This window comes from Cyphomyrmex costatus, unplaced genomic scaffold (assembly GCF_001594065.2).
Source record: "Cyphomyrmex costatus isolate MS0001 unplaced genomic scaffold, Ccosl1.0 scaffold6, whole genome shotgun sequence".
NCBI lineage: Eukaryota > Metazoa > Arthropoda > Insecta > Hymenoptera > Formicidae > Cyphomyrmex > Cyphomyrmex costatus.
The window spans coordinates 743,579-808,754 of NW_017280155.1; the positions used below are offsets into that span (position 1 = coordinate 743,579).

Here is a 65,176-nt window from a genome sequence, read left to right on the forward strand (position 1 = left end):
TAAAGGGCAATAAATATTATAAAATATATCTCTACTGGCACAAACAAATGTAATTATTAGCATTAATGATAGCGTTAACATACAGATCGCCAGCACGATAGCTTGTATCACCAATACAGGATTTAATAAAATGAACGAAGGAGAGTTTCGAATGAGAGCATAACGATGGATCTTAATGAATTTCTAGGAAGCTAATAATTTCTCTTTCTATAGATCGTATCGCGCCCTGAGGCTTTTTATTATACATTTCAAGTTCGTAAATGCGTGCAGCCAGGGATTAATTAACCACCTCCAGAGAGCAAGGAATAAACAAAAATCGCTCGCTTTCGTAATAAGGCGCGGTAACCGCAACCTGCTTAATTTATTGTTTTCTCGCTCGATACGCTGAAACCGCGGCATTCATCATTTTATTGTCCGTGTACGCAACATATATGCGCCACCGCTGCAATCTCTCGATCGATCTTTATTTAAACGTTAGCAAGTTGATGTCGGAACAAGGTCTATTCGGCATATCCATTAATCACAATAAAATATAAGTGACAAGTTCAATGAATATATCGGGTTTGCAGCTTAATATCAAATTGCAAAACCGATTCTAATAAATCACGAAGGATTAAAAGTTTAGGAGGAAAGTTTTACGCTTTGATTGCACTCGAAAATAATTATAGATCACCTACCCCGCTATTGACATTCCGGTTAATCGGATTTTTCGGTGATACGTGGTATTAATTTATGTATGTATGGTAAAATTAGAACTGATAATCAGTCCGCATTCTTACAATCGACGTAGCGATTGTTTACGTTTTGAAGGACCTTTACTGTGCGTGGCTGGTAGCCCCATGATTGTGGTGCTACGAGTAATTACGCTCGCTTTACGGCGACTTGTGAAATAGTCGCGGCGGGGACTAAATCGCTCGAGTCCGATAATTAACGCCGTTCGATAATTAAGCGAGTTCGTCGGGAGCGGATAGCCGTGGAGGCGGCCAAGGGAGATGAAACGGAACAGTCGCGTGCTACGAGAGCCGGTAAAGGGATAATCGGCTTATTTGCAGCGCCAAAGAGACTCGCATGTGTTTGTCATTCGAGCCACGCATTCTGTCGCAGTGCCTCCCAAATCAATTTTGCCATAAGAATTCCATGACGGACCGCGATGCAATTCGTGAGTTTTTTCTCACCTTCGTCTTCATCGAATATCATGACCTCATTTTTAATTGTTGCAAAAAATCAATATATAAAAATCTTAAAGTAATCTTTAAATTATTTTTTAAATAGTGGAAGCATTTCTATTTGCAGTAAAAATTATTTTATAATATCTTTTTAACATATAGATAATTAATAATATAAAAGAAATATTACATATTACATAGTATATCTTAGGCAAGAAATTTTTATCTCATAATTTTAACAATTATTTTTCATATTCACTTTTTTGGTGAGACAATTTGGGAAACACTGTTGCTATGTTTTGGTGACAGTAACAAAAAATTATAATCCAATCTATCGAAATCACTAGCAATTTGATAAAATTTGCAGTCAAACATAACAAAGAAAATAAATAAAAAATAGAAATCTCTCATACGAATAATTATTATTCAATTCAATCTGGGCCATTTTTTCAGAATTATTTTTAACGTAATATATTAGAAGTTATTTTAATAACAAATATTCTTTAATATATAATTGACACGTAATTATTTAACTTCTGAGACAATTAATTATACAAAAAAATTTTCTAAAATGCTACTCTTAATTTGAATTTTTCGCTTTTAAGATATGATAAAATTATTGTTTTCACAATAATTATGTGAAAACAAAAATAAATGCAGATATCAAACAGATTACAATAATAAACAATACAAAATGCTTTTACTGTTATGTTTCTCTATTATTATTGTAAATGTAAATTTCTAAATATTAAAAATCGCCAGGAAATTTTAATCCTTCATTCCTTTTCTTTGTTACTTTATGCACATAATAATTTTTACCAAAATCTAACCTACACTATTTTAAATTTTAGGTGTGGAGTGCTCCACGATTTTACATTATAGTTACCAGGTCTGACCTCAATATTAAAGGAAATTTATTACTTTCATCACCGTACGATGCCCAGAGTAGGGGAGTTGTATACATCTGTAAAATATAAAAATATCCAACTGAACTAACGATATAATAAGATATCAATTATTCTACATAGATATTTTATCATACAAAATATATAAAACTCATAAAAAATGTGGTTCTATTCGAAAAACAATAATTTAATAAAATGAGCATAATTTATTCGTATCAATATCATAAAATCTATATAATTTTAAATCCATATAGATTTTATGATATTGAGATATGAATAAATTATTTACTTTATAATAATTTATCACAAATAAGAGCCTGTGTGTGGTCATTTTATGAAATTATCGTTTATCATACAAAATACAAAGAATGGTATCAGCTATTACAAGTATTAATGAGAAAAATATATAATAATTCTTAAATACAAAACGCAAACTCCTGTATAAATAAAAAATTAATTTTCTAACTTCAAGTAACAGTAAATAAATAATCTATTCATATGTATGTGTTATTCACCTCGTGATTACTCCGGCGTTGCACGGCACCTCCCAGGCCTTCTCCTCCTTCCAGAGCCTGATGTCTCGGTCCCGTCTGGTCTCCATCCCAGGCACTCGCAGCACAAATATACTCACTCGCGAAGGTATGGTTAACTGCGATCGCGCGTATGTACTAATCAACCACAATGCAACAATCGCCCGGCACTTCGCACGATACTTTGCGCGGCACTCCCGACATAATAAATCGCGCGCAACGCGCGCGTTTCATTGTACCGCGGCGAGAGGAAACGACGCCGAAACTACGTCGCACGAAGCGATCTGCTGATCTGCTCGATGTTCGCAACGCGACGCGACGCGACACGCGGATGTGAGGTTACACGGCGAAATATGTATTATCTCGATCGCGCGCGGGCGACGAAAGACGCGCAGCCAACTTCACTCGCCCGCCCGCCCGCCGCGTCTATACCTGTTGCTCCCAACGCATTTTTCTGATTCTTGTAACGAACATCACACGCTCACATTTATGACAACGTAGACAGAATTAAGTCAGCAATCAGATCAAAGGCAAGACAATCGTGGAACGCTGTATCGAAAATACGATCGTTTCGCCGCGTGATATTGAAACGAGTTCCGACACGCAATTAACGAATCACTATATCGAGGAAAATCAAAATCAAATGTATTATTCTTGTAATTCTTACCTATAATGATTATTACATATCGCTTTTGTCCAAATCTCCCTGCAAAGCCGAACTATTCGAACGACGAAACGTCGCGTCGCGTCAATCGAGCAGGAGTGGCCGTAGCTCCACACGAAGTTGGCTGGCATAGCTCGGCGACCGTGCCAACTTCAAACAGTTCGACCACATTTCGCGCAACAATATGTCCGCGTCCGGCGTCTCGCGTCGTCGTCGAAGGATAATGAAACATTTCTCGTAAACGTTCATCACACAAAGGATAACAAGGTGACGCGCGCGTAAACAAGTCTGTTGCGAAGGACGTTAGCGGCCCGTATACGCAATGTTGCCAGTCGTCGCTCGCAATACAAGGTACGAATCCGCGCCAAATTATCCGTCTCGCGTTCCAAACCGATTATCGCCGCGCGACACGATACGATTTTTCGTCTCTCTCGCGTCATACGACATGTTACTCCGAACGTTACTCCGAACGCGAAATAACGCTTGTCGAGTTCGAGCGTCGCGTCGTTAAAGAGATAATTAAGATGAAGATATTCGAGGACTCTTTTGGTATAACAATCATTAATACAAATAGAAAGGGCGATGTAAGAGTCAAGTCAAATTTCATTTAAAAATACTTTTTTTTATATTTTATCCTGACACGCTAAATTAACATTATTACCGTTCGATTCTCTTGGTGAGTTTTCTTTTAGAAATTTTGACATAATTTATTATAAAGAAAGTTTTTTACCATCATTTCAGAGATATTGTTGTTATATTGACTTTTCAATCATGTATAACTAAAATGTCATTTTTCTGTGAAGACTCGCATGATTAAAATAGAGAATGTTCGACCGATCTTCTGACGAATGATTTTTTTTTTTTTTTTAGTCTTTTTTAAGCAATTTTTGATATTCTATTTTTTTATATATTTTTAATATTTATATTCTATTATTTTTTGAAATTTAAAATTAAATATAATATATACATTGTATTATTTTTAAATGAAATTTGACTTGACTCTTACATCTTCCTTTCTATTTGTATAATATTAATTAAAGAGATAATTATCGTCGGGGGGGATAATCATTTAATGTAATCGTGGGACGGAGTCCCTGAAATCATTATAAAATTTATATAAAATTTCGATAGGTATATAATCCGACAATTATAAGAAATAATCGTGTAATATTAGATAAAATCGTTCATTTTACCAAATGACTGTATATATAGTGAGGAAAAATTATTTCTCATCAAATAAAATTATATAAAATTAAATGAAATCATGTAATCTGTGGGACAAAATATTTCAGATAGCGGTTAACCCCTGATCGATTATCGTACTCTCTGTTCGTTGCCGCGTGTGTTTTGTGCCAGCCTACCGTCGGGACGAAGCCTATCTTCAACAAGAGGACTGACATATGTAAGTACAAGTTTCATATATAATTAATAGAAAAGATAGAAAAATTAATGTTCATAAAAAGATCTACAGCCATACGCTAGATTTGGTATGTAAGATATATAAATTATAAATTTGATATTTCGGCCCTAAATGAAACTATTTTCAGTAAATTAATAAAAGAACAAATTATTTTCGCAATTATGGAAATACAAATTATAATGTCTTCCGGTTATAAAGTTATAAACGATAAATCATTGTCAAGATCTAATAAACAATTACAAATTTATATTTATATTTATATTAATAAAAAAAATAGATGTAAGAAATTAACCATGAGTGATAATCTCTAACGATATATCTACAGAGTGTTTTATAAAGAAGGGTCAATATTTTAAGGTTATAGCAGCGATCGTTTTAAGCAAAAATATTCATACGAACATGTGTTCTATTTCAAACGGTTTCCGAATTTGGTATGCAATATTGTCACTTCTTTTGACGTCGCTGTTTACTTTCTGTTTTTGCTGTGATCTGTTAAGCGTTTAAATGTTACGAGTGTACAAAAGAAAAATAGATACACGAGACGATTAAAGAACGAGAGTTGAAAAATGCATTGATATTGACGGTAGAATTTTTGAAAATTTATTATGAATTTAAAAAATGTATCAGTTGGACAATAAATTATTAAAAAAAGTATGTAGTGCTTATTTTGAACGCATATTCATACAAACACTTTTACTTATTATAAAATGATCGATGCTATCACCTCCTAGTTATTAGACTGAATTTACCAGTAAAACGGAGTCACAAAAATAGCTGTAAACAAGTCCTTTTTAAATTTTACTGGCGCACTTTGAAGGAGAAACAATATTACGAGAATATAACCGTAAACAACTACTTTTTTAATTAACTTTTAATTAACATGTCTGCAATTAAAATTTTAATATCAAAAATTTGATTAAAGCTATTTTAAGTAGAATAGAAACAATTACGTTTTTATTTATGTTAACACATTTAAGTTAAATTAATTTTTGCAAGATATAGAAAAATCAGAATAATAAGAAAATTTCTTTACGATATTTATGCAGGATGGATTTAGCATTTAAATTAGCGAGTGTAAGAATACGAGTCTGAAATAAAAAGAGAAAAATAGTATTATGTGCATAAAAAGCTGTGTATAAAAAAATATTTATTTTTATAACATTTACATTCTTTTTCAACGATAAAACTGTTATAACGCAACATAGACTTTTTATATTTCAATAAGTTCTGATAAAACTTGTATTAATAGAAACAATATGTCTATTATTTACCGCATTCTCACGGGATGAATTAATTTACTCGTTAAATCAAATTGAGAGTCGCCTAAGATAAATAAATTAACGATAATAAAAACACGCCGCCTTCATTAAGTATTTCTAACTGACTCAACCGGTTTCCCTTAACTCGTCATACCAAGCTGCGCATGTTGACGTTGTGTTTTGTGACGGTATCTAAATAATAATAGGAAAATATCTACGAGATATGTAATTAACGTCTTCGATTATTTTAATGAGATAAAGAAATAATAATTTCGCTTTTCAATTAAAGAATTTTATGCATGCGGTATTTTATTTACATTAATTATCTTTTAAAAGCACATATATTCCATTGACTTATAATTTTTTTATTACTTTATTTTATAAATGGACGTACTTCGCTCATAAATCGCAATAATTCGTCCTTTGGTCTGTCACAATAATATCAGCATTATCGTGTGACGTTATCTCAAGCTGGACGAAAGTCGTTCAGTGAATCGGAACGATCGTCGACCGCAGAGGAAGGAAGCTATAAATCTGCCGTTATTACAATTGTGCGTTATTTGGAGCGCGAAGAAACGATTGATTTTCTTATAATTGTCGCTGTAATTTTTAAGTAGCGAGACGTTTCTTGTCTCTAACGATAATCGTCACCTAGACGTTGCGCGAATACTTCGATTTGCATTTTCGAGTTGTGTTTTTATAAACATCGTAAGAGCCGTTACGAGTGAATTTCCATCCCGTTGCGTAGCTTTTTTCGTAACTTCGTGAACGGTAAATTAATGGAATTTAAGTGGCAAAAATACTTAACCGGTGCGTTCGTTCCGTTAACCGTAGTTATGATCCGCGGGAGTAAAAACGGCAACGTAATTGTGTGACGTGAAATGTATACACGGAGTACAACGTAAGGGTGAAAGGCTAACAATCGTTAATTCGGTTCGAAAAGAATGAGTGGAACGATCGGTGGTGAGAAATCTATAATTACAGGGCGCTCTAAATTGCAGGTTCCGTTTGGCGTGATGCGCTTCTTTATTAGAGAGGAATAAGCGCGATGACGGTGCGGGTTTCATTCGAAATTTAGAAGATCCGAAAAAATAATTACTTTGTACCTGAATAAGTGCTCTTCTCCAAATCTGAGAAGTTCAAATCGTTTACATTTTCAAAAATTACGTTTGCAAAATCACTGTAATTAATTCGGAATTATTACGATCGTGAACTTTCCGAAGCAAAGCTATTCGTGAATTGTTAAACAAACTTCAGTGACGAAAAATTGTGATTTTTCAGGGTGACGAGTCTCGCTCGATGCGCGCCCCGATTTTCCTCCCGCGACCGACAAGCGGGGGTCCGTATAATTATAGCACTTTTTAAATGGCAGTCCAGCCCCGCACGCGTCTCTCCATTATGATGCATGGGAGTCGAATTTCGACCCCATCGGCCAGCCGCAGCAACCCCAACGTATTGTCGGCTTAATAATACGCCGCCGTGTACAAAGTGCGGGACTCCTTGCGCGTATACGTCACTGACACCATATAATCACATCTCGCCGGCGGCGAGCGAGCGGTACCTCCCGGCCATGATTCATGCGCATTACGAATATCAAATACTCGGAAAGCGAGCAAACACCGCGGACGCTCTCGCTATGAACCCAGGGAGAGACATTAGGGGGTGCCGTTTCGCGACTCGCACACACAACCCGACACAATAATCATACGTCGCAGCCGTTACTGCCTTTCTGTTCTATTTGCAGAAATTATATCATTGACATAACGACAGCCCCGCACTTCTTTTTACCGATATGATGTAATTTCATTTGACTTCTCGGCAAAGTAATAATTTCCCTCGTGCGACAGCACTGTTATTATACATAAACTTTAGCGGATACAGCGCGTTTCGCGCGGTATTATTACAATGTAAACAATATTTCGTATCACGGAGAAAGTCGTGCTTTTTGCTCAATGCTGTACTAACGCAGAATATCTATTTATTGTAAAAATTTTGAAATTAAATCCAAAATTAATAATATTAAATAATCTAGAAATTATTTCAGGATTACCACAAGTCAGGGAAGTCAGGGAAATGACAGGGAATTTAAAAATGCGTCAGAAAAGTCGGAGATTTAGCACATCTATTAGGGAAATTAGAATAGCTGCAGCTGAACATTGTTTGCCTGTACGCTTTGCCGTGATCTTGTTCGACAACCTTTTATAGGCCGGTATTTATAGTCAGTTCTTATTTGAAGACTGTCTTAAGTAATGTCTTAGATGCAGGGAATGGAAGTAACTCGTTACTTGTAACGAAGTTACAGTTACAAGTTACTTTTTTGGTAACTTTACTGGTAACTGCGTTACTTTCTTTTTTTGGTAACTGTAACTGTAACGAGTTACATTTTTTGGGTAACGGTAACGAAATTTACAGTTACTTTTGTCGTTACTTTGCACACGATTAAACACGGTTCGATTGGATACATGCTATCTATAGCGCTTATCAATAAGACTTGAAAGCCCTTAGACATTCGGCCGTTTGATTCAGTAATTATTTTACACTTCTATCTTCTATGTAATACATAGGACATACAAATATTTCAGTTTGCTGCATATTTTACAGGTTTTAGAATTACAAAATTGTGTTTAAAAAAAATTAAAAAATAAATTAAATAATAGTAAAATGAGAAGGGCTACGAACCCAAAAGCGAAACAGTTTAAAAGACGATGACAATAAGTGTGGAAACGTCGTTTGTTTTTATCTTGTTTTATCCATGTTGTTGTTCTAATATATATTTATACATTTAATTACATTGTCATCGTCGTTCTTATCGGAAATAAACTGTTTCATTTTTGGCTCGTAACCCTTCTCATTTTACTTTTATTTAATTTATTATTTGAGCCATTCTACATTGTTTTTTTTTTTTTAATAAAACTATATATATATTTGTCAGTATTACATATAAAAAAAAATGCAAAAGTACATTTTTAAATTGATTTTAAAAAAGTAACGGAAAAGTAACGAAAAGTTATTTTTCAAGTAACGGTAACTGTAACGAGTTACTTTTAAAAAGCGATAACTGTAACTGTAACTAGTTACATTTTTTACTCGGTAACGAGTAACTGTAACTAGTTACTTTTAAAAAGTAACTTTCCATTCTCTGCTTAGATGCGAATACGGCCCTCTGGCCGGTATTCATAAGTCAGTTCTTATATTCAAGACCGTCTTAAGTTCAGTCTTAAGGAGTTACGAACCAATCAGAGGGCGTCGCTTTAGCAGGCTTAAGACATTACTTAAGGCAGTCTTGAAATAAGAACCGACTATGAATATCGGCCTCTGATCGTGACATCTTAAGACTATCTTAAGAGGATCTTGAATGTAAAAATTGACTATGAATACCGGCCTTATTTTTTATTTTAATTTTTTTTTAGAGATCGATTCCTGAAAAAAATCTGCATTTATGTACAATTGCTGGAAATTACAAGAAACCTTGCAAAGCTTGTATCATTCGATGTCAGGGAAAGTCTCGAAATGTTGTCAGTAAATCAGGAAATTTTATGATTAAAAATTTGTGGCAACCCTGTATTTGCATCGTCTGTGTAATAACACATGCGCTTGCATTTCTAATGAATTGCGCATTGTGGTCTGCATAAAGACTATAGCTGTTACACGAGCGAGTGCCATAAAATAATTTCCGCCACCGCGGGTACCGTTTCTCGGACAAAATTATGGGCCGTCCTCGAGACGAGCGTGTTACTCTCGTACGTCTTTATCCCGTAACTCCTTCCCGTACATAAACAGCATCACTTGTGAGTTTTTTTAACTGCTTCTCGCCGCGCGAGAGGAGGCCGCTCGATGGCAAAGCGAGCCGAGAAAATTCGCAAAGCTAGCTGTACAAAGCTCGAGCGTGGCTGACGTAACGTCCTCGAAGACAAATTAGCCCGGCGAAGCGGAACGAGCGTCTAATCGAGCAGAGCCTAAAACGTCTCGAAGACGATGCTCTATGAAGATTGCCAGCCCCTGGGGCTACGAACCGCCACTTACGAAGTATTATCCGCGTTCGAGCCGGGGTTGCTCGTCGTCTTTCACTCATCCTCCACCTTCCTTCCTCTCTCTCTCTCTCTCTCTCTCTCTCTCTCTTTCTCTGTCTGACTTCAAGGCTTCAGCGCACCTAACTTCTTCCTAGAAGGTATCAGCTGCTGCGTTCTTCGCTCATCTTGCGCGGCACGTCGCGATAATTTCCTTCGCGAAAGAGTTATGATGTTGCTGCGCCGCGCACAGAGATTTCATTTGTTGATGCATTAGAAATACACCTGCAGGAAAAGAAGAATCTGAATTTTACGATTTATATTGGTATCGTGTATTATTTTCAATGATAATTTTTTAAAACTGATTGTCGAGCAAAAATTTCGATAAGAAAATAACTTTGTACGATTCACTAAAATTGTTTATCGAAATTTATTTTGTAAAAAAGCCTTCTCATCATTTATATTTTTAAAAAATTGAATCATCAGCGTAATTCTTACACTGTGCTTTACCATACTTTACTTACTTTACGCGGTTTTATATCCGCATCTAAACTCTATCAGCTCTTTTAATTAAAAAGCGACAAATCCCAGCAGCTGACAGGCGATCGACGTGACGAACCGGGGGGATGTTCTTAGACCTCTGTTTGCACGCCCCTTACTCGACGATCTCGAGTAAAATCCGTAGCTTCGGTCCAGCCGCATAATCCCGGTCGCATTAAAGCGTCGTCTGGTCGCTTTAAAAAACTCGATTCTGCACGTCGTCGTTTGGCTTTCCCTGCGACACTCGTTTGGCTTTGCGTGCAAACTCGAGGCAGCAGGGGCGACGACATAAAAGAAGAAGGAAGTAGTCGAATACGAAGGAAGAGAATTGACGGGATAAAAGGTAGTGGAGAGAGAACGAAAGAGACGAGCACCCTTCGGCGATGATACGAAAATACTGACACGCGTCTGACGATTGATCCGCGACACGTGTCCTCAATGCTGCAATCAGCGTGCCTGACTGACGTTGCACGGTACAACCCGCAGCCGGATTCATTATTTATGAACGATTTGAAAACTGATCTGCCGGGTAAAGTGGTTTTTTAAAGACGGGGGAGGATCGTCTGCATTAACGGCGGTAACTGTCGGTGGTTTGGTGCATCGACTGGAGAATTGACGTTTTGTAATCTTTGTTTGTACGCGCGTGACAGACATTGCCAGTAGTAAAAATATTTTTAAAAAGACTCGTGACAAATATCGTGAGATATCATAAGAGGTGTCAAGTGAATGTATATATAAGGAAACTTTAATTACTTCTATCTACGGCATTTATCATTTTTTATATTATTATTAGGAGTATAAATAAGTTTCCGCCATTTGATAAAAGATGTTGCCACCATATGTTATGGTTAAAATTGTCTGCTGTAAAACGTTATATCGTAAGGTTGGACATCTGACAACAATATAACCTAGAAATGTTAGCGATTTTGTATCAGCATCATATATCTTTTTTCGTGTAAAAATGTTGAGTTTTGAGCCGAATAAGCGTCATTTGCGGGAGCTTCTTTAATTTGAAGAAATCTGCAGCTGAGGCGCATCGATTGCTCGTAGAAGCATTCGGTATGAGGCTGCCTTAAGTGAGAGAAGTTACCGTGAGTGATTTCAAAAGTTTCAGAACGGTGAATTTGACGTCGAAGACAAAGAACGTAGTTTCGACGTTTTTTGTTTTTTTCGACGTGGAATCCACCAATTACCAGAAAGATGGGAAAAAGTAGTGGCTAGACAATACTTGGAATAAAACATTAGGTACCGTTCCTTCACAATGAATGCCCAATTTTTGATGAGAAAACGGCGGCAACTTATTTAGGGAGTGTAATAATGTCACGCCTATATCGATTTATCACTACGAATTTGACCATTCGTTTTGCCAACAATTGGCACGTATCTGCGAGGGATAAGGAAAATCTGGTGGACAGTGATAGCGAAAGGTAGAGGGTATCTTTTCTTTTGTACCGTCAGACACCCACTTATCCGGTGGTTTGACCAGTGCGTCAGGATTTCACGGGCTTTCGAAGACCCCAGCGCGAATCGCACGCGGTATATAGGAAGGATCGCCGAAGGACATGAATTTTCATTCTCACCGAATTATTCTGTCCATCAAGCGGCTGGCGGGTGGGCGGAAGGGAAAGAAGGGGACGACGGGGATTCAGTTTTCAACGTAGATCTACGGTCGCCGGCGCGCGGTTCTTTTGTTGCGGGCGAATTGGCGTCCTCTCGGTCCCGGTGACAAAGATCCGATGCCCCGAATTGAAAAGTCCATCGAGAAGAAAAGGATAGCCCCGTGGTATATTGCGACGGTAAAGATATTGGGGCATTGTGAGCCGCTCGTGGGGAAAAATATACGGCTAAATAAGATCGCGGCAGTGTTTTATGGCCGCGCGCGATAGGTCGGTGTATTCGAGAATTTATGTCTTATTTTCGGGCCAACTCGAACGTAGTAGCTACTACAGCCTGATTAAATCACGAACCATTAAAGCTGCTTACTAGGGTTTGATTTAACAGACTCTGATTGTAGCCAACGCACACATCTATCTTGCGCAAACTGCGCAAACTTTCTTCACGTTAATCACGCGAACAATAATATTTAATGAAACAGTTGATGTACTCTAAAGGGAATCGGTTTATTAAAAGTACAGGTTTTATTTTTCTCGCTTAAAAAATTTAATTAATATAAAGAAATACTATATTTCCTATATATTTCTCTTTTTCTCTCTGCACGTCTTTCTTCTTACTTTGTTACGTCGGCTGCGTTCGATCTCATCGCAAATTCAGAAAACCCCCGCAAATTTCACTTTCTGAGTGGACTGTTCGGAGATCAGCAGGGATATCTTGTTAATCCACCCTTCGTGTCGGAAAAACTCAGTTCTTCCCCAGCACGGCTTCACCTGAGCGGCGCGGGCGGCGACGACGACGGTGGATTCGTCCACCTGCAACGCATTTTTCACGGGGATTAGCCACCACAATCGCCATCTCCCCGCAGCTCCCCGCCGGTCTGATCCTTTTGTCGGAGCTATTGCGTTATGCGTCGTAGAGAACCTCCTTTGCATCGGCACTACCAATTCGGGAGGATTTGTTTCGGCACTTGGGGTGTGGTAAGCCGACATGAGACCAACCGCCCCGACGACGGCGGCTGCTAATAACGAGGAATTATCGTCGCGATACAATGAGCCCGCGGGAAATCCTCTTTGATGTCTACCACGGAAAATAATGCCGCGCTAATAGGCACGAGATTATGGCATAGACGACGAAGTCGCAGATCGTATCCTCGCCTGACGCTAAACCTGTTACAACCTGCTACTATGCCCCCTTGGCGTCATTTTCAACGATCTTTTTCAATTGAAAAATGAATAAAGGGCGTAAGAGTCAAAAATTAAAACTAATCTTGTATGTCAAATTAAAAAAAATTTTTTATTCCGAAGATAAAATAAAAGATCGATGTTCTTAACAAAATAATATGATATTGACATTAAAATTACATGTTTCGGCTTCTATATTGTGCCATCTTGAGATCTTCAACATCAAAAATATAAAAGTAAAATAGATACGCAGTGGATGTTCCAGTTAAGAATTCTCCGATGAATAAAACTTCGACAAATCAACTGTTCTAATGTAGTTGGTCGACTGAGAACAGTTGATTTGAACATCCACTGCGTATCTATTTTATTTTTATATTTTTGATGTTGAAGATCTGAAGATGGCTCAATATAGGAGCCGAAACATGTAATTTTAATGTCAATATCATATTATTTTGTTAAGAACATCAACCTTTATTTTATCTTCGGAATAAAAAATTTTTTTTAATTTGACATACAAGATTAGTTTTAATTTTTGACTCTTATGCCCTTTAATCATTTTTTAATTTATTCATTAACAAGAGTTCTTTATACATAATTTTATTGATCTTTTTCAAATCAAAATTGTGTGATGTCACACGAAAATTCTGATACATTAGAGTTCTTTACCAAAATTTTTTTTTCTTAATTATTAAAATCAGACATGATAGGGGAGGATGTCCTAAATCGGACTGTGTTCCAAATCGGACCTTTTTAATTTGAATAAATACGGTTAAGCAGATTTGCGTGCTATTTGTAATGTAAAATCCTTACAAGACACCGAACATGTGACAGTAGTTTGGCAGTACTCTGTCATAATGTTCATAGGATAGACGCAAATATGTAAAAATTTTTTTAAAAAGGAAAATCCTTGTTAATCATTATTTAAAGGATGTTAAAAATTTGAGCGATAATTGATTTAAGATAATTAAAGAGTGTAGAATTAAAAAATATCAAGAGTTTTGTGATTACTTTTGCGGTTTATTGTAAAATTTGTTCCAATAGTTTGAAAGAACCCGTATCCAAATCGGACCTATACAAAAAACACTAAAAAACGAGTAAGCTTAATTCATCGAAGAAAGAAGGTTCGTCACAACCTGCAGGTTGTAGTATTGGTAATCAACCGACTAGATCTGGTCTAAAGCCGTAATCACACTAGCGATTGCGCGATTGTGATTGACGATTGAGGATTAGTTCTCAACCAATCAGAGCAAAGCAGTCACCGATTGCTTTGTTCCGATTGGTTGAGAAATAATCCTCAATCGTCAATCACAATCGCACAATCGCTATAGTGTGATTACGGCTTAAGGAACACTAAATCAATAAAATATCGTGTGTCATCAGACTCAGATTGATGGAATTTTTTATTGATTTTAATTCTAATAATATAAACTGTATTTTTATCTTTGAGTCTTAAATCGCTCGTTTTTATTCAATATACTAACAAAATTTAATTAAAATATTTTAAAATTCTATCTAAAAGTCCATAAAAATCGGATCGAAAAATGCATTTTTACATTTCCATTATAATTCGACACAAATAAGAGATACGTCAAAATGAAATGATCTTTCGAACGGCACCATTGGTTTTATGATCCGACTTTATTTACGCCTTGTAGAGAACAATAACTGCAAATAGGTCCGATTTAGACCACTCTCTTTTATAATATACTTGAGTCAGTTATTAATTGCATGACTTCGTGTTTTATATGCTCTTCGTGCAACAGATTATTATGAATCAACGATCTCCGTTGCCTCCCGTATTTTGTCCCACGCGTTGCGATGCGTGAAACGAATCTTTGTAAAGTTCCTACGTACCATGGAACATATCACGCGACATTGGATGTATCAGAAGGCTAATTGTCTTCCGCTGTCAGTTGCACCCCACTTGGTCCTGTCCAAGGCACACGCCCCTCTGGGCTACGGCATTGCCGTGGACTCCGGCTACACCATTTCTACGTTTTCCCCCCTGCATCGAGTCAGCGAGTTCACGAGCGTAGTGCACGCCCCAAATTACACGCCAGAGAGGATAAAATAATTACACGTTGTCTGCCGTCGCTTTTTCGACGTTGCGCGTTCTATTTCTCTACAGCGTCACCGAGCGGCGAGCCGCTATTTGGAGAAAGTCATACGTGAATTTTGCAGCTGCGAGCCCGCGTGACAAACATTTCACGCCGAAAACGGAAAAAAAATGACAAGCATTGTAACTTGGGGTATTCTCTTTAGGAACTTTAATAACGAATTTTTTTTACAAACGATGGATTCTTTGAAAGTAATTTTTTCTTAAAAAAACAATTTTTTTGCGTAGCTCTTTAAAATTAAAAACAAAACGCATGTGAAATTCTCAGATATTTTATATATTAGGTGTACAAAAAAGTTCTGAGCTTTTTTTGTAAAATTCAATCTTTATTCAAAAACAAATGAACGGAAATCGCTTGCTGCGTAACGCCAAGCTGTTCTGCAAGCTCCTTTTCAGTTTGCGCAGAGTTTATATTCATTAAGACTGAAATCTCCTTGGCGAAACTTTCGATACCATCTTTTACATGTAACATGACTTACAGCGTTCTCTCCATATGCAGCACAAATCATTGCAGTGGCTTCAGCAGCATTTTTCTTCAGATGAAACGCAAAGTGGATGGAAAATCGAATATGCTCTTTTGTTATTGCCATCGTGAACACTATTGATTTTTGAGGTTATGTGCATCAAACGCCAAACCGTATCGCATTTTAGAAGGCCAAATGTTAGCGCTTTAAAACCGCAAAAGGGCGGGAAGATGTATAAAATTTATAAATTGTTATTTCGGTTGTATGAAATCTAATAAATCATTTTTGCATTTTAATTTTCATAGTTTGAACCAATGATAATGAAGGTTGCATTCAGTCGACCAACTACATTAGAACAGTTGATTTGTCGAAGTTTTATTCATCGGAGAATTCTTAACTGAAACATCCACTGCGTATCTATTTTATTTTTATATTTTTGATGTTGAAGATCTCAAGATGGCTCGATATAGAAGCCGAAACATGTAATTCTAATGTCAATATCATATTATATATTGTTAAGAACATCAATCTTCTATTTTATCTTCGTAATAAAAATTTTTTTTTTAATTTGACGTATAAGATTAGTTTTAATTTTTGACTCTTATGCCCTTTTTTCATTTTTAAATTTATTTAGTAACCAGAGTCCTTTATACATAATTTTATGAAATCTAAAGCTCAGAACTTTTTTGTACACCTAATACATTGAATACTTAAACCTCGAGAAATTAAACCATTATTCGCCGCATGTATCTATGTTATCATCTGTCTGAATATTCGTGTGATCATCGTCAAAAGAACTGTAATGCAGATTTAACGAAAAGTATATACATTTGCAGACTTATGTATATTTTAAGGCTGTGCAGGTCGAGTAATTCCTATATTTGTTCACGCACGCAAGTATATATGAGAAACGCAAGGTGTTGCTATCATCACGTGAAACGCGAAAAAAAAAAAGAAAACACGAGTCAGACAGCAAAACCTCAAATGAATGGGAAGAGTTTCAGGAAGAACCGCGTACGAGATCACCTGTCGAGCGAGTTTCGACCTCACGTGGCTAAAATTACTGAGCAGTAGCGAGAAAGCTATACACACGGCTGTTCGTAGACGTTATCGCCCTGCTTTTGCAAAATTCATGATCGTAATCGAAAATTATTACGCTCAAGGGGGATCGCATGTCAGCATAGACCCGAGCGAAGAATCTTCCGGTAAATATATTGTCTGAAACGGCATTTCATGAGTAAATGCCAAGAATAATTCATAATTCCGGAAATCATCTGTATTGTGTTTTCTGCTCGTAATTATTGCGACGGAAATTATTTTGTATAAATGCCGCAGGATGCCCGTGTTTTACTCTTAACTTTTAATTTCAAGACCATATAAGATCAATCACTAATAAATTGTATTATGACGATTTATTTCAACAGAATTTATTTTCATGAAACTTTAACATATATAATTTTTTACTTAATTGAGATATTAATTTTAAAATTAGATTTTTTTTTTTTTTTTAAACGTACGTTTGAAAAGGATGTAAATTCATTCATTGTGAGACAAGGCGAAGCGGAATGAATTGAGGATCCTTTGAATTTGCGAAGATAAAATATGCTTTGTCGCGTAGAATGGTAGAATGGTGCTTGCCTATCCAAATCAAAATTGCATTTCCAGCTGAGTCTACAATTTCTGGTCTCTTGCTGACTATGCACATCGATAGCGTGATGTAATGGAGATGAAAGGATTGAATAACTATATAATATTGAAAGGATGAATATATATACAACATAAAAAAAGTTGAATGACTCGTTCACTTTCTCGTTTATACATACACCTCGTTTATATAGCCTCTTGCGAGCCATTTGGGGATGGAATGTGAAATATAAATTTTAAAAAATACCCATACTTGTTTATGTCTATATCAGCCGATTATATAATTATATATATATATATATATGAGAGATGTGATTAAATAAAGTCAACTGCAAGATATGGTCCTCTACTCGTTTAAACAATTGCCACTAAGTTCATGAAAAATCTCCGTATGCATTCTCTATGGTCCATGTTTGTGTAATATGTAAATAATATTATTAAGTACGAAACGTATTAAATCTTTTTTAAACAAAAATGTGTAACATTTTTAGTCCTAAATATTTGAACATTTATTTGTAACGAAAAAATTGAAGAAATTACTGTGGGAACCGAAAGGCACTGTGAGATACCGAGTCCGGAGATTTAGAAATGAAACGTAAAACGTGGCCAGCTTGGTCCTCCGATTTCTAAAAAAAATGTTTTGCCATTTCATTAAGCATCTAAAAATCGTTGTATCACTTATTATTTATAATATTTTCATTATATTTTGTCTTTCATTATCTTACTTTCGTTAATTTTTCTAAATGTAGACATAATCATAGACACAATGATTAAAAAGACATAGTTTTACCTGAGGGAAAATCAGTGGAGTGTCTCGTGAAAATGTATTGACATCAGAATCTCGTATGTCTGACAGGGACTTAGAAATTCTACTTTTCAATGGGCGATCGCTCGAGTCTTCATAATCTGGAAAAACTACTCGTCCCGAGTTTTCCAACATATTTTCCCCCGGAAAGAAGCTTTTTCCACGATTTTGATTTGTCGAAACGGGGATGTCGAACTTTAGCTTGCCTGTTCCTGTACGATCCGCTCCGACGGTGCTCAGTGGCGGAGTGTTCCATCTTCTTTCTCCGGAAAATTCCGAATTATCTGTTAAGAAAAATGAATGTTATTTAATTCATATAAAAGTCTGTATTATATTAATATATCACTTGCGACAAATTTACGGCAAAAATCCTCTACCTTGCAATGCGTAAGATGATTGATATCCCTCGCGTCCGTATCTGTTGAAGAACTGGAAGAATCCACCATTATGATTGTTCAGATAATGCAACAGTTTGTCGGGATTACGCGGACATCTCGGATACGCGCGGTAACACATGGCTGGATTTCCATTGCTGTTGTAACCTAAAACGGTGGCTCGAGCAAAATTTAATATAGGAGATGCTTGTGTCAGCCCGGCGAACCACCTGGTAATGTAAAAAGCAATATTTTTACTACAATAGATTACAATTAATGGAATACGTATTATTAAAAATTTTTATATTTTATATTTATTTTATGAAAAAAATACAAACTGCGTGAAAGCATTTCTTCCAAATTCTCCTAAATATGGCTGATTATTATTTGTTGACGCTTGCTTATATTCTCCCGGTGGATTTCCACTCGCTATCTCACAGAGTATTCTTGGCACACATTTCAGATCATCGTAGCGCGAGATCGACGACAGAGCGTTAAAAATATTTGTTCCAATATTTGTTCCAAGACTACCAAATTGATTGAGAGGATTCATCAGCGTACTTAATTGATAATTTCCAATATTAGAATCTAATGGAACATTGTTGTATTCCTGTAAAATATTTAAAAAATATATTAATACACCAAATTATTTTTAATATATTAATAAAGAAAAATAAATTTTATATACTTTTTTGTCGAAATAGATATATTAAAAATATAGAAGCTAAACCTACCGATGGAACTTGGGCAATATTAAGTAAATTTAAGATTATATTTCCATAAGGAAATCCATCAGAATTTTCTTCGTAATCTGACGAATCCGTTTGACCTGTTCGTCCTACAATTAACGATTGATCTTTGTTTTGAGCAAAAAGATCGATAGCGAGTTTATCCATGCATCTATGTGATTAATTGAACGTGAATAATAATTAAATGACTTATCGCTCTTTGATACAAATATTTTTATTTGAATATTTTTGTCGATATTTATTCTACCCCAATAAAGAATATTTTGCTATAATATACTTACCGTAATAAATCTGTTACATTGTAAATCTTCCGAGGAACATCAAAAATGCATTGAGTATTGTCAGATGATCTTTGGAAATATTGTGAGAAATGTTTGGCGTGAGCCTCGAAATATAAATATGAGAGGCACCAAACGAAGATAAATTTACTTATCATTTTGAAGCATAAATGTAAACTATCTTTATTCTTAATAAATACAAATGTCTTTTGCTCGGTAGATGTAAAATTTGCTCACTTCACAGATTTTTAACAGACTGTTAAATATAATATATCTAACATTAAAACACTTTCACTTTATAATATTCCATTATACAATATTGTATAAAGTTATCGTAATATTAATGTTTCTTTGCGAACGGTACAAAGTGCTTTAATGAAGAACTTATTTACGTCACGAATTTTTATTTATTTCGATTTTTATATGTATAATAATTTCATTTCGTATTTAACTGTTTCTTTCTTTTCTTAATGCAAACGATCGTCGCCTTTCTAGGTTTTGCACCAACTGAAACTTTCTTCGAAACCGATCCTCCGGTTAGCCGTTCAGTCAGAAAGACGTGGGTAGTAACTCGTCACTATAAACAACTCTCACTCCATATCTGCGTTTCCCATCCGTGTGTGTAAGTCAGTGGACGACTGTCAAAGAACCCAACACGAAATGGCACAATTTTCGTAATAACTCTCTTTGAAAAGAGGATTCATGTATGGTTCCTTAAATGTCAAACAATTTATTTTCACATAATAACAGTGAATTTTGCATGCAAGGGTATGTTACGTAACGCTGTACGTTGATAGGGGTTGTTTGTATCATCGATGTATAGGAATTGAAGAAACACGAAAGAAGGGGAAATACGAAATCACACAAAATGAAGTGACAGACATACTGGAATTATATAAATAAAATATTAAAATACTTATATATTTGCTATGTTACATAATTATAAGTTTCTCATGACGATCTTTTTTGTATTTAACTTGCATTTCTTTTTTTTTTTTTTTTTTGTTAAAAACAAATTACGATGTATTTTAAAAGATCAAATTGATTAATAGTTTAATAATAAAAAGAGAACTATATTTTTTATGCAATCAACATAAATGAATACGAATACCGTTATACAAATTCATGCATCGACATTTTACAGAAAAGAAAAAAAACAAATTATAGTTCATTTTGAAATCGCAAGTATATTTAAAGTTTATGGCATCAAGATTTATAATTTAATAAAATGATTGTAATACTTTTCTAATCGAACGAGTTATAATCGCAGGCTCTGCCTCTCTTTGCCAATAAGTGACACAGCTTCGGACTGCCAATAACGTCACCCATAAAGACGCTCAGCAAGTAATTTTCTTTCATCGAGTTGGATGACGACTTGTATTCCCTGCAAGATCATAAGGACTCAAATCACTGATAACGTTACTGGTTACTGCGTTATGTAAATGTACGTTAGAAGAGAGATTAGAAGAAAAGCAGGAAGAGAAGAGAGAGAAAAAACCAAAAGAGGAAAAAATAGAAATACGATAAGAGTGCGGATAAGAAATATAATATTTTTACGCCTAAATATATATTTGTTATATCCTGCGTCACGTCACCTATAAAACAAACGATGTTCTAACGCTTAGTGTCGTCATTGTTTTTGTCTACGCGACATCGCTATCTCCTCTAAATGGATTCCTAATTTCTAATGACGCCACTTCTCTTACAATCCTTCTATCGCCGAGCGCTTTCCCCAAGACTAGCCGGAGAAGGCGTCCGGGACAATCTTCGTCCCTCGTACATGGTCGGTTAAATCCGTCTAGACGGTAGTTGCCGCCAATCTCCAATTTATCTACTCTCCCTCCACCTCTACCGGTCTTTCAGTATCCTGCGTCTTGAATATTCCTACAACTACTACGTGCGAGAAGTGCCCGCGCAGGTTGCCGCAGGTGACGGGGAGGAGACCCCACGGTACAAAGTGCGTCTTGGAGAGAGATGCATCGACAGACAGGGCGACACGTGCTCGCTATCTCGAGTCGCGGGGCATTATGGAGGCCCGAGATAAGCCGACAGGTCCCCAAACCTACAGATACCAGGGCAGTCATAAAACGCAGTTTGCTTGGACGCACTAACGCAACACGAGAATGATCGGGAGAGAAATCGACGATGAAGGGTGACGATGAAGAGAGAGAGAGAGAGAAGCAGTTATCAGAATGCATTAGAGCGCCTGTAGAGGCACCATTAAAGGCTATCTGCTCCTGGCGTTACTTACAACTGAATTTAGTGTAAGCCCCCATGAAGACGGAGAACGATTGCACGAAGCGCGTAGACGGTAGCGCAGGGATTTCTATTATATCTCCCAGGGCTGCATGAGAAATGAGGGCAGAAAGGAGGAAACTCATCTTATCGCCATTAACGGAGAGCATCTCTGGATGCACTCCTTTTAAAGAATTTGTAGATCGTATCTTGACGTCGCCACTATGATTTTACGACGCATCACGACACTTCCCGACCACTCACTGATCGATTAGCGTTATGTGTCACGTGTCTTCTTCACAGACGGAGGTTTAATTGTTTCCAATTAGAAAACATTTTTTTTCGACAATTTGTCAAGGTATGATATAAGGCTGGTATCCAATGCATCTGCTTTAATATTTTACTAAAATATAAAACGATTAAAAAATTCGCGTTAACGTGTTAATAGTTTTAAAAATTTACTTTAAATTGCAATTGTTTATAAGATGTGTTTAACGTTGTGTAAAACAATTTCTTCAAAATATTTCCTAAAAAGACTCAAATTTATTAAGAAACTTAGCACTTTAAAAATAAAAAACATCTTTTTATAATAGAAGAAAATCTCTATAATATAATATTCTAATGTAATTTCTAATAATGCCATAGTCTTGCAAAAGTGAACAAGTATTATTACATAATATCTGTTACACGAAATGTGACCCAAGTGGCGCGGTGATATTTCGTTACGCCGTTTTAATGAATTTGTTAAAAGAAAAATCTCTACCGATTGTGCTCCCTAATTAAGGTAAAATGCTCATCCGTGAAACCTGTTTTCGAGACATAGATTCTTCCAACCGTGAACTTCAGAATCACGATTGCGTAATGCAATCATGAAAGAGCATATGTAACGATAGTGTGCTCCCTGAATAAGTCGAGCGTACAACGTCTCTTCAACTTTTTTCCGAGTATTATAGTCTCTCTTTGATACTAATCAAATATAATCTTCAATATATATTACGCATTTAATAAAATTATCAAACAAACTAAATATAAGAGGCTGTAATATTGCAGTTTGTATCGTACCTGAATACCTCGTTCCAATTAAGAACGCGTTCCAAACTTCTTCTTTGAAGGGTTCGTTCCGCGTACTTGACACAAATTTTCTCGTAGATGCAAACGTTATTTCCGAGCTCAGCTACTAGCTTCTTTTCGACTTGGTCAACATCTAAGATCTCGTCGTCGTATATCAAAGGATGTGCTCGTTTCACTCGGCTGACATAAGTATCTAAGAATTCAAAGTGAATACCTTTGAAAGATTTACGAAATAATGTAGAGACTTGTAATTTAGTTTGCTCGAAATTTAATAACTGCTCGTCTCTCTATGAAGTTGGAAATTTTGCAAAACTTTCCCTTCCTCGCGCATACAAGTGGCAAAAATTTTTTAAATACAATAATCTCAATTCTCCGTTTTAATGCGGTCTGCTAATTGTAAAGCATTGAAAATTTTGCCATAACGGCCTTGTTTTGTTCTGACTCGTGGCGTGCGTATTCACTTAACGGTAAGCAGTCTCAAGTCAATTACCGAGTCATTACATGGCTCCGTGATCGGAGAAAGAAGTTGTAACAAGTGGAACACTTTCGTTTTCGCTGTTCGTTGATTTAAGTCATGTATCTCGTGAGCTAACCGCGGAAAAGGCAAACAGCCTACGACATGTAATACTTTTGCTTTCACGCTCGATGAATCATAATACTGGTAATAATTCTTTGCTAATCATTGTTTCCTCTTTCGCCACTTCAATAATAATCTATATATAAAATACAAAATTACATTTTATAAAATATATTTTCTGTATACGTTACCTGGACTCAAAGCGTAAGCGAGCTTCTTGAGGAAGTTGACGATTCTTACGCTTGCTATAATTACTGGAAAACCGATCAGCTGTACCGGAACTTCGAAGAGCGGCTCGTTTTGACCGGCCACGAGTGCCAATGCCAGAAAACAGCAACCAAAACGTAAGAATGTTCGCGGCAATTGCATTATGCAGTAGATCTAAGACATTCGTTAATTGTTGTAAATAGTGTTGTGAAACCGACTCCACTGACACGGTCGTTGAGATTAACTTCCGCTATTGTGCGTGAGTACTTCTTTCCGTCGTGCAGCTTTCTCTATTTCACACGAAAAATACTTTATATTAGTGAATACATATATATAAGCTTCCCGTTTATAATCAAAAGATTTACAATACAATTTATAACCTATCTTCTTAATTCATTTTTTGAATTCATTTTCCCTATAATCGCGTTACAAAATTATAAGCAAAATCATAATAATGCAAAAAAGCACCTTATACATGAATTACTTCGTGGTATGAAAGTATTTCAATTGATATCTTCGACTTTTTATTTCTTCAATAAAATTTTACATTTCCTACGTATCTATATGAAACCTTAGTCACGCACTTCACATAATTTCAATCATCCAGTCGCCCCTTCACGAGTAGATCGACCGTTGCTGTTATTTCAGAGTATCATCATTATGCAATTCATAATAGACGCATACGCTGCAATTCCTTCACCGTGCTGATATCAATGTTTTCGCGCTCGATCATGCAAACGCACGTATCACCTGAAATACGCACTTCAACTTCGCCGACGTACTTCGCGTGTGACTCGAACGCACCGGTCGAAAACTTACGGTCTACGGACTGGCGGTCTACTTGCTGCTTTAGTAAAAACTTGTTGCTGAATGTTCCTCGGAGCATGAGGCCGTTGCTCATGCCGACGAAGAGAAAGTGAATGCCCCTTCCCGTCGCCGAAGCCTTCGATCCAAGCTAGTTACATGTTACAACATTTCGGACATTTCGAGGATTTCCTCACGTCAGATTATTGAGAACAAATTTCGCGGACATAACTTTTGCTTCTTCCCGGCAAGGTCGGCATGCTGGCGCAAACATCGCGTGTGTTTTATCGAAATCAGGGGTGATGATTTGACTTGTCGTTAGGCATTTTCAGATAAACACTCATTTCAGTTGAGTTTCGAGAGAGCATTTCTTTCATATCGCTAATTTTTTCATTAATTCCTTGCAAACGATTTTCAAAATTCTTAGCAAAATGTCAATGTTCGAAATGGGACGATATCAAATTTATTTGTCGAAAAGATTTTATAATCGAGAAACAGCATTCTTGAACAATAAGCATTACAAAAGAATGTATCGAAGAAATTCTTTCCGTTTCATTATATAATAATTATGTAAAATTATTCGAATAGTTTAAAGGATATTGCAACATGCAGCACGCACATGCAGAAATCCACTTTTATTACAAAACACGAGTGTTTTAAGGCTTTTGATTGCAACATACTCGTACAAAACGTATAGGGTAAACCCGGTATATACGCCGCACCTGTCGAAAACTTAATTTATCAATTATTATTTACTATGTTTAAAGCAAATTAATTATACAAATAAAAACTTTGTATCATCTACTACTGTAAAAAAAATATTAGAAATCCAAAATAATTTATTTTCCATATTAAAAAGTAACTTTTTCAAACCCCTGCATTTTTGCCATTTATCCCATAGGGGGGGGGATAATATGGCCACTCGTATATAATTCATAAGAAAATCACAAATAATCTATAAATAAGATGTAAAATGACGGCGTAACTTGCATTGTTTATTGATATATGACAATTTTTATTGTTCAGAATGAAAATTGGAATACACATAGGACAATACAATCTTTTAAAATAGCTTCAAATTTTTGAAAATAATCTTTAAACGTTTAAGATTCATCAACATTTATGCATTAATGCAAACTATAATTGTTAGAATTAACAAAAACTTCTTAAATAGAGCGTCTGTGCTGCGGCATCCCGCTCGCTAAAAATGCCATATATCCCAAATAGATGGGATATATATGACAACTAATTAAACAAACAATACAGGAGCAAAGCACTTTGCTATACAACATGCTTTACTTTTCTTTACACATATGTATTGCAAAATAACCACTAAATCTTTTACACGCTCTATAATAATCATTATATGTAGATTATAAATTATGATGGCACTATACTTATTACAGTAAAAAATCGATTTAACTCGCAATAATTTCATTAATATTAACAGTAAAGAACTGAAATCATAACATAATACTAATATACCATAAAGGCATGTAACAAAGTAATTGACGGAAAATTATCCCCACTCCTTCTATTTTTTCTGACTTCTGAGGCGTATTTCCTGACGCGGCGTATATACCGGGTTTACCCTAGATACATTATTTGTAAATTGTTCAATTTATAGCCTAATGATTGACACTTTAAATAACAAGAATAAAAGGGGCTAATGAGAGTATATTCGCTGCTATAATGCAGTAAAAATTAATTAGTAATTAATGTAAGTAAAAATTGTATTAATTTTCTTTGTTCTTTTTTTACTACAATATATCTTATATTTTATCGCCCCAATAACAGCGAATATACTCTCATCAGCCCCTTTTATTCTTGTTATTTGAAATTTTCGAGAGTCTACTTTTTAATTGAATTGACATTTTGCTTTCCTTTTCTGACCGTACTGTCTTACTTTTAAATGTCGAGACTTTGTAAATTCGATTACGTATGTAGTACACAATGCAAGCGTTACGTGATGGAATACGCAATAAAAATACAGACCGAATGTTCAAGGAACTTTTTAGCGATTACAACAACCTACGTGTATCGATGTTTTAATAGAGGGATCTAATAATTAATTTTATTTATTAGGAGTATAAATAAGTTTCCGCCGTTTGACAAAAGATGGCGCCACCAGGATGTCATGATTAAAATTGTCTGCTGTAAAACGTCATATCGTAAGATTGGACATCTGGCAACAACATAACCTAGAAATATTAGCGATTTCGTATCAGCATCGTATATCTTTTTTCGTGTGAAAATGTCGAGTTTTGAGCCGAATAAGCGTCATTTGCGGGAGCTTCTTTAATTTGAAGAAATCTACAGCTGAGGCGCATCGATTGCTTGTAGAAGCATACGGTGAGGCTGCCTTAAGTGAGAGAAGTTGCCGTGAGTGGTTTCAAAAGTTCAAGAACGGTGAATTTGACGTCGAAGACAAAGAACGTAGTTTCGATGTTTTTTTTGTTTTTTCGACGTGGAATCCACCAATTACCGGAAGATGGGAAAAAGTAGTGGCTAGCGATGGACAATACTTCGAATAAAACATTAGATACCGTTCTTTCACAATAAATGCCCAATTTTTGATGAAAAAACGGCAGAAACTTATTTATACACCTAACACTAGTCATCTGTCATTTTTAGAAAAGTCGATAATAAGTTTTCCGATCTTACAGTTTTACGGCTATATATTATACATAATAAAAGAGGAGCTGGAAATTGCAGCTGAAAATCGCACGTGGCTTGGCATCGGTGCAAGAAATCGTCGATAAACTCCATCGACGATATCGTGCGATAATTTTTGCGAGGATTCCGAATGTCGCCGGTTGTTTCGGAGGGCGGTGGGGACGGGTTAGTGGCGCGGTTTCATCGGTATTACATCCCGTTTGTCCTCGCGTATCGCGCCCGCTCTAACTGCTAACCGAGACTCTTGGCACGATCTCGTTTACGATCGCACGGTTCGTTGGGAAATGTCCACTCGGGACGAGTTGGCATCGGGCTTAAGTCGATAAAGACGCCGACGATTATTCTAATAATTTTCGCGCGTTTCCCCGCTGGGTTCCGGATTATATCTGGGGATGGCAGCGCTTTTGTATTAAAATAGGAAAAAGAAAAGGGGTATAGAGCGGAGATCGGAAATTCTGATAATTTGGCAAAGCGTCACCATGGGATTCCCTACGGAAATGCACGATTTCGGGATCGTATGTATACAATGAACTTATGGCAATGACCGGGAGAATATTTCGCAATAAAAAAAAGAATGTTCCCTGCATTTTTGCTGTTTCTCATTGAAATATGGTAATATTCTGGCGTAGGCTAGACGTAGAAATAAGCATGAAGCCTGGAAGTACAAGTTGTGAAATTAAAGAATTATATAAAAACAATATTTATGAAATATATAATAAAATAAAATTTTAAATTAAACTACACGAAGTATAAGAATACTTTGTAATTACAGAATGTAATATATATTCAAAGTGTTACAATTTTGTCTTCGTTATTTTTCTTATTAAAATACGATAATACACACAATATATACAGAGTGTAAAAATAGAAAGCTATAAAATAAGGAATTATATGCGTTACATAGGAATTTAAAAATATAAAATCTAAAAATAAATTCTACAAGGCCACGCAGTGTATCAAAAGTGAGTGAAAGTAGAGACACGTATATATAAGCAAGACATGAGTATTTTCTTATTAATAAATAAATAAACAGTAACATTTAGTACAAATACATCCATACGAATACATGAATATTATAGAGATTAACGGAATAATTTTCTGAAATTAATTAAAAATAAACTAAGTGTCGACGATTAATTCGAACACTATTCTATAATTTTAACAGTTTACGACGTGAATTTATGTGCTAAAATTTTTATTTCAGGATTAAAACGAGATTTTCAATGTCACGGAATATTGTTACTCTTCTCCCCCTCAGTAATTAAAATTATTATCACGAGAATTTGAATGTCGTTTATATGTTACGTCGGCAAAAACGTGATTTGTCATCATGCGAATTGAATTTCTGAGCACGAAACAAAAACAAAGTATCCACAGTATCACAGGTTTAACGATCGTCAATTTCGACGGTGATGATGGCTCCTTAGCGCAGACGAATCTTCTTCATCATGTTCAGAACTCTAATACCCGGCAACGGACACGTCGGGTAAAAGTTGTGACAGCCCTGACCTTCTATGCCGGAAATCAGTTGACCCATGTGAGCCGCGAAGTGGTATCTCGACGGCACTTCCGCCATTGTGCTCAGACTTGTATCCCTGAAAGTAACAGTGGAGCTTTTATCAGCGTAATCAATTTCCTGCGTCGCAAGATGCAATTATCATCGTATGTATTGGCATGATAAAATCGATTCATTTATTGTAAAATCAATTTTTAAGAGTCACATCAATATCTTTGTATAAAAATGTTGCTACATGGTGGTGTATAATAGAATGCGTTTTAAATGTCGTGCGCGTGACTGTCGTAAAAATATTCTCCGTCTGGCAAAGCGCTACAAAACCGAATCGAATATCGAAACAGTCGACGATGTGAAACTGGTTTACCTGCATAAGAACTAGCACAAGGCGACTCACCTTTTACTTTCGATATCGACACCAAACGTGACTGTAAACGTGTTAATACAAAGTCCAGTTACACCCAACAAAAACGAGGATACATTATCGGATCCTTTCTCTGCCTCAATACACCCGCATTTGCATTTTCAGATAAGTTGAGAGGAAACAAACCCGTCCATCTCTTTTCGAATAAAATTAAATTGGAAATCTCCCCTCTACTTTAAACAATCTGTAATACATCGGTTTCTCTCGTTCTTTTTTTTCTCTCTGGTTAAAAGAATAATTTAGAAAACGTTTGTAGAAAGCGTTATTGAAGTAAAACTATTACCGGAACACAAGCGGCAAGGCAAATCGCTTTCTTCCGGATTTTTTTTTCGCGAAGATTCTCACGTACGTTGCTCTGCAAATGCAAACCTATTCCCTTGAGACTTCCGTGGGAACTAAAATTGACGTGTCGATCGCTGACGATTTTTCGCGTTAAAAATCGTCTGGATCTCGTCAAAAGCGAACGGATATACCGCGCTGAATTCTTCAAGAGACCGTTCGACTTGCCGGAAAAGCACAAGCGCGGCAGTTTCGTCACGCATGACTCCCACGGAAGATGTCTTCCTTCATCGGGAAAGAGAGAGAGAGAGAGAGAGAAAGCTCTTCCCCTCTTTACGATTCCCAGCTTCGAAGGGGATAGAACGAATAAACGCAAAACGGCTTCTTAGCCTCTCCATCTTGATCGGTTTAACCCGGAGCGATCCGCGCCGATAAAAATCGAGTCCTGAGATGCATCAGAATGGACTGGCGTTTACGCAGGCATAAAAGTAAATATAAAGCTTGGATCCTTCCGAGACATTAACTGCGGCGCAGGAATCCTTCTTAGGGCGATTCTCTCTCGCTCAGGGATGCCCCCGCGCTTTCACGCAACCGAAAAGACAATGAAGACGTGCGAAAGATAACGCGGCCTGCATTTACTCCATCTGTAGTAATTATACTTATAATTATATTTAGAAACTTTTCAGAAAGTTTTAATACAAAAGTTAGTTATTTTCCACAATCGTGTCCCTTCCACGTTGTGACCTCTATTCAGGGCCGGTTTAAGGGCGAGCCCCGTCTTTTTAGGGGGCCCCCTTTAACTTGTATTTATTGATGAAAGTAAATAATCGAATACAAATAAATAATTAAAAATATTACAATTAATTTTGCATTCCTCGTACAATGAAACATCGTGTACAGACAATATTCAATAAAAGAAAGTACAATATATGAGGAATATAAATTAGCTTGTCCAGATGTAGAAATTAATGATTTAATCAATGAATTTGCGTGCACTAATCAAGAAAAAAAAAGTTGTAGGTGATAATGACGTTGCGTGCACTAAATCAAGAAAAAAAAAGTTGTAAGTGCTACAACTTTGATAAAATGTGAATTATCTTCATGTGTTTATTCTTCAACGTCCAGAACTTACTTGTATCTTTTAAGCGGAATTAAAACGACTCAAACTACAAAAGTCATACGAACAACCCACGTTTCTTAAATAGAAATTGCAAAATATATATGTATTTTGCATTTAATTTATTGTTATTCAATATCTATTATTCAATAAATAATTTCTATTGAAAATAGGTATTTATTATCTATACTATTAGAAAACAATCCTTATGAATGAAGGGGGCCCCGTTTTAACATCAGCCCCTGGGCCAGAAATACCTTAAGCCGGCTCTGCCTCTATTTTAATATATATATATATAAACACTTCTCTGTCTCCAATTTAATACGGACTGCGGAATTTTTATCTTATCACGGTTACACGTGTAACTTTTAATGAGTGTGCAATGTGGTGTAAAGAAATATTGTGCTTTTAAACGAAAACAAAAGTGTACTATATGTCGGGACAATGCTGTCGTTTTGGTTCATTATACTTTCTAATGGAACTCGCTTTTCTGCGTCGATTCATTTTACCGTTCGTCGACGTCGTTTTCGTTTAACACATGGAAATAAACGGCCGTAATAAATATGAGACTTTTATTCGAGCTCGTTTTAGGGATAATATCCTTAAAATCCGATTTACGATATATTGTACAAACATGCCCTTAATTTTTGTTATTTAGTCGAATTGCGATAACCATTTATTTTACTCGTTTATTATTTGAATTATCATTCTGTAGATTACAGTATAGAACAAATATTGTTGGAGAAAAGACATAATGAAATAATGAGTAAAAGTTTTAATTTCTAGTTATTAACATAAGAAATGCAAAGCTAAGAAGATGTTAAATAAAAAGTATACTTTCCTGCAGGATTTGTACTTCATTCATGAATAATACGAGAAATTTACGTTTAATTTGAAAATGGAGACACACTTCTGTATTTAGCTTACGACGAGTATGAAACGATCGAGCGATCTTTTTAATCAGAAGCGATGAATTGATTACCGAAATTGTAAGTATTTGTTGCTTTCTATCAGCTCGCGTCGTTTACCGATGAAATGTTTGTAGAAGGAAGTCGGAGTTCCGGGAAGAGTCGAATAGCAGATGCGAGAGATACTATGTGTTGCGGAGAAAGTATATACAGATTGGATAATGAAAAGGAAAGTATCCGTCGGATAGTTACGAGGTGCAGCAAGAGCTGCGCGTTTTCGGACGATACTTACATAAGAGACAACTATACTTTCGCGGTAGCTTTCAGTCGGCCACTTTCCAAAATACGTGCGACATAATCATTAATTTGCGATAATATTGTACATATGATCCACAGATTTGGATTCTACGAGTATAAATTTTAAATTTTGCTACATACTATTATATTTCTCTATTCACGAAATGCAATTAAGATGAAAATATTCAAGGACTCTTAATATAACAATAATTAATACAAATCGAAAGGGCGATGTAAGAGTTAAAAGTAAAATTACAGTTAAAAGTAATATTACAGTGTCAACATATTTAATTTTAAATTTGAAAAACAACAGATTTAGTTTTAAGTAATTTAAAAATAATATTACAATGTCAACATATTTAATTTTAAATTTGAAGAACAATAGATTTAGTTTTAAGTAATTTTTGTAATTATATTCTATTGTTTTTCAAATTTAAAATTAAATATGTTGACATTGTAATATTATTTTTAAATGTAAAAACTTTTGACTTTTACATCGCCCTTTCGATTTGTATTAATTATTGAAATGCAATTAATTATAAGATGATATTGGGAGTACAAATTAATTCGGTCTGTTTTCTAAAAGATGATCGCCTCCAAAGACGAGTCATTTTTTCGAGATGGAATTCGAAATGGAAAGAAGTAGTAGCCAGCGATGGACAATACTTTAATTAATCTGTTCATTCATTGTGTTTTGAAATAAATGCATTTTTGAACACAAAAAACGGACCGAACTAATTTGTACTCCCAATATATTTACAATGCGTTGTGATTTTCAAAATAACTGATTCGTTATATCACAGACTAGATTACCAAGTTAATTTGAAAAAAAAAAAGACGCTTTTTTCTCCGTTTTTTATATGCCAATATTCTAAATATGCCAAATTCAACGAATACATGTTCGCGTGGCGAGGACTAACACTCACGAATGTATAATTAATATGTCCATGTCGAACATTTCTGTACGTCATATCCACCGCGATGGTACATTCCGCGCTGTGCAAATATGGGGATTTAAACGCAGATGGATACCGCGTTTCCCGATTTTCCAGCAAAGTCCATTTTAACGTAACGCCGCTTTTAATCGGAACGTAAAGCACGAATTCGCGGTATAATTCTTTGCATTATCCGCATAGCGCAGCGGAAACGTGCGTACGAAACGTGGGACCCGCATTTTACATTCGATCGTGAAACGAAAATTGCAAAATACGCACAGCGTGCACCCAATTTTCCCGAGCTGGCAAGCGTATCTCGTTTCCTGCAGTCGCTTTTACATCGTCGTTTTCCAAAACGTCCTGTATATAATTGTGACGCACGCGCGATTATTAGCTTCACTGAAGATCGCGAAATTTCTCGACACGATCCATTCATCATTGCGGCGGACAGTCATCGGTTTGCACTTTTGAATAAGAAACGCAGCTAATTCGCGCAAAATTACATTCTCAGCAATTTTCCTCGTGCCATTATTTGCGTGACCAGAGAGAGAAACATAACGTTTTTTCATACTCCTCACAGATAGCGCCTGCATTTCAGGGTCGACGGACTCGTAGTCGTTTAGTAGCAATGCCGATCGAAAGTTGTGAAAGTAAGAACATCGGGTGCAAGAGCCTCAACGAAAGTAGATTCTCACTTTATTGTATCAAAATAAATTGAGCAGCCTATCAACCGCTGCTATCGGATTCTTCCCGAATTAGTTTCGACAAAAATCCGCGACTCCGATCGAAAGTCAAAAATCAATCTTTGCGATTCAGTGACGACGAGTTTGCTGTTTGTTAATTGTTTAATATTAACGCGCCACTTTCTCCCTTCCCGTAATGTAAATAGAATAAAGAAATAAATGTAGAGCGTAAAAGCAGCCGCGCATACCTTATAAGATTTAAAAGCGATCGCTCCATTTCACTCAGTTGGTCATGGTGGACGGACTTGGTGAGTTCGCATATTAGCTTCGGCAGGCACGCAGTTTTGATCGTTGTCATCATCTTCGCGCGGCGTAGGGCGACTGTACAAAAATCGGAGTCACACTGTCAATTATGCCGCGTGGCACATGCAATATCATTCTGAGTGATGGGGCGATTAATGGATCACAGATATTATTCCGAATGACTGCGCGTATTCGAATGAACGAGCGACCGGCTTTGTTTAATCTCGCTGTAAAGTAAGTGACAAGTTAAAAGCCCAGAACACGGGTCGACAATTTCTAAAGACTTCGGACGTGACAAGGACACTTTTACTTTCAGAAACAAAAGTATATTCTCGTTACGTCCCAGATCTTTAGAAACTTAATTCGTATACAAATATCATTAGTATTATAGCTATTCTATTTTTCTGTTTACTGTTTTGTAAGTACATCATTATAGTTTCTATCATATCTTCTCCGATATTGATAAACAGTATTACGATATTAATTTGTTACTAGAAAATATTTAGGAACAATTAAGTGACGAATGAACAGAAAATATGAATATAGAAAATCACAAATGTGTTACAATTGCAACCGTTAATTAAATATTGTCGTCGAAGAATCGTACTTAACACGCTTCATTAATTACACTATTAATCTATAAATATTTTAAAACATCCTACGCGCGTTCACTCTATAATCGGATTTGAAGCCGACTTTATCGTAGACCACTTTCCAACAGCATTTTCTCGACCGAGAACTGGTTATACTCGTAGCGAGATTTCGATAAGCCGGCGAGACAGATGAGACGCGCGTACATTTCCGAGAATGGAGGGGATTTCGATAACGTTGTCGAATCATTAAAACACGGACGAGTGCGCGGCTAATTAGTCGATTCGCCGAGTAGTAATTAGCTCCACGCGAACTAACAAGCGTAACTCGATGAATAATCATATATGACGACATATCGTATATGTGTGCACGTAGATCTCGCATGCGAGTGTATTTTTATGCAATAGCGATTGTAGAAGGAAAATGCTAAGCAGTTTAAACGCAAGGGTATCTTACAAAGCATAAAATTACAGCTCAGATATCATCCGTGGCTCGCTGCCAAAGTAAATATGGTTTTACGTTGGGTAGAAAGAAAGGATTGTATTATTAAATTCTGTTTCGTAACCACGTTTGTGAAAAAGTTATTCGTGTTACGTCGCGCATTATTTACACGATAACCTCATCCTTACCGTCATTCTTATCGATGTCTTTTTTCGAGACAACGGGTATCTTATCACGGGGTGGCCCTTTAAGCTGAGCCTCGGGTCCTCTCATAGCATCAGTGATGTTCCTCTCCGTTGCGTTACCGAAAATCGAAGCGATAAACGCGCTGTAATCGCCGGCGAAAATCAGAAACATGCCCAAAAATATTACTAATCGCACCGTACTGGTATCCATGTCGATTTTTTTTTTTTTTTCAATAAGGCGAGCGTCAGACTAGAGATTATCCTAATTTGACGTCAATCTCGTGACAGTTTTTTCAGGCGCGAGTCTGATGTAATAGTGCACGAATCCACTAATGTAGAGAATTACATCTGAAAAAAATATCGAGCAGGTTTGATTAATTAAAGAATAAATTCGCACAAATAGAAAAATCTACTTATTTTAAAGTATTTTCTGTTATATACGCTCAAAAGTCTTCCGACAAGTAATCTTTTATAAGTATAGTTAGTAACATTGTCTCGTTTAATTGTTAGGTATATTGATATTATATGAGAATAGTGTTTACTGCAGTACATTAATAGATTTTGATAGACATTTTTTGCCACGAAATTGCGCTTGAAAGACGCTTCAAATATCTTTTGACACGTAAGTTTTTCCTAAAAGTTACGCTTAAACATTAAATATAAGATTATTGGTTGTTGTTTTATTATTGTTAAATTGTTTAACATTTTCTTATGTAGAATATGACAAAAATACGTAAGGAGTACTCAATCGGTATTAAGGAAGTTGTAATACGCGCGTTAAAAATTGGACGCAATCAAGCTGAGGTTGCCCGCAATTTTGGGATATCTCGTTAAATAGTAAATGTCTGGAATCGTCTTTATAGGATTCGAGTCCATGTCAACAACAAATTTCAACAAGGGCGATCTACGAAAACAACGACAAGAATAATAAAGAGACAATCAATTGCTGACTCTCGTAAGACTGCGCGACAAATTACTGACGATTTACGGCAGAATTATGCAGTGAACGTTCATGTTTCCACTGTAAAGCGTCTATTAGTCGATCAAGGACTGCTAGGTCGTCGTCCAAGCAAAAAATCTCTTATTAGTGCTAAAAATAGAAGTGCTAGAGTTGTTTTTGCGACGATTCATTGTAATTGGACAACTGAGAAGTGGTCCAGAGTGTTACGATGAAAGCAAATTCAATTTAATGTCCTCTGATGGCGTAAAGTATATTCGTCGCTCTAAGAACGAGAGATTTAAAGTACGTTACCAAGTATCTACCGTAAAACATGAGGAAGGACGTGTTATGACGTGGGGATGATTCTCTAATAGACGTGTCGGTCCTCTATGTCGTATAGAAAATACTTTGGATCGTTTTGTTTATAAGCATATTTTAGATAAACATATGCTTTCTTGTGCAAGAAGGAATATGCCTCGAAATTAGATATTCCAATAAGATAATGATCCAAAACATCGCTCTAAATTTCTATTACAATATTTCTCGAAAGAAGAAATGTTTCAGAGTGGCCTAATTGAAGCCCGGATTTAAATCCGATTGAACATTTATGGGATGAACTAAAGAGACGAGTTGGAATAAGAAATTTTTCTAATTTATTATAGATGATTTCTTTTTTGCTTTGTAAAGTGTATGGAAAAAAATTCCTCAAAATACAATATTAAAACTTATTGAGTCTATGCCTAGGAGATGTGAAGAGCCGTAATACAAGCAAATGGTTACGCAAAGATATTAGAATTATAACGTCAAAATATATTTTTCTGTGTTATTTTTGTTCAAAATATATCATGATTTTTTTCATATTTGCATTATCTTTAGTGACTTTATTTCATGTCAAAACATTTATGAGCCTCAACCAAATGCATTTTGTTTTTCATGATATCATCCAATATATAAAAAGTCAATTTTGTTCTTAATTTATAATATTTTGTTTATAGTTTATTTTATGTAATATGACATAACGTGTAAAATTGCAAATAATAAAATAATTCTGAAAAATGCTGTCGAAAGACTTTTGAGCGCTAGTGTGTATAAAACACAACCAATGAGAAATTGCCTTTGACAGTCGAGCTGGATCTTAGGTGCTATTATAATTCCGTGTGAATTTATATATTTATATAGTCTTTTAAACCGCGCACCGAACAATTTTTCGGTCTTGAAACGCTACTCTACGAAAACTACCGCAATAATATTACGAGTTAAATTATCTACCAGTTTAACAATTTTGATGCTCATAGCATCTTGGATTTTCATAATGTTGAGTGAATCAATAAATGACATATTAAAAATCTGTAAATAATTAATTTATATTGCGAAAAATATTACCTTGGCCGAGAGTCGAACCCGGATCTCTTACATTCCGTGCAAGCGGTTTACTACCAGACTTACCTTGGTAGCGTAGCGTTTCAAGACCGGATAATTGTTCGGTTTCAAAGACTACATCCGTGATATATAAATTCACACGGAATTACAATAGCACCTAAGATCCGGCTCGATCGTTAAAGGCAATTTCTCATTGGTTGTGTTTCTCACAACGGTCCTATAAGATTTAATATTTAACTAGTGTATACATATATAATACATGATGTGTATAACATAAAATGAAAGTGATGATTATATCGAAATCCATTAGATCATTTCAGATTATTCCAATTCCTCATTCGTTGCGTGTATCATCAGAGAACATGATATCCATCACAACTGCGCGAAATTATGATGCAAATTTGCAATGAACGTCGATTCGTGGCGATGACTCCGCCACTTTCAACGATCACGTATTATTACGTAAACGTGCAAATCGATTGCGCTCCGCGACTCCAGGAGAGGTATAAGTTTGCCTTAACCTGAATTTCCAAAGGTAGGCAATTTCTTATACGCATGATCGTCCAAACAAATACCTGTCCCTGGACCCGCGATCGATACAATCGACCAGACAGCCGACACGCTGTGAACCGGTCTCCCTCTCTCTCTCTCTCTCTCTCCTTCTCTTTCTCTCTTGAAAGAACAGAGAAGACTCTCACTTTCCGTTAACTTCCACTTTCTTCAAGACTCGCTGCAGCAATAAAGCTAAATCCTCTTACGATGTCCGTCTTACTTTCATCCGAAGCGACAAAGCTCGTTTCTCGAGTGCCGCGACGTCGACGGCTCCTTTGTATCGTCGAATACACTTCTAGCGTACTCGGAAACGACCGACGAAATCGTAACGGGAGTTCTCCTTCTACTCCCTTATCCTGAGAAACACGGCGACACGAGACCTCTCCCAGCGAACTGTAACACCGTCGTCGTCGAGCGGGAGTGGCGCCGGAACTCACTTCCGAAGTGGCTCGCATTTGCGAATAACGTTTGTCGATTACAATTCGCGCGCGAGGTAATCCTGTATATACCTTGCGAGCGCGAACGATGCGATTTGCCGGTCAAAATCGCACACGTCGGCGTGCGCGAAATATTCGGAAAGCAATTAACCGAGGAACGGAAACGATCAATCCCCGAAACGTCGAAAATCACACGGCGCGCGCGTTCCAAACGCTCGAGCTCGCTAAATCAAATCGCGCGTAAATCGAAATCTCCACCGATCGTAACTCAGTATCGCGCGCTGGTACCGCGATTGTATACGTTGCGCGGCTGCAAATTCCTCTGTCTCTCCATTACGCACAATCGAAGGGTTCGCCGTTGGAAAAATATCCAGATGAAATGTTGGGTGTCGAATATCACTGTATGTCACCAGGAGACGTTTCGCGCGAGAGACGCCAAAAACAAGCTAACGTTCCGGAAATAGTGGAGCGTAACATGAAATTTGCAAAACGCGTCACTACGCGTCGCCGTATTGTCGCCGATTTATCACTAAACGTGCACTTTGAGGTGACAGCTGCCGTCTCCAAAGAGGAGTGAAATACGAACGGCGCTACTGCGAACCGTCGAAGTCGCGGAATGACTGTGAATGACTCGAAACCACGGCGGCGAACCTAACGAGTCGTCAGTGAAAGTTGGCCGATCGCTCGCAAGTCCATGCGTTTCGATCGCTCGCAGTTCTGCGGCTCGTACGAAGTGGATCACATAAGAAAACGCGCTGTTTTTTTTTTTGTGCACTGACAATTATATTCCGTAGGAAGTCACCTCGTAACAGTTTGAAGTCGAAACCATTTCGGTAAACGGAAAAAAGTAGTACCTTTTGTGTCGAGTGACTGAAAAACTACAATATTTCCAGATTGAACAAAAATCTTGTTACTATTTTAATGGAAAATGAATTCAAAATGAACAAAATAAATACAAAATACACTGTAAAAAATAAAATGTTAATTTTAACTCAAAGACGTTGAGTGGATTTTCTGAGACATGCAAAAATATTAACATTTTATTTTTTACAGTGTATACATTCAGAAACAGTAGCTTTTAACTGATGTGAAAGTTATTTTTTTTATTAATTTCACGAACGGGAAATAATTCTGTTCCTTTCATCCTAATCTCGATAAAGCATATAATGGTCTCGTGATATCCGCGCTACATTTCGAAAATGGTACCGTGTGAAAATACTTGGGAAACACAGAGCTAAATAAAACTGTAGTATCCGTAGCAAAAGGATAATAACACGAGTGGGTAATTAACAGGTGAAACGGATTGTTACATCAAAAGATTGTATCCATTGTAGCAAGAACTTTCCAATTGCATGCACTGATTTTAATATGTATAGACCTAATTAAATATATATTTTTTCGTCCCTGAATAAAAGTATGCGATTTAAACTTGATACTAGTTTAGTAAATAAACGAGATAATTTATAAGAGCTATTCTACAGATTTTCGTTAAAATTTCTAAACGCGTTTTTAAACTTTTCACAAATTTTTCAAATTTTATAATTATATATAACATAGACATAAGTTGTGGTAAGCGTGAATTGCACATCTTCTTTCAAATAAAACGTCGGCACGGGGGGGGGGGATGAAGATGCAGGTTCAAATCCTGACTGAGATAATATTTTTCGTAATACATTCTTTATAGTTAAATTATTTGTTAATTTAATTTGTGATATTACGTATTTCAGTTTTAGTTCAAGGTTGTATTTCAAGACCGATAAATAATCGGCTCAGTTTATTTGAAATAAAAATTGTAACAATTTACATAACATATACATACCTATTATTAGAAACCAAAACTCGTTAAATATAGCCCTCTTTACTTATTTATGTTATTTATTAAATGTCACAAGGTATCTCCCACGGTATAGTTTGCATAAATATTCACTTCGCTCAAGATTATAATACGATTTTTCATGTTTTTTAATGTGAATACAAATACAATTCATGCATAATTAATGTCGACTTAATCAGCTGACGTATAGGAATGTAAATTAAACATAAGGAATATTCACTAAACAGTGAAGCATTCGCAAAAAAGAAAAGGAAAAAAATTACACATATTTGTTTTTATTATTTTAATTAATATGTTATCTCTCGTGCGAGCATAATTTTATCTCTACTGCGCACAATATGTATATAATTGTTTATTCAAATAAAAAAATTTCAATTTCGAATAAATCGCGCATAAATTAGTTTTCAATCTTAAAATATGTAGCTTTAAATTGAAGATAGAATGCTTACTTATATAATATCCAATTAAGAGTTAATAAACAGTTTAATATTATTGATGTTAAGAAGTATTATCGTGCAGTAAAAAACGTAATAAACTAAAACATTAATGTAAACTCTGTTGCAGCCGCAGTAAGCTAAATCTTTCGTAATATTTTAATTAAAAGTTGAATTAGAGAATCTGAAAAGGGGAATTAAAATGTGAATAAAATCGGATAATAAGATTATATATTTATTATGTTTATTACAAATTTATTTATCATTTTTACAGCCATAATAACATACCATATTAAAGTATTAAAATTACGGGATTTGTCTTTGATTCACTAATGCATTCAAATATTCTGTTTTTATGGATATCCACGGAGAAAGATAGTAGCCAATCCTAACAATGATTTCGTAAAAGGTGTGACATTTTTCAAAGAAGCCATCTGAATCTTACACATATTACAACAAGAAGAGCGTCTCGAGTGTGTCTTTGTATACAGCCATTTAGGATGTCTTTTTCGATCACCATCATGATAATTGTATCGCGAAAGAAGTTTATTAGTAGCTATAAGAGATTGAGAAAGAAATTGCGTCAATTTAAAAATATATTTCAAAAATATGCAGAAATTTTACTTTATAATGTAATTTAAGAAATATTTTAGCTAGAATCTAAAATCTCACGCGAAACGATGAACATAAAAGAAATAGGTGATAAGACGAGTGATATGCAGTTCTCGTGCGGAAAACTCAATGTATTGAAAATTGTAATTGCAGATATACTTGAGTTCTCGAGGCCGAATATTTCATAAACTAACGTAAATGTATACATTCCGCACACTTCTCCGTTTTTATAATTTTTTACTAGCAAGACGATAGTCAAACGTAGTTTATTCATAAATATCTGAAGATTGTAAATATTACTAGTGTAATTAACGTCTTACGGTATTGATTAACAGATTCGGAAGAAGCTTCTGCAGAGGCGCTGTTATTTGAATCCGATTTTTGGCAGCGGAGTCGCAGGTGCAGCTGCAGACGACGCTCTCCGCCCAGGCGGTCTACTGACAAAGATTCCATATTTCCGAGGCGGTGGTTCCGGTGGTACAGATGGTGGAAATGACGGTTCGAGAATCTTGAAATAATATTTCGTAGAGTAGCGAGATACAATCGGTTATTAAATCCTTTATTAATGTTCTGATTTAATATTGTCCTTTTTATTCATCTTTAACGTTTTATTTGAAATATGTTTATAACTACTAATAATTCAATTTACCTTGAACTTCTCGAACGGACTCGTGACCCCTTCGAACTCTTTCGGACATTCATCCCTGATAGCGTCGGCTGAGCTAAGTAATTTGTCCGGGTATTTGTACTAAAAACCATCTACGATTTAATAACAATTACTGAAGCTGATAAAAATGATTAACAGTAGAATAGACATCGGAAGACGACTATTACTTTTTCAACCACTTTTTCCAATCCAGTAATTTTGTTGGATGTTGTGATTAATTCCGTGCTAAGCCTGTGCATCTGAATAATAATTTGACGGTTACAGTTGAATGTAAAAGTACGAAAAATTTCTTTTATATCACTCTTAAACTTACTTCATCTTCTAAGTGTTTTGTAGTCACTTTCTGAGCATCTGTCTATAAAGTAAATATCTTTAATTACATGTAAACATTACTATAAAAGGAAAAAATAAGAAGATATTGAAATACTGCTAACCGTTTTTACGATTGTTTCTTCGAATTCCGCCTTCTTTTTTTTTAATAAAACCAATCTATCTAATTTCTAAATAAAATTTTTAATAAAAAGACACATAAATATATACAGCATTGATTAAAAGGATGTAAAAGAAAAATTGATCTTGAATGAGCATACAAATTTTATAAACAAAATGGAACTGACCGTCTTGTTCTCTGCAACTGTCGTTGACATCTCCCGATTTGATCTTTCAATTCGCTTTATTATCTTGAAAACAATGGTATAAAAAAATGCATCGAAATTAATTGGAAGTTTAAAGAATCGGATAATATTATTTTTTTATACAAAATATATTAACTCTGAGTTAATTACACACACATTAACTTTTAAATTTATTTCATATATGTATAATTAATTAATATATATAGGGTGAGCAAAAAGCCTGGAACCAGTGAAATATCTTGAAAACAAGACTTCTGAGAAAAAATATATATTAACTATATATGTCCCTTAAAATTTAATATTGTTTAACTATATATCTTATTCCTTGCTTTTTTGTAATCATAATTTATTACACAAACTACTTACGTTATTAGCATACCATACTGCTACGTAGAACAAAATATACATCAAGATACACATGTAAACATTGTCCAAAACGTATACTCGTATAAACGACTGTAAATATGAAAAAGTAGAAAAAATGTCAAAAGCAATAATCATGATAAAATTATTTAGTTTCGACACTGATTTAAGGAGGTTACCTGGCGATCATAAATGTCAATAAGCTTCAAAATTGGATGTGATCTCGATAGTTGAGAGAAATAGCACGATCTTTGCGAGAACATTCTCGAGAGAACAATCCATTAGCAAAGTAAAGAGTTACAAAAATCAAAGGAACTCGAGCACACCGACGAGCGTGGAGATCGAACGATATGACGTGGAACAAGAATTTCCGGACGATTTGACAGCATCGTGTGAATGTGTCTCATTTACATCCGCCATTCGAGTTACTCGTGAATAGTGGAATATCGCGAAAGCTGTATGCCGAACTTCGTGGAACGGAACGCTCTTCATTCAAGAAGAAGAATCGATTAAAAGAATCGATTAAATGTTCAGTTCATTACAAAATTACAATCCAATCCAACGATAAAGCTCCCGTTCTAAATCGTTCTCAATTTAAATCTTTCGACACTTTGCATTTAAAGACTTTCAAATTGCGATATTCTATGCATTAGTATCGTAGCTTCTGAAAAGCTCCCTTATCGAGATATTATCTCCCCCGTGGGTTTCGTATAATAACACCTTGCGGGATCGCGATAATGTAATCTCTTTCATATAAACATAATTAAGGCGCGAAAGCGCATGTTGAAGCAGGTGACTTCATACGGCCGCGTTTATCGATTGCAGAGGTTGCAACACGAGTAGTACGAATAATTCCCGCGATAAGAGAGAGCGTAATTTCGATAAGTGATAGGAAACGCAGAGAACGCATAAGGGTCATAATTATCCTTTTATCATTGTTATAATCCGCTGTTATTATAAGTATTACATTCTCGAACTGCCCCTATAATGCTTATCATACTTAAATACACATAACATCTTGAAATGCAATCCATCTCATTTCTGCACAACGCAACTCGTATAACAGCTATTTACGAGAATTTTAATTATTGTGCTGGCAGCGAGCTACGAACTGCAGTTTTGCTGTAAACGACGAGCTTGATAATTTTACGAACCGAAATTTCAAACGTCAGCACCGCCACGTCATTAAAACGTGCTATTTCGCGACTTCAACTCGTCAAGGGTCCGCGAGATAATAGCATGGGTATTAAGTAAATCCAACTTTACGCTATGCAGACACTTTCGTCACCATGAGTCTGATAGCGGCACCTAAAACGTATATATTAGGTGTACAAAAAAGTTCTGAGCTTTAGATTTCATACAATCGAAATAACAATTTAAATTTTATACATCTTCCCGCCCTTTTGCGGTTTTAAAGCGCTAACATTTGGCCTTCTAAAATGCCATACGGTTTGGCGTTCGATGCACATAACCTCAAAAATCAGTAGTGTTCACGATGGCAATAACAAAAGAGCCTATTCGATTTTCCATCCATTTCGCGTTTCATCTGAAGCAAAATGCTGCTGAAGCCACTGCAATGATTTGTGCTGCATATGGAGAAAACGCTGTAAGTCATGCTACATATAAAAGATGGTATCGAAAGTTTCGCCAAGGAGATTTCAGTCTTAAAGGTGAATCGCGTGCTGGACGTCCTGAAAGGATTGAAACGGACGAATCGCAAGCACTGCTGGATATAAACTCTGCGCAAACTGAAACGGAGCTTGCAGAACAGCTTGGCGTTACGCAGCAAGCCATTTCCGTACGATTACATACGATTATTACATAGATTTTACAAAAAAAAAAAAAGCTCAGAACTTTTTTGTACACCTAATATTTGAGGAAAACTTAAAACAAAATCAAGTAACTATCTCGCAACTATCGATAAGCGGCAGGAATCAAAGTCGAGAGGAAGAAAAATCTAAACTGTTAAATAAACACTCGTTGAAAGTCGCGTCCGCCACGTTCGAGTGCTCTCTCCCTCTCTCTCTCTCTCTCCTCCATCCTGCCCTCCGCTCAAAGCAAATTATGAACTAATCCACGAGGGATCGTTTGCTTTTTGCGTCAAGCACCGAGTCTGCTCCATCGACTCGTCCTCTGATTAAATACACAAGGATTATCACATGAAAGGCATATATAGGCCGCTCGGCATGCAGCGACAAACCGCACACATGCGCGTCAGCGTGATGTATACGCCTGAATATGTACACAGCCGGTGATATGCTCGAGCATCGGCGGGCTCTAGCTGGGGCGAGACTGGGCCACTTGTCGTTTCCCATGACGCCTCGCGGGCAGGGTTGACTAACTAAATACCGAAGTTAGATGGGCCCCGAGGCCAGGGTTAAACGGAGCTTAAAAAGCTTCGGTGGTGAATATATATCAGTACGTGAGAGAAGCCGAATCAACTACGAAAACACTTGAGATCACTTAGAGGAATCTCTGATATTCACCGTTTACGCCGCGCGTCGTCGCAAAATGCGCGACGTCCACAGGTTCGCGCTCTCACCGATCCATCACCCTCCCGGGGATGTTTATGTAAAACAGTAGCCGATAAACGCGCCGACCCTCGAGGTAGGAAGCGCGATGGAACCACTTGACGCGTCAAAAACGTCAGTTACACATTGGGGGCGGTGCTGCGCAGGGTGCAGCTGGATGGTAGCTTCGGGGGTGCTTTGTCGGAGAGAAAAGACGGGATTGAAAAGCGACCGGAGAGATACATCGGAAGAGAAATTGAGAGGCCCGCCGCGAGAGGTTCGTTATTATTTTGGCGAAGGGGAAATCGGTTTGTTCGGGCAATTTAAATGGTTAAATAAACACGACACTAGAAAATTTGCAACATTCGAATGGTTTCGGTTAAATAATTATTTCCAAAAGACAACTCTCATACCCGCTTTTGATTTTCTACACCTCTATTATTCATTGGATATTATTGTAGTTGAATATGACGTTTATTTCTTCTGTTAAACACACTTATATGGGAGTATAGTCAAAGTAAAGGTCAATCGGGATTCGCAAGGACATTCATTTATCTTCTTCGCCCAAAATCCCCCCCGAATTAACCCAAGCCTCACCGCGCTGAACTCCGCACGAAGGACGATCGCCCTTCACGAGCGAGTTATCGTGCGATCGGCGTATATAAGCGCCAAAGATAAAGGCGGACGAGGCGCAGGCACGGGGGAGGAAAATTGGTCGGCCACCTCGAGCAGGATATCGCCAGGAGGATCGCGTGGATCCTGCCGAGAGAGGAGCTCTCACCCTCTCCTGTGTGTGGAAACTACTACGGCGGAGACACGCCGTTTCAGGACGACGGCATCGGGACATAATCGATTTGCCGTGAGCTCATCCGTAATTCGCTCCCCGCAGTCAACGCGACGAGAAAGTCTCTCGGCGGCAAAGGCGCCACCCGAGCGAGAAATTACTCATCGTTCTGATTGAGGTTAATTAATTAGATAATTAAGTCCGCTCCCGCCCGCAAGACCGGCGCGGCGCCGAGGGGACGGAACGTGGCAGGGTACACGACGGGGAACGCGAGCGAGGAACGTCTCGCTTCTTTCCCCCATAGGAAAAAGCGGTCGACGCCGATCCTCGTTATAAAAATGCTCCCTCGTTATTACCGGAACCGATCCTACGTTCGCTTCTCTTATCTCATTATCTCCAACCGTCTTTTTCCGAGCTCCACTCGTATTTCGAATCAAGTCGCCGATTCTTGTCTCGCGCGAAGAGAAAAATCTTCGCCATAGTGTCACGTTCAGTTGGATTCGATTTCTTATCATAGTCGGTTTAAGGTATTTGTGGCCCTCTTCATTCATAAGAATTCTTTTATAATAGTATAGATAATATTATAAATACCTATTTTCAATAGAAATTATTGAATAATAGATATTGAATAACAATAAATTAAATGCAAAATACATATATATTTTGCAATTTCTATTTAAGAATGTGGTTGTTCGTATGACTTTTGTAGTTTGAGTCGTTTTAATTCCGCTTAAAAGATACAAGCAAGTTCTGGATGTTGAAGAATAAACACATGAAGATAATTCACATTTTATTAAAGTTGTATCACTTACAACATTTTTTTTTTCTTGATTAGTGCACGCAAATTTATTGATTAAATCATTAACTTCTACATCTAGACAAGCTAATTTATATTCCTCATTGTACTTTCTTTTATTGAATATTGTCTATACACGATGTTTCATTGTACGAGGAATGCAAAATTAATTGTAATATTTTTAATTATTTATTTGTATTCGGTTATTTACTTTCATCAATAAATACAATTTTAAGTTAAGGGGCCCCCCTAAAAAGACGGGCTATAGCCCCCTTAGCCCCCCCCTTAAACCGATCCTGTTTCTTATTCGATATCGAAAAATTACAAAAAAAAAAAATGCGACGAAGAGATCATGGAAGGCAAAACTGAGATACGCGATCAAACACGAGATTTACATAAATGCGCCATTGCGCGGTCTATACGAAAATTCTATTAAAGAAACGTGATAAAAAATTTCACAGTAATCCCACGAGCGCTTTTTTAAAACTTAGCTCCGAGTCTTGCGCATCTATTCGCGCAATTTTCTCTTCTTTCGCTTACCGCGGTGAAACCCGCTGCGTAAGCCAGCTTACATTTCATCGTACACAGAACATCAGAGAGGAGGACTGGGGGGGGGGGGGGGGGGGGACGAATCTCTGAAAACCCCCACACGTTCGATAAATTTTCATGTCACCTTTATCTGACGGTATTTCACGAGCAACGCCATCCAGGGGTTGGCTCAGCCCGCGTATGAAAGAACTCTTTACACATGACACTTAACGAGAATCTCATAATCTTGCGGGGACGCAGCTCTCTCTCTTTCCCTTTCTCTCTTTCTCTCTCTCTCTCTCTCTCTCTCTCTTTCTCTTTCTCTCTCCCTTCCTCGTTTCTGACACCCTGGAAATCCCTTTGAAGATCTACCCATTGATGCTCGCGGTTTAATATTCCGTCACGGATATTAATGCTCTCCTAGCAACGACTCCTCGTAAATCAGCAAAGCCCCCATACTGATGCACTTTTCGCTACCGTTTTCCAGCATCCTCCCACCCAGCCTCGCGCTGCGGTTTCAGCTCCGCTTTCACCGGTACCACGGTGTCCCCCTCGCCGCGTCCGTGAGATCCGCGCGAGGACAGTCGCGCTGATTGAGGATAATGCGAGATACCAATTACTCGTTCGAGTGAAGAATTCATTAGTGAAAAAGAGAAACGACGACAGAGTCTCTTGAGCTCTGTGGCCTTTTACGGCGAAATGCATTTTCCGTCACCGAGCACTTACGTCATTGTGCTTTAATGTCATTCTATACGTGTGCGAGATAACGCAGTGTGCGAAGTATTTTGATTCTAGCAAACTCGTAAAGTAAAAAGATAAAGAAGTTGCTCTATGTAGGAATTAGAGCTAAATTTAATTAAATTTTATATTACTATTATACAATATTAAGAAATCAGAACACTATTCGAAGAGAAGAAAAAAGAAATGTATTTTAATATACACGTCATTAATAATAATTCTCTACAAATCAGTAATAAAAGTATGCAATTATAGTTTTAAATTCGCTAATTAAATAAATGTGATCCTATTTTGAAAAAAAAAAAAAAAAAACAGCAAAATAATAAAGCAGACTTTTTAAATATGCGATATTTTTATGTAGAGTTAGTTTTTTAATTAATAGCTCCGTTTTAACAGACATAGTGGCTCCATGAATGCTCAGTTAATTCTTTAATATGATCGATTCTTGCCTTCAGCTTTTCGCTGAATTTAATAACGAGTGTAGAAACCAACCGTATTAAATACTCGCTGAGTGCTCGCTGAGCGGCTTTATCTTCTCAATGCAGCTATTATTTCCAAATCTCTCAACAAATTACTAAGTCCCTTTGTTATTCATTTTTAAACCCTCCATTTTCAGACTTTAGAGTCTTTTTTATATCCATCTTCTAAAGTATATTACCGCTCGAATTTATCACGGTTCGCGCACCGAAAGATATTCCATCTCGGCTTCCTTCGATTTTGCGCATTTCACGACGAGAGAAGGATGTTCCCTCCCGAGTCTTGTTGTCCCACCGAGCGTGAAATAAGTGTACATACGAAGTCCTCCCGTGTCGGTACGAAGGGGCGCGAGGCTTTCTACGACGATCGCGACGATAAAGCGAATTTGCACGAGGGTAAGAGAAACCAAGGGAAGTATCTTGCGCTCACGGAAACACGATATTCCGCGTGTTCTTTCCTTCAGTGGAACGAGGGATTTAAAACAAGAGAATCCCTTATGCACAAACCGTTATAAAACCATAAAGATGTAATCGTAGATCGGGATAACGCGGTCGTGTGCTACCCTTAGAGAATCATTGCGTGCAGGACTCGCTGAGCAAACGTGGTGAGAAAATGAAATTGTAAGACAGAATGCGCAAGATAAATAAATCGAGCGTCTTGTTTATATTACGCGTTGGTTGCAAGAAAGCAGTCAAATCCTTTTCTAATATCGTTTACTTATTTTAGTTTATATGAATCACGATATTCTAGCATCGCGTTTCAAATAAATCATTAGCGTAATCTCGAACATAATTGTGTATTTAAAATTAAAATTATGTTAAAAGCAAACAAAGTGAACAGGGACAATGTAAGAGTCGAGATATAAACAATATAGAGTCAATTGTAAAATATAAAATAAAAAAAATATATTTAACAAAATTTAAAAAGATCTTAAAATTATATTATTAAAATAAAGTAGACTTAATTAAATTTTTTTTTCAATAATAAATAACGGTATATAATTTAATAGGTACAATTAATATATTGTTTGTCGATATAAATGGCTAAACAATGCTAAATGAGATGAAAGCATAATTCCATCATGTTTATTCAATCGTTAATAATTGGAATTCTGGAAACCAAAAGAAAGCGCAAAATGATTTAAGCCTCGCATCGTGCCACCGTTCTGAATCATCTCCGAAATCGAATCTAAAAGTGATTTCACAATGGCACTTGCTCACTGGGCTGTCATCCCGCACCATGTCGCCGCACCTACTGTGGATCCACTGTGCGTTACAGCACGCTGCGCTTATGGTACCCCCGATTGTCCCGCACGCAAGTGTCACGGGTATACTGTCAGTCAAAGATCAGCGAACCGTAAGGAAAAGTATTGTACGAAAAGTATAACAGAAATAGAATCTCGGGGGTGTTGTCGAATTCCGGCTCGCGAGCGGAGAGGGTGGATCGGCTGTCGTCCATGTGTATACGTTGTGTACACGCGCACGTATGGGGTGGCTCTGATTGGACGTCACTTGAGAACATGTCAAATCGAAGAATATGCTATGACTTGAAATTAATTTGAGTGGTTTCCGCAAGACCATCAGCCAAAGGACCGCACGCGTGCGTTCCTGATTAATTGTTTTCGTCCGGTAGCGAACTATGAAACCTTTGTGAAGAATTGGACCATTCCTAATAGTGTTTGAAGGATATGGATCTCAGCTTTAACCAAGGGATAATTTTGAATAAAGAAAATAATTTACTAATTTGAGTTTAAACCTTAATAGATTTTATTGCACCGCTCTATTTCGCATTTACAATTCGATAAAAAATGCTTAGATAATATTCAGTCTCAATAACAAAGAAGACACACATGTAAAGAGTTCCATGATGTAACGGGCAGCACTCTGGACTTTGAATCCAGCGATCCGAGTTCAAGTCTCGGCGGAACCTTCATTTTTGCCTAAAATTATTATTACATTAATGCCAACAATTTTACGATTTAACAATATACAAATGAGCAATAAACAGAGGTTCCGTGGTGTAATGGTCAGCACTCTGGACTTTGAATCCAGCGATCCGAGTTCAAGTCTCGGCGGAACCTTCATTTTTGCCTAAAATTATTATTACATTAATGCCAACAATTTTACGATTTAACAATATACAAAAGAGCAATAAACAGAGGTTCCGTGGTGTAATGGTCAGCACTCTGGACTTTGAATCCAGCGATCCGAGTTCAAGTCTCGGCGGAACCTTCATTTTTGCCTAAAATTATTATTACATGAATACCAACAATTTTACGATTTAACAATATACAAAAGAGCAATAAATAGAGGTTCCGTGGTGTAATGGTCAGCACTCTGGACTTTGAATCCAGCGATCCGAGTTCAAGTCTCGGCGGAACCTTCATTTTTGCCTAAAATTATTATTACATGAATACCAACAATTTTACGATTTAACAATATACTAAAGAGCAATAAATAGAGGTTCCGTGGTGTAATGGTCAGCACTCTGGACTTTGAATCCAGCGATCCGAGTTCAAGTCTCGGCGGAACCTTCATTTTTGCCTAAAATTATTATCACATGAATACCAACAATTTTACGATTTAACAATATACAAAAGAGCAATAAATAGAGGTTCCGTGGTGTAATGGTCAGCACTCTGGACTTTGAATCCAGCGATCCGAGTTCAAGTCTCGGCGGAACCTTCATTTTTGCTTAAAATTATTATCACATGAATACCAACAATTTTACGATTTAACAATATACAAATGAGCAATAAACAGAGGTTCCGTGGTGTAATGGTCAGCACTCTGGACTTTGAATCCAGCGATCCGAGTTCAAGTCTCGGCGGAACCTTCATTTTTGCCTAAAATTATTATTACATTAATGCCAACAATTTTACGATTTAACAATATACAAAAGAGCAATAAACAGAGGTTCCGTGGTGTAATGGTCAGCACTCTGGACTTTGAATCCAGCGATCCGAGTTCAAGTCTCGGCGGAACCTTCATTTTTGCCTAAAATTATTATTACATGAATACCAACAATTTTACGATTTAACAATATACTAAAGAGCAATAAATAGAGGTTCCGTGGTGTAATGGTCAGCACTCTGGACTTTGAATCCAGCGATCCGAGTTCAAGTCTCGGCGGAACCTTCATTTTTGCCTAAAATTATTATTACATGAATACCAACAATTTTACGATTTAACAATATACAAAAGAGCAATAAACAGAGGTTCCGTGGTGTAATGGTCAGCACTCTGGACTTTGAATCCAGCGATCCGAGTTCAAGTCTCGGCGGAACCTTCATTTTTGTCTAAAATTATTATTACATGAATACCAACAATTTTACGATTTAACAATATACAAAAGAGCAATAAACAGAGGTTCCGTGGTGTAATGGTCAGCACTCTGGACTTTGAATCCAGCGATCCAAGTTTAAATCTCGGCGAAACTTTCATTTTTGCAAGAAATTTTTATTATCAAAAATGTTAATTATGTAATAATTAAAATATTAGTTGTACAAATTAGTTCGGTCCGTTTTTTTGTATTCAAAAATGCATTTATTTCAAAACAAAATGAATGAACAGATTAATTAAAGTATTGCCCATCGCTGGCTACAGTAGTAGCCAGGGAAAAAGTATTTTCCCATCTCTCAGGCAATTTTCAAATTCCATCTCGAAAAAGTGACTCGTCTTTGGAGGCGATCATCTTTTGGAAAACGGACCGAACTAATTTGTACTCATAATAATAAAGGGCAAAGAGCCAAGTAATATACCTAAACTAAAACATTAATATTAAAACATGTAGCTACAAATTAACAGACGTTTCGACTCCGATCGGATCATTTTCAATATTACAATTTTCAAAATTACAATTTAATACAAATATATTATTAACACAAAATTCGTTATCCTATAAAATTTGACAGTAGATCAGTTCATATTCTTCGTGCTTTGAGTCAATAAGATGAAAATTCGAATGTCAGATAGTATAAAATATGGTATTCTAAAAAAATTATTCATGAGCATATTTAAAAATAATTAGTCGTGAGAAAGATGAAATAAAAAAAAAAAAGAAAAAAATTAATATTATAAACGTACGTATATAGTATATAAAGCGAAATTACAGAACTATCACTAACGATCTCGACAAAGCCAGATAACGCAAAGTCAAGAAGGAAAACATGTTGTGATTTGTTGAAAACATGTTGGTTACAGAGGATATAGGAAAGGAGGAAAAAATAAATATTATGAAGGGGAAAGAGAATGTATCATATTTGGATACATCTTTGGCAATGAATCCGTGTCATTCGTTGATTTCATGTTTCTGTTTCTTTATATGCACCATTTCAGGAATCAATCCTTATTAATTATGTATCAGTTTTACATAAAAAAAATTAACAACAAACGTGGAGGTTCCATGGTGTAATGGTCAGCACTCTGGACTCTGAATCCAGCGATCCGAGTTCAAATCTCGGTGGGACCTTAAAATTTTGCATAAACTAAATTATTGAAATTTTTATTAAAATTTCAAATAATAGCAATTCAACATTGGAGCAATAATAAAAGCTCGTATAATAAAAGGTTCCATGGTGTAATGGTTAGCACTCTGGACTCTGAATCCAGCGATCCGAGTTCAAATCTCGGTGGAACCTATATTTTTGCAATAAGTATATATTTTTATGTTGGTTGAAAGTGCATTCGAAAAGATTTTCTCAAATATTTCAATGTAAGTCTTTTAAGCAAGTTAATATTTATTTTAGGTGAAAAAATTATTTTTACTTTATTTTCTAAAAGGTTTAAAATTAGACGAGCAAAAATATTAGTTATATTCATATTTAAATAATAGCTTAATTTTATTCAAAATGATGTTAATACAATCTCACATATATATAGTTCCACATACTAGTAGAGTTTACATATTAATATTTTCTTTATTTATTATATTTATATTAACATTTAAAAATTTAAAAAACAATACAATTCAGGTTAACATAATGAAACAACTAAAAAAAAATTTGGAACAAAAAAATTCCTTCGAGCCGGATTCGAACCAGCGACCTATGGATTTCTACCCAACAACTACAGTCCACCGCTCTACCAACTGAGCTATCGAAGGCTTGGGGACGAACGTGTTAAAATCGATACTTTACCTGTTACTGTACTTACTTTACATATTGCAGGAACTCTATAAGAGCTCGCAAACATACGCGTTACTATTTATTTAAATACAAAAAATAATTATAATTAAATAATTGTTTTAATTATGTCTTTTTTTTATATTATATAATAACATTAGTAACTAAGAATTCTATTTATTCTTACTTCCGCGAAGCAATTCAAATAACAGAAATAAAACTTCTGTACGAGCGATATAATTTAACGTTTATTATCTCTTATTCATTTGCTATCAAATACGTACAAAGATATAGAGAGAAAAAGAGGAGAAAGATAGTAACTCAGTAAAAAAAAAATGTAAACATCGAAAATATTTCGAACAAGGTTTCTAAACTCATGTAAATAAATAACAAAATAAAAAGTTCGATAGTTGTGGCAAAAGTGAGACAATTAAATTTTGGTATCTGTTTTTCTAAACAATACTTTGAACAGAGCACGTGCTTACGTATTCCTTCCTTCTCGTTTGGGAAACACTATATCCTCCGGAGGATCCTATATATCTCATCATGCACGCCAATCACCATCAAAGCGTCGTAGACGCCCGTGCTTCATGGCTCGATACAGTTTACATAAAACTATAAAATTATGACCGTAGACGAAGGAGACGTCCCCAGGAGGAGAACGAAGACCCCGCGGGTGAGGGGGTGGGGCCCCATCGTAAAACCGATGGGGTATTTTTACATGAAGTCATTAAACTCGGTTTACGGCGAAACAAAGTGCCTCACCACCCGCGTCCTCCCACCGCGTCGCTTAATTACTCCTCATCGCCGAATTAAGGTTCTAGATCGCACTCTGGTTTAATGAGAGACGAATGTTTAATGAGGGATTCTCTCGTGGAGGAGAAACGTGTTCCCGGTTCACGGAGATGTGTTTTCACGACGTCGGGAGAAAATTTCAAGTTGATTCTCCCTTGTATATAGAAGTCGCCAAGAATTATGTAAGCCGTGTTGTGCGCAGCTTTTGCAAGAACAGCAGATTTCTCTGCATGTTTACCCGATTTTGCTTTACCCAATGAACGTCGATTTAAGACTCGACCTCATTATTGAGCAATATTGGTCGAAAGTTCGCGCGAGAGTAACGATATTGCGGATCCCGGGAGCGTGATTTTTCATCGGCGGGAGGTCTCTCGAGTGTTCTTATTCCAAATGCAAAATTCTAGAATATCGAATGAGTGCACTTCGGGTATATTCGGACCCGAGCGAATGCAATATTCCGGCAAATACTTGCGCAAACACTGACCAAATTTAGATCTCGTAAATTCTGAAAATAGCCCACGAATCGTTTAAAGAAAAGTTCGATTATTTAAGGGAACACGGACGGAAAAACGTTCTACCTTTTATACACGCACGTATCTCCGTTTTCGTCGTGGACAACTTTATCGCCGTGCAATATCCCGTACTTTAAAGTCCATCTTTAAACAATGATAGGAAAACGAGCGGGAGATGGACCGGCTAAAAGCGCCGTCCAGGATGCGATCGTATAAGCCGCGTCTTTAAAGCGTCGCCTAGACAAACAATTTTTAGGGGCAGTTAAGTCGCGACATTGTACACGCATTTCTCGGTGGATCATTCGATACAAAGAAGCACGCCATTTCCGGTATTTCCGTCTTCGAGAGATTCCTTTTATATACCGAAGCGGGTCGTTTTTATACGGACGCGCATTTCGAGCGTGTATAAAAAGAATATTTTTCCTCTTATTTAAACATCGATCTCCCTGTTCCTCTCGCTCGAGGCCTAATAACGTTTTTTACGACACAAAATATTTCGAGGGTGTGTCGCGGAGATCGCGAAGGGGGTTGGGCTGCGTTCCGCGGTGACTATAATAAAACACCTTGTATAATTGACGCGTCGCGCGTAAATCTTAGATATCGAGGTTTTACGAGGAAATTGGCTCGAGAGGCAGGCTATACCCTGTTGGATTTCAAGTTCCTCGACGAGATTATGCGAGATAAGATCCATTGCCATTGCAACGTTTTGTGCAAATGGATGTGCTTTATTGATTTTTATTTCCTACTAGCATTTCTACTGTGTATTTGTGTTACAGATTTTCTCGCACTCTTAAGGATTTCAATCCTCTCGAGATTTTACTATATAAAGAGCGCTCTGGAGTTCCAGGGCGTTTAACGGAATCGCCTCGAGACAACGCGCAAGAAGTTGAATACGCGTTTCGTGTATAAACGGACGTATAAACGGCGAAATTATTTTATACCCCCCCCCCCTCCCCCCCGGATTTAAGGAGTTACGCCGCGGCCATAAGCTATAAAGATTCCCGTCATAACTCGAACGGTATCACATTTTATTTAATTGCCCGCGGCTCAACTCGCCCACGGGGCTCTTCCCCGGCTCGCGTGCATAATATTATTTATTGCCAAAGAAGCTGTTAAAGTTTAACGTCGCGGAGGCGCTCACTCTCAAAATTAAACGCGATAAAATGTTTGTTATCCAATCGGCTCGCTGCTTAATGTGTTTCTGCCGCATCGCGTGCGCCGTCCTTCCTTGCTTGAATTTGTAGAGAGAAAGACTGGTAAATCCATTGCTAGGAGACGTATTATCTTGCGGATAAGAACGTAGGGAGTCGGATATAGCTTTACAGCCATTTAGTTGCGAAGACAGTTATAAGAGCTCTTCGAAGTACGTAGACATACATTACAGTTCAAATAATGGAATGTTCGAGATCGTTTGCATTAGCATATCGCAGTGTGTTACGATGAAATTTGAGACTATGAATAACAGAAGATGCGAGAGGTATACAGAGAATAAATTTCGCCAAGAGCAGCGGAAGCTCTTAATGTAATCAAATTTGAACACGTTCCAAGCTCGATTGCCGCTTTTGCGGTTCATGACACGTCATATCGGATGGTGTAACAATTAAGTTCGATTATAATGTTGAAAATATCCTCTTGTGGTAATCATATAATATTCGCTATATATTAGTTCAATCTTCTCATTCACGGATACCGAATATAAACGATATCCGATAGCTGTTTAATGTCGCGCTTTGTCCTCCTATCTCGTCTTTTCCTCAGAACGATGGAAATCATACGACATTATCTCATGGATAAAAACGCAGAAAGTTGAAACTTTACAACCCTTCAGCTGTAAAAACAGTTATAAGTACAAAATAAGTTTTATGAAGAATATACCATTAGATATCAAAAGAGCAATGGTAACTTAATTCCTTAAGTTATACAACATTTTGTTATTTGTAATTTCACCTGTATCAAAATGTAAATCAAATCTTTTCTATGATTTCAAATAAACAAGTTTCAAAGTAAACAACGTCCATATTAAAGTATGTATTGATTTAGGAAATAATAAATTTGAGTGAAATATTTAACACATTTTCTTCAGTTAAACCGTTTAACTCTATTGTTTTAATTAAATAGGGTAAACCCGGTATATACGCCGCACCTATCGAAAACTTAATTTATCAATTATTATTTACTACGTTTAAAGCAAATTAATTATACCAATAAAAATTTTGTATCATCTACTATTATAAAAAAAATATTAGAAATCCAAAATAATTTATTTTCCATATTAAAAAATAACTTTTTCAAACCCCTGCATTTTTGCCATTTATCTCATAAGGGAGGGGGGGAGGGGGAATATAGCCACTCATATATAATTCATAAGAAAATCACAAATAATCTATAAATAAGATGTAAAATGACGACGTAACTTGCATTTGTTTATTAATATATGACAATTTTTATTGTTCAGAATGAAAATTGGAATACAAATAGGACTTGATAAAATTTTTTTAAATAGCTTCAAATCTTTGAAAATAATCTTTAAACGTTTAAGGTTTATCAACATTTATGCATTAATGCAAAATATAATTGTTAGAATTAACAAAAACTTCTTAAATAGAGCGTCTGTGCTGCGGCACAGCATCCCGCTCGCTAAAAATGCCGTATATCCCAAATAGATGGGATATATATGACAACTAATTAAACGAACAATACAGGAGCAAAGCTCTTGTATTTTGCTATACAACATGCTTTACTATTCCTCTACACATATGTATTGCAAAATAACCACTACGTCTTTTACACGCTCTACAATAATCATTTTATGTGAATTATGATGGCACTACTTATTACAGTAAAAAATCGATTTAACACGCAATAATTTCATTAATATTGACAGTAAAAAACTGAAATCATAACATAATATTAATATACCATAAAGGCATGTAACAAAATAATTGATGGAAAATTATCCCCACTCCTTCTATTTCTTCTGACTTCTGCGGCGTATTTCCTGACGCGGCGTATATACCGGGTTTATCCTATATTGAATAGATGCTCCTAGCAGATGGCGACCTATAGAAATGATTAAAAATAATTCAAATTGAATATAATCTCTCGACATTATGAATTTAAATAATTTAACAATTAATGTGTTTGATTTTTACTTTTATGGTTCATGACACGTCGTGACATCGCGATGATGTCATAATAGTTGAGAGATCCTAGTTAACATTCCATAATAATCGTATAATATATATAGTGCCATTTTATTACCAAATCCCACTGTTAGTTCAATCTCTCTTTCAAGAATTCTACGGTAGCTGCAGATAGCTATTTAACGTCACTCTCTGTCTTTCTATTCTTCCTCGGGACGAAGGAAACCTATATATATACGACAATCCGTACATTATCTCGCAGATAAAGCAGACTTTAGAGCCACCAAGTTCCGAGGACGATTATACGAAATCTTTCCAAAGTATATGTATACCGGAGTACGACATATTCGCCAAGTAAGCTCGACATTGTCGATCAGTTAAGCTCCACTGGGAGAGTCTGAAGCGCGATAAATCCGACATCGCAGAAGGATGCATAAATCTCCTTTAATTTACTGCCGCGTAACTTTTATTCCCGCGTACTACCTACTACGTAACTACGTTACGCTAGTTGGCAGTATCGAGATATTTACAACTTTTAAACCACCTATATCGCCGCGATAAGTAGCCACTACTTCCACCTCGGATTATTAATTTAGACTCGAAATAAGCATGCTTTCTATCGTACGAGGGTAATTCAAAGTTTCATTCGTCAAGACGGTAACGATTGAAAAAATTGAAGTGTACTCTTCGATATTCTCAAATTAATGCAAAAATATCCAAAATTATCCTATATAAATTGCGACAAGTAGCTCTTTTAAATTTTCGAAAAACCGACCAACGGACACTTTTCGCCGAGGAACTATCGACTCGACTTCGTGATAAAATCTCTTCGAAAATGCATTTTCGGGACATCAGGATAAAAGCTCGTGTGATTCTCGATTACACGTTCCATCATTACGGGGAGTATTTTATCGCCTGTCTGAGTTACGGGGTTCCGCTCGTTAACCGGAAAGTTCCCGGGGATCGTCGCGCTCAAATTTAAATTGGGAAAGTATTTTACGAGCGCGCGGGAGTTTCACGGTAGCGTTGTCACATCTTGATGAACTTCCGGTAACGATCGTAGGAAAATGTCACCGTCGTCTGACGTCGCCTACGCTGAATCCGCTATACGACCGCGCCGCGGGAATCTGGTCCACGAAACGAGGATCCACCGAGATTAATGAACGCCGATTACTTATTCGTGTCGTTTACTCCTGATTAAGAGAGCCGCCATGATTATCATATTATTACAACAGGTTAGCCTATGGAAATATGGTCAATCTATTCAACACCTTTGAAAACAATAGACATATAGAGAGGAAAACAGCAGAGAGACCTTTAAAGGTTACCATCGATATTTTGATTATGAGTTATAATAGACAAATTTAAATCTGTGTGGAAAATAAGTAAAATATAATTCGACTTCTGTGATGGTAAACCAAACTCACTGGTTCTATGACTAACTAACGATCGCGTCTATCTCAATTAATCAACGCGTGAAGCAAGCAGCATTTAGTAGCAAAAACGTTTGTACAACCGGGCGATGACGGGCGAGCACGTGAGACGGCATAAACGGACACCATTAGACCTATCTCCATGTGTTTACGAAACAGGCGGAAAAAAGTACCTGACGGGAGAGAAAAAAATGTATCGTATTCGCATTTAAAATGGACACCCCCCCCTTCGCTTATCCTCACAGTCGAAATTCGCGCACGCTTCACATCGCCCCTTTTGCCGCTAATGCCGAACGTCCTGTATATTTTCCGTATACGCTTAATTATTATAAAATAAAAGTAGCTTTGTGGTTCTAAGAATATATAATTATAAGACGATGAGATGCAAATTATATCTTATCGTTTTATAAATATGTATTATTTATGCATTAATAACCGCAAAAATCCAAAATTTTAATGAGAATTATGTATTTTCTTTATGATAAAGAATCAAAAAGATCTTAGGGTAAACCCGGTATATACGCCGCAGAAGTCAGAAAAAATAAAAGGAGTGGGGATAATTTTCCATCAATTACTTTGTTACACGCCTTTATGGTATATTAGTATTATGTTATGATTTCAGTTTTTTACTGTTAATATTAATGAAATTATTGCGAGTTAAATCGGATTTTTTACTGTAATACTCGTAAGTAGTGCCATCATAATTTATAATCTACGTAAAATGATTACTGTAGAGCGTGTAAAAGACTTAGTGGTTATTTTGCAATACAAATGTGTAGAGGAATAGTAAAGCATGTTGTATAGCAAAATACAAGTGCTTTGCTCCTGTATTGTTTGTTTAATTAGCTGTCATATATATCCCATCTATTTGGGATATACGGCATTTTTAGCGAGCGAGATGCTGTGCCGCAGCACAGACGCTCTATTTAAGAAGTTTTTGTTAATTCTAACGATTATATTTTGCATTAATGCATAAATGTTGATAAATCTTAAACGTTTAAAGATTATTTTCAAAGATTTGAAGCTATTTAAAAAAATTTTATCGAGTCCTATTTGTATTCCAATTTTCATTCTGAACAATAAAAATTGTCATATATTAATAAACAATGCAAGTTACGTCGTCATTTTACATCTTATTTATAGATTATTTGTGATTTTCTTATGAATCATATATGAGTGGCCATATTATCCCCCCTATGGGATAAATGGCAAAAATGCAGGGGTTTGAAAAAGTTACTTTTTAACATGGAAAATAAATTATTTTGGATTTCTAATATTTTTTTACGGTAGTAGATGATACAAAGTTTTTATTGGAATAATTAATTTGCCTTAAACATAATAAATAATAATTGCTAAATTAAGTTTTTGATAGGTGCGGCGCATATACCGGGTTTATCCTATAGCTGAGAGACTTCCAATCACAAGCTCTTTCAATATCTATTATAGATACATTATTATTCTTACATTAGCATACCAGGTCAAATATTTATTTAAAACGAGCTAATAATTAGTATTAAATAATTGTAAAGATTTAAAATTACAATTATTTAATACGAATTATTAGCTCGTTTTAAATAAATATTTGACCTGGTATGCTAATGTAAGAATTTATTTTATTATCATACGAGCGAAAGTTTAACTAATGAATTATTTAGAATTGTTCATTTTAATTATTATTACATTATTATTGTATTTTTTTAATTTTTTATGCAGAGAAAGAGAGAAGAGAAAAATTGCTATTTATTTAGCCCTCCAGGATGAATCCTCTAAAGAGCGCTGGGATAAAAGATAGAAGAAAAATTACAACAAATTTACAAAATAATTATACATCAAATATGAAATCTAGAAAGTAACAATGTGTTAAAATCAATTATCCGTAAAATATGAAATCAAGAGAGATCCTAGAATATCCTGTATGTGTACAAAGCAGCCACCTGCGGAGCGAATGCGGACACACACGCGTGTACATCCGCCCACCTGACAATACGCTGTCTCGGCGGAGGATCGTAAAGCCGCTCTTTATGTACGCTGTGAAATGGTCAGTAGATAAAACGCGCCGCGGACACTTGCCCGACGTAGATTACGATAACCCGGCGCACGGACGTATCTCTGCCGCGTCCGACGTGAACGGTTCGTCTGCGTGAAATTGTCTCGTGGAGGAATTTTTTTTTTCCTTACGGAATGACTCAACGAATTCTTCGCGAAAGGTCCGATCGACCACGTCGCTAAACTTAAACGGCGAATTTGCATAGCGAGAGTTTACATGCGGTGGCATGCGACATTTTTAGAGGCTCCGTTCTGCTATCGATACGACCGCGACGTAAATCCGGATTTATCGAAATCCACCCTACTACATCGTGTCCATAACCGGGCGAATGGCATCAGCCGGCGCGGATCATATTTCTCTGAACAACACCGACGCGAGGCGCTCTTCCTCGTTCTTTTTTTTTTGCCGATCGCCGTGCTATTATTACGTCGCGCCGTAACTTCGATATACCGACGTGAAAAAAACGGACGAGCTCTCGAGCTCGAAACGATAGGTAATAAAAGTCACTCGGGTGCGTTCGGCGGTGATTCGGGAGAGATAAGAGGTCTGATGGACAGCGCGAAATCGAGCGAGGCGCGACAACACGATAATGCAAACGTTCCAGCGACTATCGTCCGACGATTATGTGTAGACGATAAACGAACCCGACACTATATGGGGATCCAGCAGCGCGATTGCGTAATCGCTGATTATCGACTTCGGTCGAAACGATCGGAGCAGAGCGCTCTCACAATCGGCACGTGGACACGAGCTTATCGGTCGTATTGGTTGCGTGTATAGCAAAATATCTTTAATACTTCGATAACATACAGACATAGCCGATTTACATCAATTGTAAAATGCACAAGTTTATATACGTACACACAATTAATTGTATTATATATATTTAAATACGTACAATACAATAAATTATAAGTGGAAAAACAAAAGAAAATCTACAAAATGCAAAATTAAACGAAATAATGAACTGTACGGAAGATGGTGATTAAAAAAAAAAAAATCCGTCTTAGGTCCCACCGAGATTTGAACTCGGATCGCTGGATTCAAAGTCCAGAGTGCTAACCATTACACCATGGGACCTTCGCGGAGTGATTGGCTTTATTGAATGTACAGGTCAACAACCTAAAATTAAAAATCTGATTTCGTGAATAATTTTAAAAATGAAAAAGATAAAAAAAACAAAACTTTATAGTATATTTTATAGTCATTGTACTTTTAGCTGAGTTAAATATATACATCTTATTTACAGCTGCTGAGTATCACGTCAGTGTTGCGCCTTCCTAAAATACCGCTCGTTCACAAATAAATTTCAATCCTTGTCATGTTACATGTCCACCGCCGTAAAAGTGGTTATTTACAAACCCCTCGCTATACAACGCACTCATCTACCCTACCCTTACCCTTCCTTCGTACCGCGAAGGAAAGGAAAAAAAAAATTCTCTCGAGTGTGTTTCGCGAGTGTCGTCCCAAATCGGAAGAGCGTGGCAAACAATGTATAAATTCGAGCACCCCACCGAAGTGAGAGACGGGAAAGGGAAAAGGGTAGAGGGTGGAAACATAGATTTCGAAAGCATCGACAAGCGGGAGCTGGTGGAGGTCCGACCCCTTCTCACCCCGTGTCAACCCCTAATTGAACGGAAGCCGGCAATAAATATTACGTTTCTTTCGTGGGGCCGATTTTATAATGGCGCGCAGCGCCGTGGCACCGACGGAAGCGGATGTGCAATCAATGTGACATACGCTCCGGGAATTTATACCCCGTGTCGTGCTCTACGTGCGATTAACTTGCAATTGGATCGAGGATTGAGGGAAGACGACGTCGATATCGCGAGCTCGCGAATCTTGCTGAAACAGAAAATAAGATCTTTTTTCAAAAAACTTTCTTCGTGAAATCTGTTTGCAACATACGTAAAAGTACTCTACTTAGTGCAGGGATAATGCTTAGAAAATAATATCGATTATCAATAGCAAGCAATAAATCATTTGTGTGCCAAGCTACAAAAGCATTTCCTTTGCTCTAGATTTTAAAAAATTTATTAATTATTTTATTAATATTTGTACAATAATTTAATGGTGAATTTACAAAATGAAAAATGTGTTAATTGCCGCACATATCAGTATAAAGCATCTTAAAAGTGATCGTCAAAAGAGTCTGTAAACTGTGTCGAATTTTTTCTATCAGAGCACAGATGCTTTGCTAAAATTAAGAAATGCACAATATTCCTATTATGTCTACATGGATATTATGCACAGAGTTGGGTAAGTTGATATTTTTTTTTTAACTGAATAAAGTTAAAGTTAATGGCTTTACAAAATTAATAAAGTTAAGTTAAAAGTTGAAGGAATAACAAATTAACTTAACGTAAGTTAAGTCAATATTGAATTAACTCAAGTTGAAAAAAAAGTTAATTTCGAAAAAAATTATTTTTTAAATCAAAATGTCCTAATTTTTCTTAAAATGAGATTAAATAACTACAATATAGATTATTAGGTTTACTTTTTAATAAGTCTTAAGCTCCATAAGAAATCGATCAATTAAATTCGAATACGAGAAGAATATTTGACTGTAATTAGTCAATTTCTTATGACTTAAGACTTAAAACACTTATTGTAGATCCGGACTAAGGTTTATGACATAAGGCATAACCGCATAAGCCAATTAGAGGGCCGTATTAGCATCTTAAGACATTCCTTGAGATTTAGACTATATGTTCGGACTATGGTATTCCGGCCTTAGTCTTATTATCTCTTATTATTTTTCCAAGATATTTAAAAGAGATAAAAAAATCTTTTAACTTAAAAAAAAAATTAAAAAGTTAACATTTAAAAGTAACTTAGTTAAGTTACAATTTAACGCATTTAAAATTAACTAAGTTAAAAGTTATTAACTTTTTAACTCTTTTTTAACTTTTAACGTTTTAACTGGTTACTATCCAACCCTGGAATCTTGAATTTCTTTAATACAATTCTCTAGAGAATTTACTATTCAATACAATTAACTATACAGCTTACAAAATATTACGCTTTAATTTTTCTCGTACTACCAGCAGCACGAGATCCGTGAAAATCTATCCGCGTGCTCACTTGTGGCGCAAGGAGAAACGCATAATTCACATTCATCCCGATATCCGTCCTATTAGCTCGAGCCGAAAATCCATCATGTGCCCGGCAAACGTATTTATCGGAGAAACGCAGGTGGCACGATCGTTGGGGTACGTCTGTCATCTCGCGACGCGCGCGGCATAGTCATCCCTATATCGGCTGACACTCTCTCCTCTTCTCCCTTAGTCCCTTCGCGATGCTCGCAGAGCCTCGGCGCTGATGTCGCAGACTGCGACTTCCGGTTCCTTCTTGATAATTAGAAGCGACCCCGGCTCGTAATAACAATAACGGCGCGTGCTACGAGGTAGTGGTGCCCCCGGGGCACCTCGTTTGACATCAAAGCAACCTCCCTCCCCCTCTCCCCCTTCCCCCT

General features: G+C 36.5%; 3 protein-coding genes and 13 non-coding genes across 19 annotated transcripts; 11 read left to right on the plus strand and 5 right to left on the minus strand.

Annotated features, from left to right (window-relative positions):
- Window positions 1–20,961: 20,961 nt before the first annotated feature.
- On the minus strand, window positions 20,962–24,331 carry LOC108779438 (uncharacterized). Its single transcript, XM_018546870.1, has 4 exons — window positions 24,275–24,331; window positions 23,791–24,096; window positions 23,014–23,215; window positions 20,962–21,100 (listed from the first exon to the last, which is right to left on the minus strand). The coding sequence occupies exons 2-4, from the start codon at window positions 23,966–23,968 to the stop codon at window positions 20,962–20,964; spliced, it is 519 nt and encodes a 172-aa protein (XP_018402372.1). The 5' UTR covers window positions 23,969–24,096; window positions 24,275–24,331.
- A 4,130-nt stretch (window positions 24,332–28,461) lies between these two features.
- geko (olfaction protein geko) lies at window positions 28,462–38,854 on the minus strand. Of its 3 annotated transcripts, none has more exons than XM_018546881.1 (4): window positions 38,055–38,854; window positions 34,966–35,310; window positions 33,691–33,823; window positions 28,462–28,881 (listed from the first exon to the last, which is right to left on the minus strand). In XM_018546881.1, the coding sequence occupies exons 2-4, from the start codon at window positions 35,171–35,173 to the stop codon at window positions 28,710–28,712; spliced, it is 513 nt and encodes a 170-aa protein (XP_018402383.1). In that variant the 5' UTR covers window positions 35,174–35,310; window positions 38,055–38,854; the 3' UTR covers window positions 28,462–28,709. The 3 variants fall into 3 exon arrangements, with proteins under 3 accessions (XP_018402383.1, XP_018402382.1, XP_018402381.1); XM_018546880.1 differs by having other exon boundaries at window positions 38,041–38,854; XM_018546879.1 differs by having other exon boundaries at window positions 37,981–38,854.
- Window positions 38,855–40,854: 2,000 nt separating this feature from the next.
- On the minus strand, window positions 40,855–43,194 carry LOC108779461 (uncharacterized). 2 transcript variants are annotated; one of them, XM_018546898.1, is made up of 9 exons: window positions 42,996–43,194; window positions 42,820–42,909; window positions 42,436–42,498; window positions 42,253–42,318; window positions 42,132–42,173; window positions 41,986–42,057; window positions 41,801–41,910; window positions 41,472–41,659; window positions 40,855–41,095 (listed from the first exon to the last, which is right to left on the minus strand). In XM_018546898.1, the coding sequence occupies exons 1-9, from the start codon at window positions 43,077–43,079 to the stop codon at window positions 40,893–40,895; spliced, it is 918 nt and encodes a 305-aa protein (XP_018402400.1). In that variant the 5' UTR covers window positions 43,080–43,194; the 3' UTR covers window positions 40,855–40,892. The 2 variants fall into 2 exon arrangements, with proteins under 2 accessions (XP_018402400.1, XP_018402401.1); XM_018546899.1 differs by having other exon boundaries at window positions 41,014–41,095; window positions 41,801–41,899.
- A 7,463-nt stretch (window positions 43,195–50,657) lies between these two features.
- On the plus strand, window positions 50,658–50,729 carry TRNAQ-UUG (transfer RNA glutamine (anticodon UUG)). The gene has a single exon. It is a non-coding gene; the product is annotated as a tRNA-Gln (tRNA).
- A 79-nt stretch (window positions 50,730–50,808) lies between these two features.
- TRNAQ-UUG (transfer RNA glutamine (anticodon UUG)) lies at window positions 50,809–50,880 on the plus strand. The gene has a single exon. It is a non-coding gene; the product is annotated as a tRNA-Gln (tRNA).
- A 79-nt stretch (window positions 50,881–50,959) lies between these two features.
- On the plus strand, window positions 50,960–51,031 carry TRNAQ-UUG (transfer RNA glutamine (anticodon UUG)). Its single transcript has one exon. It is a non-coding gene; the product is annotated as a tRNA-Gln (tRNA).
- A 79-nt stretch (window positions 51,032–51,110) lies between these two features.
- On the plus strand, window positions 51,111–51,182 carry TRNAQ-UUG (transfer RNA glutamine (anticodon UUG)). The gene has a single exon. It is a non-coding gene; the product is annotated as a tRNA-Gln (tRNA).
- A 79-nt stretch (window positions 51,183–51,261) lies between these two features.
- On the plus strand, window positions 51,262–51,333 carry TRNAQ-UUG (transfer RNA glutamine (anticodon UUG)). Its single transcript has one exon. It is a non-coding gene; the product is annotated as a tRNA-Gln (tRNA).
- Window positions 51,334–51,412: 79 nt separating this feature from the next.
- On the plus strand, window positions 51,413–51,484 carry TRNAQ-UUG (transfer RNA glutamine (anticodon UUG)). Its single transcript has one exon. It is a non-coding gene; the product is annotated as a tRNA-Gln (tRNA).
- Window positions 51,485–51,563: 79 nt separating this feature from the next.
- Window positions 51,564–51,635, plus strand: TRNAQ-UUG (transfer RNA glutamine (anticodon UUG)). Its single transcript has one exon. It is a non-coding gene; the product is annotated as a tRNA-Gln (tRNA).
- Window positions 51,636–51,714: 79 nt separating this feature from the next.
- TRNAQ-UUG (transfer RNA glutamine (anticodon UUG)) lies at window positions 51,715–51,786 on the plus strand. The gene has a single exon. It is a non-coding gene; the product is annotated as a tRNA-Gln (tRNA).
- Window positions 51,787–51,865: 79 nt separating this feature from the next.
- Window positions 51,866–51,937, plus strand: TRNAQ-UUG (transfer RNA glutamine (anticodon UUG)). The gene has a single exon. It is a non-coding gene; the product is annotated as a tRNA-Gln (tRNA).
- Window positions 51,938–53,047: 1,110 nt separating this feature from the next.
- On the plus strand, window positions 53,048–53,119 carry TRNAQ-CUG (transfer RNA glutamine (anticodon CUG)). The gene has a single exon. It is a non-coding gene; the product is annotated as a tRNA-Gln (tRNA).
- Window positions 53,120–53,216: 97 nt separating this feature from the next.
- TRNAQ-CUG (transfer RNA glutamine (anticodon CUG)) lies at window positions 53,217–53,288 on the plus strand. Its single transcript has one exon. It is a non-coding gene; the product is annotated as a tRNA-Gln (tRNA).
- A 378-nt stretch (window positions 53,289–53,666) lies between these two features.
- TRNAY-GUA (transfer RNA tyrosine (anticodon GUA)) lies at window positions 53,667–53,752 on the minus strand. The gene is given in 2 exon segments: window positions 53,667–53,702; window positions 53,716–53,752. It is a non-coding gene; the product is annotated as a tRNA-Tyr (tRNA).
- An 8,957-nt stretch (window positions 53,753–62,709) lies between these two features.
- On the minus strand, window positions 62,710–62,781 carry TRNAQ-UUG (transfer RNA glutamine (anticodon UUG)). Its single transcript has one exon. It is a non-coding gene; the product is annotated as a tRNA-Gln (tRNA).
- Between the last annotated feature and the right edge of the window lie 2,395 nt (window positions 62,782–65,176).

Bases quoted from the DNA above. Each gene is read 5' to 3' on its own strand.
- LOC108779461 (XM_018546898.1), bottom strand. From the start codon at position 43,079: ATGTTCTCGCAAAGATCGTGCTATTTCTCTCAACTATCGAGATCACAT. The intron at 41,660-41,800 runs GTAAATTGAATT...TATTATTTCAAG, and splicing joins GTCCGTTCGAGAAGTTCAAG to ATTCTCGAACCGTCATTTCC. The intron at 41,096-41,471 runs GTAAGACGTTAA...AATCTCTTATAG, and splicing joins CGAATCTGTTAATCAATACC to CTACTAATAAACTTCTTTCG.
- geko (XM_018546881.1), bottom strand. From the start codon at position 35,173: ATGGATACCAGTACGGTGCGATTAGTAATATTTTTGGGCATGTTTCTG. The intron at 33,824-34,965 runs GTAAGGATGAGG...ATTTTTGTACAG, and splicing joins AGACATCGATAAGAATGACG to TCGCCCTACGCCGCGCGAAG. The intron at 28,882-33,690 runs GTATGCGCGGCT...TGTTACTTTCAG, and splicing joins TCGCTTTTAAATCTTATAAG to GGATACAAGTCTGAGCACAA.
- LOC108779438 (XM_018546870.1), bottom strand. From the start codon at position 23,968: ATGCAATTGCCGCGAACATTCTTACGTTTTGGTTGCTGTTTTCTGGCA. The intron at 23,216-23,790 runs GTAACGTATACA...TTGAATTCTTAG, and splicing joins CGCTTACGCTTTGAGTCCAG to ATACTTATGTCAGCCGAGTG. The intron at 21,101-23,013 runs GTACGATACAAA...ATGATCTTGCAG, and splicing joins AATTGGAACGAGGTATTCAG to GGAATACAAGTCGTCATCCA.